The sequence below is a fragment of the Cannabis sativa genome, unplaced genomic scaffold (genome assembly GCF_029168945.1).
Source record: "Cannabis sativa cultivar Pink pepper isolate KNU-18-1 unplaced genomic scaffold, ASM2916894v1 Contig3, whole genome shotgun sequence".
In the NCBI taxonomy this organism is placed as follows: domain Eukaryota; kingdom Viridiplantae; phylum Streptophyta; class Magnoliopsida; order Rosales; family Cannabaceae; genus Cannabis; species Cannabis sativa.
This window is the reverse complement of record NW_026870039.1, coordinates 4,997,286-5,069,374: the sequence shown is the minus strand read 5'-3', so window position 1 is coordinate 5,069,374 and position 72,089 is coordinate 4,997,286. Positions and strand designations below refer to the sequence as shown.

Below are 72,089 nucleotides of genomic sequence, written 5' to 3'. Positions count from 1 at the left end.
AGAAATTAACTTACATTAGTACCAAAACTCTTTGAAAAGGGTACAAAAGTAACAAGAAAAATGGATAAAAGCATAGCCCTTGTATGGAATTATTAATTAAGCAGAGGTAAGAAGCAACATAAGATTATAAGCTTTGTATAATTTCAATCTAGTTTGCCCTGTCCTGAATCACATCCATTGCCATCTCAGTGGGATCAGTAGCCTGAACTTCATAGTGGACTCCATCTAGAGCTCTTCTCAGCCCAGCTTTAGAGGTTGCATAGAGCATTTTTGCTCTAATCCTTGAAGCTGTTGGAGACCTGAGAATCCAAACAAGCCAACATAATATTACTCAACGATTCTATATTTGTTCTATAAAAAGTGAATTGAGCATAATTTGAGATACCCACACATCACCAAACGCAATTGGAAAGCACGGTAAACAATCATGGTTTTCAAAATCTGTACAAAATTAAGAAGCCCTGACAAGTACCACATGTTGGAGATAAGATATTTGAAAAAAAAGTAGTGAGAGAACATACCAAGCAATAAAGAAGATTTTGCTCTTCCGGCAATTGTCGACAGTTACAAAATCGAAGTCAAACACGGCATATCTACAGTCATCGGTAGGCAAAGATGCAGCTAAGTCATCGTAGCTCTCGCCTGGACCACCCACCTTGTCGACGGTGACGAGCCTTGATTTCTCTTCGATCTTGAACACTATGTACCTGTGTACCTTCTTCCATTTCATCTCCATGAATGAGTTCTTGCACTCATCGGTTACCCACATTCCAGTTGTCGCCTAAGGTTAAAACCATCATCATGGTAAATATATATACAGAACAATTAGATCAGCAAAACCCATATTACACAACTTAAAAATTCAAAATACCCAAGAAAAAAAAAGATTTTTAAAGAGTTATAAAGAAAAAGGTACCATCTTAAAAGCCATAGCCATGGTTGGTTGTTGCTGTCTTTGTTGAAGTTGAAATTTTGAAGTTTTTGGTCTGAATACTTGAGAATGTGGCAATTGGCCTTTATATAAAGATTGAAGGTGAAAAATGCCACTATTCTTTTATCTATTTACAACTTTACCAAACTAGATCTATGTCTGTATTGTGTATTTATATTGTATACTTTCGAGTCCATTGTCCTGCTGTACTATCCAACTCAATGACACATTTGCCCTCAATTTAGTAAATCTTGTTTGTCTTGAAACTTTAGTTTGGTACCACCTGGGTTATTTCTATTTGTTTCGATTGTAGATAGTGATGTTGAAATGAAATAAGATGTTCATATTCCAAACCCATGTTCTTCAAACTTCATTACAATTTTACTCACAAATGATTGTAATGTATATCCACCCAAAGAAAGGCCCCCACAATCTTTTAAAGTTTTTTATTTTACCAATGTCTCTTAATAAGAACAACATCTTGCCAAATAAATGAGAATGTCATCCTCATCCTTGCAATGTTTACATGAAACTTAGCTGGAACATGATAGCTTACCATTCTTATTTATTTTGTTCAATTTTATCATCGAAATCATTCAATAAATTCTCCCTTCTCAACACTAGTTTGTAGAGTAGATTATGTTCAACTAGTAGAAGATGGGCATAGAACATAAAATTATACTAAACAGTCGCTCCAAACATTTAAATTATTGTCGGGTTTGAACCCCAATTTCATAATAATAATTCTCAAATCAAACACTACCCAGTAAAAAAAAAATTAGGCGACTGGAGATTGATCATTTCACTTTGTTGATAGTACATCTTTTATTAATACATTTCTCAAGAAAAGTTGTATTAAGAAACTCTAAAGAAAAAGTCACAAGATAATATGTTCTATCATAATTAAAGTATTAAGGTATTATATTGACATGTAAGAGCTTCTCCAACAAACCTTGACATATCTAAGAGATATATAAAGACAACGCTATAAATAAATTGAATAGTTTTTTGATTTAGTTAACCCATATTACTAGTGATGAATAATTAATGAGCTTAGAATCTCTGTGGATAAAGTCGAGTTGAAGCAGAAGTGTGTGATTTTCCAGTTAATTGAAGCATTTGATAAGCAAATTCAGTCTAAGTAGGATTATGAAGCTAAGTCACCTCCTTAATTCTATAAATACACATATTGTCTAATTACAATTATATACTTTTAATAATCAAATAAAATGAAAACTTAGTTGATAGTATTATATTATTAAATTGTAATAATTGTTATAGAACACAAACTTAATTATTATCTAATTATTATATATATTATAGTATTCTATATTATATACAAATTTTGTATCATAAAATTATTAACTTTTCTAACAAATAACTAACATGTATAAGATATATACATTGCTCTAATACTATTAGGGTTCTTGCTATAAGCTAAGCATCATCAAATATAAAGACAACTTAAGCAATGTTTTCACAAGAATCAGCACGACTTACGAATCTGCAACGTGACTTACGATTATGAAAGATAGATTGCTTAGTTACCTACACTTGAGTGATGCCTAACTCATAACAGTAATATCTATTCAGTACGACCCATAATGCACACTATCACTACTTCAGAAATCTCTTAAAGAAAATTTGGAAGACCATTTTGAGAGAAGAACACTAGAAATTTATTTAGTAGAAAGCTTTTCTGATGTCCTTACAATGAAAAGGATGGCTCTATACATAGCCATTTACATGAGGTAGGATATGTAGATGCTAAAATCTACAATGATCGGAATGAGCGTTTGTGGGCACCGACAACCTGCGGAACAAAGACAAAGGATGACCGTGAAACCTTGGGACACCGGGGTGGTGCCGGCCGAAGGCACTCCGACGGTCAAGTCAGTAAATTTATAGTGCGAAGTAGAAAAGAAAACAAGAAATGTAAATGAATACTTCCTGTGTTTATGGTTATGTGGTGATCCGCGGTCAAACCTCGCTCACCGGAATGAGAAAGAGTATGTCAGATCGTAGAGAAATAATAAGTTTGGTAGTAAAACTATAGAGAGAGAGAGAGAGTGAATATTCGTCTATGCTCCCCCACTCAGTCCCAGTGTGGGCCTATTTATTATCTTAGGAAAACGGCTACCTCTTGAAACGTGGTCCATCCCTAGAGAAACGGTCTTCCCCCACTTCTCCAGGGATGAGCGTCATCTTTTAGGTTCGTTCCTAGATGAGCGTCCTCCCATTAGCGTATGACTCAGAGGGTTGATATTCTCGCTCCGCTATGCTAGGGAAGATCGCTATTTTTGTGGGTTAGTTGGGAAACTTAACGTTCTTCTTCCTCCACGCGTCAACCCTAACATTACACTTTAAAATCAAGCTTTATTGTGGGTTGGACATTCGAATATGGGTATGACCCAAAAAGCATGGATTGGGTGTGGCCCATGTGAGCCATTGGGCTTACAAGCAAACAAACATACAGAAGGACAATTTGACAACAAAAGGACAAACCAACAAAATGACAAATGGAGAAAAGGACAGTCTGACAACAAATGGACAAACTGACAAACATAGAAACCGCCAAACCGACAAACGAACGATTAGGAAAAATTCCTATAAACATTATGACTATTAGGAATTTTTTCACTTATTGATATCTTACACAAATAAGAGATATGGAATCTCTTTATTCTTCTTATTAGCAGTCGATAATTGGCTCGTGATCAACATTGTAGTCTGAGTCATAATTGGGGTCCTCTTGAAGTGGGTGCCAACCTGATGGTTCATCCTCTTCATCACTTTCAGCTGGTGGACACGCATCATAATCAGAATAAATAATCTCCCATTCTAGTCCATTGTACTGAAAGAGATAGGGATTCTGGTTAATTTCTTGGTCCATGTATGGATCTTGTGAATCTTCAAAAATACTTGTGTTACGGAGTAAGACCCCTACAGTGTCTGTTTCTTTGAATAGTGATGAATTTTTCTTCTTCGCTTTAGGGGCTTGGACCTGATTGTGACTATTCTCGAAAATTTAGAACTTTTCTAGAGCCTTTGCTATCCGTCGTGAATAATCTGAGGGAAAAATTTCCCATGGGGCATCATCTTCTATTCTTGGCCAAATTTCTAGTGGAATAATCTGATTTTTCTCAAAAATAACATTTTGGAGATTCGTGTACTCTGCACTTTCTCTGAAAGGTGCTTCCTGGGATTCGTATAGTTCGAAAGTGGGATTGCAAACTATTTTCTTGTTCTCATCCAATTTTGCATTAAGACTGATAAAGAAGACAGTGTAACAATCCATCATGTTGGCTACATGTGGTCCTGATGGATAAACAAAGAAGTCCCTATTGTTGCGAACTTTTTCCCATTTATCCCAAAGTATTTTTTTCCACTCCTCTAGAGGAGCGTACCAAGACAAAATGTCTATTTAGATTTGGTAGGCTGGTTTTTTTTTTTTTTTTTTGAGACAAGACTGTATAGCAGTGTGAAGAGCCATAGTTTGGACTTCGACAACCATTCTACAAAGGCATGTTAGGTACCAAAAAATATGAGCTATAAATTTTGGAGTGAAAAGTGCAGTCCTGAAGGGGACTAGATTGGCAAAAGGATACTTTGGGTGAATTAGAAAATCATGCTGAAAATAGGGTCCAAGTTTGGAGAGAATTTGTTCATGAGTATAAATAGCCCTGTGAAAGGCCCTTTCTTTTGTTGACTTTTTGGATTTAGAAAGGATGAGCTTTGCATCTCGAGGAAATGAGCAGGGAAATGAGCAATTCTTTTGTGATGATGATGATGATGCCATTATATATATGTATGGAATGGTATGGGAAGAGTTGTGGCTAATTAAGGGGATGGTTTTGAGTGGGTGTGAAGAGACCATATTTATAGCCGTAGGTCTAGATAGGAGGTCGACCAAGATATTTCCTTTTCCGGGAAGGTATTTTATTTCAAAAGAGTAATGATCAAACCATGTTGCTAGTCTCAAAAGTTGAGTATTGGTTGTCTTGTTCTTTTTCAGGTTTATCATTCCTTTTGATGCAGCAAAATCGGTTCCCACTAAGAAATGATGGTCGATGAGGTGGAACTCAAATTTTGTGATTCCCATCTTAATTGCAATCAACTCTTTGAGTGATGAATGATAATGGAGCCGAGAATCTTTGAAGTGAGCACTCTTATATCCACATATTCATTTTTTCCCATCTCATCTTGCTCTAGAAGGACAGCACCCCAATGTTGGTCACTAGCGTCTGTTTGAAGAACACGTTTTCCGTCAGAAGGAATTTGTAAAGGTGATAAATTTTGCATGATTTCCTTTAGCTTTCTAACTGCCACAATTTGGTCATGTGACCATTCTAGACTATTCTTTTTGAGCATATTGTTGAGTGGCCTTGTCAGTACAGACAATCGGGGAATAAAGTCTCGCAAATAATTGATGATGCCCAAGAATTGTTGCACCTAAACTTTCGTGAGATTTTCATCTGGGAATTTGAGTAGTTCATGGGCTATATGTGGTTGGACTTTGTTGATCTCGCTTTTTGCCAACGACAGTGAGTCTTAATTGTAAGCGACAAGTAGTATAATATAGATATAATATAATGAAATAGATAAAGACACAAAGTTTCTATAGAGATTCGACCCCGAGCAGTTCGGTAATAGCCTACTCCCCTTGATTTGTATTGACTTAAGAACAAAGAATGCAATGATTCCTCTTCTTAGAGCTCTTACAATAATATCTCTGAATATGTATTCTTAGATAACTTTTTCGACCCTTTGCCTAGTGAGAATAGATCACTATTTATAGGGCTATAAGCTTCGAGGGAAAAGTTTCCCTTCTGTTTACAATAGATATAATTGCCAGGATTACACATTAAACACAGAATACACTGATCAAGGGATTTGGATAGCTTGCCATATCTCTGTTATGTGATCCTAAAATTATAGGGGTTTCTTCTGTGATTCACGATGGGAGTGCTAAAAATGCTAAGTGTTGGCGTGCTGTTCGGACTGCTCACTGCTCGGTTAAGAAGGCTTCGTCCGTGCGAATATATGTGGTGCTCTGTTCGGCATATCTCTTCCCAGCAGGTACGTGAAGTTAATTCCACGTGTCACCATCGTGTGATGCCACGTTAGAGTGCACAATTTGGGATAACATTTGCCCCCCAAGTCTGTACTGGACTTCCAAAGTTGCGTGTAGACTTCATCCGAGCTGCCTTTGCGTTTGACTGAGTGACACGTGTTAGGCGCGTCAGTGCGCGACTCGATGTGAGGCTGACCAGGCGTCTCTTCAGTTTTTCGGCTAATTAATGCTCTGACTTAATTAGTGCCTCGAAACTCGGTATTTCTCATCACGTTTTGACGGTTACAGTTGATTACATTTGATTTCCCAATATTTACTTTTGGGAGGGAATCGAAGCATCTAAAGGCATTTTGAAATTATTGCCTTTTTCACCTCTCTGCCTATAAATAAAGTTGAGTCTTCCTCACAAGTTTACTTTTACCAATTTCTCCACTAAATAAACTCATAGCAAAAAGGGTTTTTACTTCAAGTCTGTCATGAGATTCCCACCAAAAGCATCCGAGCAGCTCCGCTTGGACTGAACTTAGACATCGAACAATGAGTAAGTTTTCAGGGTTTTGACTTATTTTTGTACATCTTTTAACCTTTTAATCTGTTGAGTACTCCTAGTCGGCATATTTGCCTATTTACTGTTCGATATCCCGACCAAACACTCATCTCATGTGTTGTCTTTTGTAGATGAACCTTGGTGAGTTTTGGGGAAGTGAACACCGAATCGACTAGGACTTGCTTCAACTTCTGTACGAGGATCAACCTCATCTTCGTGCCAGTTCGTCCTCTTCGAGTGATAGACTTTTTGTGTGACAGTCAGTAGTCCCGGGATCCGTAAAGGGAAACACCGGGTAAGCTGTGCAATCCCACACCGCCTGGGGAAGGTCAAGTGGGATGATTCTGAGACTGTGTAGGTATGGGACTACACAGTTGAAGAGGGCTTAAATGGATTGATTGGTACTACCTATATCAACAAGGTGCATCTTGTTTTTCGGTAGCCCATCACGAAAGAACTCCACAGTTAAGCGTGCTTGACTTGGGGAAATTTCAGGATGGGTGACCTCCTGGGAAGTTTTTCCAGGAAGCGTGTGAGTGAGGACAAAACACGCTGGAAACACTCGTGTTGGTCTGTAGGGTCAGTCGTCATTCCATGAAGCAGCCAAAGTGGCGTACTCGTGTATAAGAGCCATTCATTCCGTGGGTGTAAGGGCCCAATGGAGGCTTGAAGCGGGGACGTTACATTTTGATTCAAGCTTTGAAGATTGGGAGGTGAGTAGTGATCGCTCTCCCACTCCAAAACTCATAGTGCAACACCATCATTACTCCGAGCCAATCGCCGGAGAGGGGTACAGTCGCTTCATTTAGGAATTGAAGAAAGGTTGGAGGCGTTATCTGCCGTCCAACTGGACATATATTGTCTGGCCAGGTGTTGCTGACACTCTTCCTATTGACCGTCCAAGTTTGGGTAACTTTGGCATCCCAATTGCTGTTCCTGGTGTTACGGTTGCTCGACATTCTCACCAGTGTCCGTTCAGAAGTAGTATGATTGCCCGAACAAAGCAAACGATGCGGAAGATCAACACATCTAACCCTCATGTGGCCCAGCTCGCCACATTAACAAGTGCCAAACAAGATCTGCCCGTCATGGAGGAGGGAGATAACGAAGGGGACATTGGGGTCTAAGAAATTGAGGAGCAGGACAATGTCTGTCCTGGCAGCCCCTCCGAGGCTGAGGAGGAAAGAAGTGGCTGAACCTCCAAACTTTGGAAGGTATAATGAGGCCGGGGAGCCGGTGTCTGCGGAGGGTGAAGTCTTGGTTGAAGGAGAAGATTGCGTCACCGAGGAGCTCACTGAAGCTGTAATACCCGGGATTAAGAAAAGGATTAGCAAAACCCTAACTAGATAATTATGAGTTAATTGAGGAATTATATTATTATATAGTTCAACATATGTGAAATTATATGAAATTTAACATGTTAAAGACCCCGTTGGTGAGCCAGAGGCATTTTGGTAATTATGACCCGAGAAGGGTAAATTGTTGAGATTAATTTAATTACGTGCTTAATAGAACTATATTATTATATAGTATTCCTGTGTTGTCTTTTCAGATGTGTTCAGATAGGTTGGCGCGGTATAGTCACACCCGGGAATTTCGGGCCGAACTGGGTTCGGGCCCGAAATGTAAATTGAATTGATTATTTGGAATTTTATTTGATATGTGATAATCTAAAATTTAATTGGCAATATTTGGGTGTGAAATGGCATTTACGCCCTTGAAAATGAATATGTGTGTTTTAAGCCCTAAGGGCAAAATGGTCATTTGACCATAAGTGATTTACTTGAGCGAAAAATTGATTTTTGAGAGAAATTAAATTGTATTTTCTGGTATTCTCTCTCTCTCACCCGAACCCTCTCCCTCTCTTACCCTCTTGATGTATTTCAACTTGAGTTGTGAAAATTGGAGCTTGATTTGAAGCTTGTGGGTTGAAAGAAAGGTGTTGAAGGCTTGAGGCTTAATTGTGCAAGTGTTTGAGGTAGTTTCTTGGTTTTAAATTATGTTTCCCTTGCTGAAATGTTGTGGTAGAAACATGTTTAGGTTATTTGATTTTGATTATGCATGTGTTGTGAAAAGGGTGCTTAATCTTGTTAGTTTGTGTGTTAAATCTCTTGACTTGTGTGGATTAAGTTTAGAGAATAAATCATGGGTGTTTTCAAGCTTGAATTTGTTTATTTATTTGCTGCTTGTGGCTGGTTGTTGCTGGAATTAGGTGTGAGTATTGGGTTGAAGCTCAAGTTCTTGAGCTTAAGTTTTCTTAGTTCAATGCATGATTTAGAATTGATTGTGTAGTTTGGATTTTGAGAGTTATTGTTGTTTTAGCTCTCTGTTGTGATGATTCTTATCTGTAAGAAGTTAATTTTGGGTATGGATTGGTTAAGGTTCGAATATATGGTAAAGTGGGCATGTTTAGACCTTAAAATCTGGTTTTCTGGGTTTTTCGAACCCAGTGGCCGCGGCCAGATCTATGGTCGCCGCGGCCATAAACCTGGCAGTGAGCCATCTTTTTTCTGATTTTGTTTTGGCCATAACTTTTGACTTGGAGCTCCGTTTGGGACGTTCTTTATACCGTTGGAAAGCTCTTTTTGAGCTCTATGTGGTTATCTGTATTGTAAATGCCATGCTTGATTTTTATTGAGTTAAAATTCAGGGGTTAACCCTAAGTATGAATTATCCCGGATTTGTGTGACTAGGATTGCCGGCACCTGATCAGGAGCACCCGGGGATTTGGAATCTCCTTCTATAGCTGGACAACAGGTAAGACAGTAGTTTGCACGTAGAGTATGCGCAGTGGCGCTTATGTTGAATATGATATATGTGATTTATGGTAACCGGGATTAGGGTTATTACCCTAATAGGAACGGTTTGTTAGCCTAGGGTTATTACCCTAGTGGAATATGTGTATAAATACCATGCATGTTAATTGAAATGAAATTTAAGGATTATGCGCTCAAGGCATAATTAGGTTGGACTCGGTACACATAACCGAGATGACCCACTTCTAAGGCCTTAATGTATTTAGACGTGTGAGAGCAACACGTGGTTCTACGTCACGTAGATTTAATTAGATGTGTGGGCGCAACACATAGGTCTACGCCACGTAGACATAAATGGGCATGTTGATATAGTGATTAGGTCTGTGCTATACAGACATATGTAAATGAGCATATTATATTTATTGTGATTTATACTGTCTTGCTGGGCTTGGCTCACGGGTGCTCTACTGTGCAGGAAAGGGTAAGGCATTAGCTGATCAGCCATGAGTTTCTGGAGCAGGATGAAGAATGTACATGTTCCCGCCACTTCAGACCAAGCGGGTTATGGGTCTAACAGTGTTGACTTTTGTATTCTGTTTTGCCGCATAGGTCGGCTAGTAATAAAGAACTTGTAATAAGTTGTAAATATTTTTGGGATCCCAACTATTTTGAAAAGTTTAAATATATTACAAGTTTTATTTTCAGTCTATTTAATATAAAAGTTTAAATTCTGCGCTATTTTAATTAGTAATCCCGATTAGGGGATTAGGGTTCATAATCAGTTTTGGGTAGCGTGCCTAATTATTTAGGGCGTTACAATTTGGTATCAGAGCGCCAAGGTTTTTAAACTTCCTGTAGACCGGCCGAACATGTACATTCATCGTCAAAGATAAGCTCGACTCATGTTGCAGTAAGTATTGAGAGTAAATACTTGACTGTATGTGTGATCATCTGTTTACCGCTTTCCATTTTAGGCAGTATGCAAGCATTTAGAGTATGTATGTGTTATGTGATGTCATGCTATAAATGCTAATTGTCTATGTATATATGTATGAGGTAAATAGATGAGTTAGGGTTTAAGGCAATAAGTGCGTAAGTGTGGTATCGGTGCTTAACTCGGTGGGGTTGTTGATTACAGGGGTACTAGTAATGGACCCTCCGCAATCATCCAGACCACAGGGCGAGCAAGTAGGGCCCGGGGCTACCCGAACCGATCCACCAGCATCGCCTCCACCTCCGCAAAATCAGGGGGATAATGCGGAGGCTGTTAATGCTAATCCTCCTGCTGATTGGCAGCAGATGTTTTATGAAATGCGAAGTGTCATACTTCGTCAAGAGGAAGAGTTGCAACGTTTGAGGCAACAAGTTGTCCCAGCTAATCAAGGGTTACGACCAGCTCCTGTGCCAGTGGTGGGTAACCAAGGGTATGTTATGCCGCACCGGGACTCTGTGTTCGAGCGGTTTGTGAAGCTGCAACCTCCAATTTTTTTGGGAGGTATTGACATTATTAAGGCCGATCAGTGGATGAGCACTGTTACCCGTATCCTCGATAATATGGGGGTGACGGGAACTGAGAGGGTAAATTGTGCGGCCTTTATGTTTCAAGATCATGCGGCATCCGGTGGGACATAGTGAATCAAACTCGGGATGTCGGTGTGATGACATGGGATGAGTTTAAGAAACTTTTGAGGAAAAGTTCTATACTGTGGCTGTACGGACTTCACACCAGAAGAACTTTGTGAAGTTGACTCAAGGGAAGATGCTCGGTGGTTGAATATACTACGGAATTTGTGGGTTATCTAAATTTGCTGGTGATTTGGTGCCTACCGATTTTACTAGAAAACAAAAGTACGTTAGAGGACTGAGTGCTAAAATTAGTCGGGACTTGAAGATTACCACATCACATGACACTCTGTATAAGAGAGTGGTAGACTTGGCCTTAATTACTGAAGAGGCCGAGCAGCAAGTAATGAAGGAGCAGGCTGCAAAGGATGCCGCCATGGTATCAAACCCTCCTGCTGGTGGTAATATCAGTAAGGGGACCGATAGTGGCAACCCTTAGCACAAATGGAAGGCTGATGCTTCCGGAGCTTCAAGGGGAAATAGAAAATTTTGGGGAAACAAAGGTGGCCGTCAGGGTCGCGGGTCCTCATTCCTATCATATCCAGAATGTCCTAAATGCAAGAAGCATCATCCTGGTGAGTGCCGAGCCACGGCATGTTTCCAGTGTGGTATGGTGGGCCACTTTATCAGAGACTGTCCCTAAGCTAGGAAAGAAGAGCCTAAGAAGAATGTTGCTCAGAACCCGGGGCGACTTTTCACTATAACTCAGGTAGATGCTGATGCTAGTCCGTCAGTTGTGACAGGTCAGTTATCTATTAATGGTTGTGCTTATACTGTATTGTTTGATTCGGGCGCTACTCATTCATATGTATCGAGTAGGGTGATAGAAAGTTTACATAAGCCATGTGAAATTTATGCTTCGGGGTTTGGAACCCTGTTACCCTCGGCTGACCTGATAGTATCCACAAGGTGGATTCGGTCCTTGTCTTTCTGGATTGACGGTTGTGAATTGACCGCCAATCTAATTGAACTGCAATTATCTGATTTTGACATAATCTTGGGAATGGATTTTCTGTCTAAGTATGGAGCAATGATTGATTGTAAACGGAAGATGGTGGTGTTTGAGCCCGAGAGTGCTAACCCAGAGGTGTTCGTGGGTAAAGTTCAGGGGGCGCGCATACCGAGAATATCGTTATTGAAAGCTAAAGACCTGATGGGTAGAGGTTGTCTCGGGTTCATAGTCACTGCAGTGGACACTAGCCAACCTGTGACATCAGGGCCTGAGAATACGAAATTGGTATGTGAGTTCCTTGATGTCTTTCCAAAAGATTTGCCGGGATTGCCACCTGTCCGGGAGATTGAATTTGTTATTGAACTGGCTCCGGGAGTGGATCCAGTGTCTAAGGCACCGTACCGTATGGCTCCAGCCGAGTTGAAGGAATTGAAGATAAAGTTGCAAGAGTTATTAAATCTGGGATTCGTTAGACCGAGCTACTCACCTTGGGGTGCTCCGGTTCTATTTGTGAAGAAGAAAGACGGAACCCTGCGAATGTGTATTGACTACCGAGAGTTGAACAAGCTTACCATTAAGAACAAGTATGCTTTACCTCGAATTGATGATCTGTTTGATCAACTGAAGGGGAAGACGGTCTTTTCTAAGATCGATCTTCGCTCAGGCTATCATCAGCTGAGAATTCAAGAGGAAGATATCCCGAAAACTGCGTTTCGTACTCGGTATGGAAATTATGAATTTCTGGTGATGTCTTTTGGACTCACTAATGCCCCGGCGGCATTCATGGATTTGATGAACCGGGTGTTTAAGGATTATCTGGATAGGTTCGTGATTGTGTTTATTGATGACATCTTGGTGTACTCTGAGACCGAAGAAGAGCATGAGTTGCATCTCAGAGCGGTTTTACAAAGGTTACGGGATCACAAGCTTTATGCCAAGTTCAAAAAGTGTGAGTTCTGGTTGTCTCGTGTCTCATTTTTGGGGCACATAGTGGATAAAGATGGGATTATGGTGGATCCGGCCAAAATTGAAGCTGTTCGGGATTGGCCAGCACCAAAATTGGTTACAGAGGTTAGAAGTTTTCTGGGTTTGGCTGGTTATTACCGTCGGTTCGTTGAGGGTTTTTCTAAGATTGATGTACCCTTAACAGAACTGACCCGAAAGAATCAGAAATTTGTTTGGACTGATCGGTGTGAGAAAAGTTTCCTGGAGTTAAAGCAACGCTTGATTACCGCTTCGGTACTAACTCTTCCTTCGTATAAGGAAAAGTTTGTGGTATATTGTGATGCCTCGAGACGGGTCTCGGCGTGTGCTTATGCAGCTGGGAGGGTAATAGCTTATGCTTCTCAAATAGCTAAAGGAGTACGAGCAGAGGTACCCTACTCACGATTTAGAACTCCCAGCGGTGGTATTTGCGCTAAAGATTTGGAGGCATTACCTTTATGGCGAGAAATGTGAGATATACACTGATCATAAAAGTCTGAAATATTTCTTCACCCAGAAAGATTTGAATATGAGGCAGAGGCGTTGGCTAGAATTGGTGAAGGATTATGATTGTGAGATCCTTTATCACCCTGGTAAAGCCAACGTGGTTGCTGATGCCCTGAGTAGAAAAGGTCAGAATCAATTGAATTCTATGAAGCAAATCTCCCAACAGCTGGCAAATGAAATGACTCGAGCTCAAATTGAGTTGGTTGTGGGGCAATTGGCTAATATTACCCTGCAATCCACTCTTCTTGAGAGAATTAAAGAAGCGCAAAAGCACGATTCGGAATTGACAAAAACCCGAGCTAGGGTTTCGGCCGGGAAGGCTAGTGATTTTTCAGTGGATGAAACGGGAATGTTGAGATTTGGGAATCGAGTTTGTGTGCCTATAGATGAGAACATCAAGAAAGAGATCATGGATGAGTCTCACACGACTCCTTATTCGGTTCATCCAGGGTCAACGAAGATGTACCAAGACCTGAAAGCCATGTTCTGGTGGCCAGGCATGAAGAATGACATCGCTGAATATGTTGCAAAGTGCCTTACGTGTCAGCAAGTAAAGCCGAACACTGCAAGAACTCCGTGGCAGGTTGCCGCAACCGCTGAAAATACCAGAATGGAAATGGGAAGATATAGCTATGGACTTCGTGGTAGGTATGCCTGGAACCACGGGACAGTTTGACTCTGTGTGGGTCATAGTAGACAGGTTTACAAAGTCTGCTCACTTTTTACCTGTTCGGACGAATTTCTCCATTGATCAGTATGCTGAGTTATATGTTAGAGAAATTGTTCGTCTACATGGTGTCCCAAAGTCCATTGTGTCGGATAGAGATCCGAAGTTTACATCAAGATTCTGGGAAAGTCTGCATCGAGCTATGGGAACTCAGTTAAAGTTCAGCACAGCTTTTCATCCTCAGACGGATGGGCAATCCGAGAGGACCATTCAGATTTTAGAAGACATGCTACGGGCATGCGTGCTTGACTTTGAAGGATCATGGGTAAAGTACCTTCCCCTGATCAAGTTTTCTTATAATAACAGCTATCAGGCAACAATCGGGATGGCTCCTTATGAACTTTTATATGGAAGAAAATGTAGATCACCTATTCACTGGGATGAAGTAGGTGAAAGAAAGTTCTTGGGTCCCGAAGCTGTTCAGAAAATAAGTGAGGCAGTTGACAAAATTAGAGCGCGAATGCTCGCGACTCAGAGTAGGCAAAAGAGTTTTGCCGATCCAAAGCGTCGAGATATTGATTTTCAGGTCGGGGACATGGTATTTCTCCGAATATCTCCGATGAAAGGCATAAAACGCTTTGGGAAGAAAGGAAAACTTAGCCCGAGGTTCATTGGACCTTTTGAAATCCTAGAAAGGATAGGGCAAGTAGCGTACAGGTTGGCTATGCCCCCAGCGCTGGCAGCTGTACATAATGTGTTTCATGTTTCAATGCTTTGGAAGTATGTCTCAGACTCGTCCCATGTTCTGAGTTATGAAGCATTGGAACTTCAACCAGACTTATCATACGAGGAACAACCAGTGCAGATACTTGAGAGAAGAGAGAAAGTCTTGAGAAGCGAGACTGTGACACTGGTGAAAGTACGGTGGAGGAATAGTAAAGTAGAAGAGGCAACCTGGGAGCTCGAGACGGATATGCAGTAGAAATATCCGGTGTTGTTCGGGTAAATTTCAGGACGAAATTTCTATAAGGAGTGGGGTAATTGTAATACCCGGGATTAAGAAAAGGATTAGCAAAACCCTAACTAGATAATTATGAGTTAATTGAGGAATTATATTATTATATAGTTCAACATATGTGAAATTATATGAAATTTAACATGTTAAAGACCCCGTTGGTGAGCCAGGGGCATTTTGGTAATTATGACCCGAGAAGGGTAAATTGTTGAGATTAATTTAATTACGTGCTTAATAGAACTATATTATTATATAGTATGCCTGTGTTGTCTTTTCGTGTGTGTTCGACAAAGTTGGCGCGGTATAGTCACACCCGGGAATTTCGGGCCGAACTGGGTTCGGGCCTGAAATGTAAATTGAATTGATTATTTGGCATTTTATTTGATATGTGATAATCTAAAATTTAATTGGCAATATTTGGGTGTGAAATGGCATTTATGCCCTTGAAAATGAATATGTGTGTTTTAAGCCCTAAGGGCAAAATGGTCATTTGACCATAAGTGATTTACTTGAGCGAAAAATTGATTTTTGAGAGAAATTAAATTGTATTTTCTGGTATTCTCTCTCTCTCACCCGAACCCTCTCCCTCTCTTACCCTCTTGATGTATTTCAACTTGAGTTGTGAAAATTGGAGCTTGATTTGAAGCTTGTGGGTTGAAAGAAAGGTGTTGAAGGCTTGAGGCTTAATTGTGCAAGTGTTTGAGGTAGTTTCTTGGTTTTAAATTATGTTTCCCTTGCTGAAATGTTGTGGTAGAAACATGTTTAGGTTATTTGGTTTTGATTATGCATGTGTTGTGAAAAGGGTGCTTGATGTTGTTAGTTTGTGTGTTAAATCTCTTGACTTGTGTGGATTAAGTTTAGAGAATAAATCATGGATGTTTTCAAGCTTGAATTTGTTTATTTATTTGCTTTTTGTGGCTGGTTGTTGCTGGAATTAGGTGTGAGTATTGGGTTGAAGCTCAAGTTCTTGAGCTTGAGTTTTCTTAGTTCAATGCATGATTTAGAATTGATTGTGTAGTTTGGATTTTGAGGGTTATTGTTGTTTTAGCTCTCTGTTGTGATGATTCTTATCTGTAAGAAGTTAATTTTGGGTATGGATTGGTTAAGGTTCGAATATATGGTAAAGTGGGCATGTTTAGACCTTAAAATCTGGTTTTCTGGGTTTTTCGAACCCAGTGGCCGCGGCCAGATCTATGGTCGCCGCGGCCATAAAACCTGGCAGTGAGCCATCTTTTTTCTGATTTTGTTTTGGCCATAACTTTTGACTCGAGGCTCCGTTTGGGACGTTCTTTATACCGTTGGAAAGCACTTTTCGAGCTCTATGTGGTTATCTGTATTGTAAATGCCATGCTTGATTTTTATTGAGTTAAAAGTCAGGGGTTAACCCTAAGTATGAATTATCCCGGATTTGTGTGACTAGGATTGCCGGCACCTGATCAGGAGCACCCGGGGATTTGGAATCTCCTTCTATAGCTGGACAACAGGTAAGACAGTAGTTTGCACGTAGAGTATGCGCAGTGGCGCTTATGTTGAATATGATATATGTGATTTATGGTAACCGGGATTAGGGTTATTACCCTAATAGGAACGGTTTGTTAGCCTAGGGTTATTACCCTAGTGGAATATGTGTATAAATACCATGCATGTTAATTGAAATGAAATTTAAGGATTATGCGCTCAAGGCATAATCAGGTTGGACTCGGTACACATAACCGAGATGAACCACTTCTAAGGCCTTAATGTATTTAGACGTGTGAGAGCAACACGTGGTTCTACGTCACGTAGATTTAATTAGATGTGTGGGCGCAACACATAGGTCTACGCCACGTAGACATAAATGGGCATGTTGATATAGTGATTAGGTATGTGCTATACAGACATATGTAAATGAGCATATTATATTTATTGTGATTTATACTGTCTTGCTGGGCTTGGCTCACGGGTGCTCTACTGTGCAGGAAAGGGTAAGGCATTAGCTGATCAGCCATGAGTTTCTGGAGTAGGACGAAGAATGTACATGTTCCCGCCACTTCAGACCAAGCGGGTTATGGGTCTAACAGTGTTGACTTTTGTATTCTGTTTTGCCGCATAGGTCGGCTAGTAATAAAGAACTTGTTATAAGCTGTAAATATTTTTGGGATCCCAACTATTTTGAAAATTTTAAATATATTACAAGTTTTATTTTCAGTCTGTTTAATATAAAAGTTTAAATTCTGCGCTATTTTAATTAGTAATCCCGATTAGGGGATTAGGGTTCATAATCAGTTTTGGGTAGCGTGCCTAATTATTTAGGGCGTTACAATTTGGTATCAGAGCGCCAAGGTTTTTAAACTTCCTGTAGACCGGCCGAACATGTACATTCATCGTCAAAGATAAGCTCGACTCATGGTGCAGTAAGTATTGAGAGTAAATACTTGACTGTATGTGTGATCATCTGTTTACCGCTTTCCATTTTAGGCAGTATGCAAGCATTTAGAGTATGTATGTGTTAAGTGATGCCATGCTATAAATGCTAATTGCCTATGTATATATGTATGAAGTAAATAGATGAGTTAGGGTTTAAGGCAATAAGTGCGTAAGTGTGGTATCGGTGCTTAACTCGCTGGGGTTGTTGATTACAGGGGTACTAGTAATGGACCCTCCGCAATCATCCAGACCACAGGGCGAGCAAGTAGGGCCCGGGGCTACCCGAACCGATCCACCAGCACTGCCTCCACCTCCGCAAAATCAGGGGGATAATGCGGAGGCTGTTAATGCTAATCCTCCTGCTGATTGGCAGCAGATGTTTCATGAAATGCGAAGTGGCATACTTCGTCAAGAGGAAGAGTTGAAACGTTTGAGGCAACAAGTTGTCCCAGCTAATCAAGTGGTTAACAGGCACTATACACAAGGTCGTTAGCAAGCTCGAGGGTTTTGTTGATGAGTATTACTTTGTGGAAGGCATGGACACCACTTATATTCGGTTTCAACAAATCCCAATATATTACCGTCCAGCCCTTACACTGGCTCATAGGGACAGAGCTCAGACGATTGTCCAACTACCGGATGCTGCTCGGGGGATCACTTTGTTAACCTCGGAGGCCAACTTTATGGAGTACGGGCTTTATCCAACAGATTTCATTCCTCAGCCTGTGAAGGGGAGGAAGAAAAAGTCCAGTGCTGGCCGGGCTGAGGGAGCTGAACAAGAGAAGGAGCTCATTCAACTGAAGCGTGAGGCTAAGTTGAAGGGAGGAGCTGGAGCCAAACAATGTGCTCAAGAATATTCTGAGTAGGAGGATGAGGCTCAGGAATATTCAGAGCAAGTGAGGCCGCTCCAAAGGAAGAAAACCCTCACGACCGAGCAAAGGCTAATCGAACATACCATCCATATCAGGGAGCCCGGTCTACTTGCTCGGCCATCCACCCCTGTAGAAGGAAAGGGGAAAGCCGTCTTGGAGGAGCAGGAAGATTCGTCGGATGACGATGCCCCATCTGTGCTTGTTCGGGAAAATGCTCCTGGCAGCGTCCAGAGTACTCCATCTTGCATCTAACTTTCTTGATTATCATGCCTTCATATTTCTCATGCTTTTTCTGACTATGTTACTTTTATTCCGTGCAGACATGTCTTAGAAAATGCTTAAGGCCCTGAAGAAGAGAGTGGGAGGAAGCTCGGGCTTATCTCCACCGACCAAGAAGTCCAAGGGCGGTGAGACGACCCCGTCCGAAGAGAAGGCACCAGCTGAAGTGGTCATTGACCTCTCTGAGGAACAAACTGTAATGACCGCTTTAGTAATTTGAATTAGTAAAGGCAATTAACACTAATTTTTGATATTTTTATAATTATTTATGAATTTAATTATTAGAAATGGGCATTAGAGTTATAATTTCTCAATTCTAAAGATTTTATTAAACTCTAGGAGTATTATTTGACTTATATGTGAAGTATGTTACTTTTGTAATTTTTGCTCGTCGACAACGGGAAATGCGATGGATGGCTAGTTTGATCACATGGGTAAGCTTAGAACCTTATTTTTTAGTGGTATATATATATATATTGGAGAAAATAATATACTAGGGTTAAGCGAGGTTATAGAATTTAACCATTTTACCCCTAGTCTTGAGAAATACCTAAGTTATAACCTAAAGGGCATTTTAATCAATCTTTAAAGGGAAATGTTAGGTGGCTACCCTAGGAAGTGACACATGGCCATTTAGTTCCAGCAAATGATTTATTAGGAAATCCTTTATTCAAGTAAAGGAAAATTGAAGAAATAAACTAAAAAATCAAAAGAAACCCCTCTTCCTCCTTCTCTCTTTCGAACCAGCCATAAACCAAGGGATTGGTTGCTGATTCTTAGTGTTTTGAGCAAAGAATTTCAAGGGAAATCAAGCCAAGGTAAGCCCTAGCATCTCTATCTCTTAGTTCTTAAATTTTAAGATTTGGTTGAGTTTATGATTTTGAAAATTAGGGGCTGTTATGGTTTAATTTTTGTGTTGTTTAAATTGTAAGGTTCATTTGAATTAGTTTCAGCTTCCAGCAACTGGGTTTGGTGTTTGGAGTTGCTTTTGCTCAAGTTTGAGCTTTGAACTCAAAGCTTAGGTCTTTAATGGCATATTGTGATTCAGTGTGTTTTTCTGGGAATTATTGATTGGAATATATTGTATATACCTTAATTAGGTACTCTGGAAGGTTTGATTGCATTTGGTAGAGTTTTGAGGAAGAAATGGAATTTTTCGGTGAACTCGTATAAACTGGCTAGCCGGTTTTACCAGTATCAGTTAGCCGGTTTTTTGTAGGGTTCCCCGAACGTCCCATTTTCTCAATTCTCGTCCATTTCAGTGCAGTAGTTGGGTGTTTCCCTATTTTTTGAGTTAGTGTAATCCCTAGAGAGTATAATAGAACCTAGGGTTGCGGGTTCGAGTTTCCCGAATTAGGGTTTTTGATCATGTGATTTACCCGGTTTCATTATGTGATTAAGGCATCCATCTAGCACAAGACTTTCCGTTCAGGTCGGTCAGCACACTTGAATTTGAAAAGAAAGTAAGAACTGTATATAATGTGTGATATGGATATGCGAATGTATGTATATGTTAAGTGTATATGCATGCTTATATGTTGTGATTCATACACTACCAACACTTGTATGGTTGCGGTACAGAGTGCATTGGTAAAGTGTATGATGTTTGAAAGTACATCGTGGTGTTACCAATACTTGTACGGGAAGGTACAAGGTGTCTGTGGTACAACACATAACAGTACTCAAGGTGCGGTTCATACCCTACCTACACTAGTACGAAGGTATACTGAGTGCATATGGTACATGGTACATGGTCGTATCCTAGTTAGAACGTTCATACTCATCTGCTAAGCCTTGTAAATAGGTGTATGGGCACCTAAATACAAGTCGGTATTATATAATATGTTATATGCTTTTCTTACTAAGTCTATCGATTCACACTTCTGCTTCCATGTGTAGGTAAAGGAAAGGCGAAGGCCGAACAGGAGTGAGCTGGCTGAGATGAGGTCGTACATGTCGTGGCAGCGTGACCTGGAGTGTTCGGTCTCGAGACATCTAGGGTTATATTTTGTAGTCTCTGTGCAGCCTGGATATTGTATTTTGGCATGTTTTGTATAAAAGTTGAGAAACGGGATCCCGGTGTATGTAAATGATTATGTAAATTATAAAGTTTAATATTTAGTATAAAAGTTTTAATTTGATACGTTTTTCGAGAAAATTCTTTGATTGGCAAAGATAGCACTGTAATTGAAAAAGCACTGTATTGTGCCTTAGCATTAGGGCGTTACAATTTTAATATCAGAGCCGCCAGGTTTGTCTACCAAAGCTTGCCAAGACATGTACAATCTTCATCAGAGAAAGCTCGGCTCACGGTTCAGTAAGCCCGTACTTATTTAGTATTTATTATATATATTTATTTATTTTTGATATGTTCTTGCATTATTTTTTGCCTAAAATAGAAAAGGTAGTTATTGTTTTAGTAATACCCTTATCTGAATTACTTCCCAAAAATGTCTGAATTCCTAGGACATTTTCTTGTCTGTAGAAAGAATGTTCATCCCTAGTTCAAAATTTTGGGATTCAGTGATTCTAGAGTAGAAAAACCCAAAACTACATGCCTTACCCTTCAAACCGCGACTAGAACATCTAAAAAAATATTAAAAATAAATGATGAGAGAATTAGGTTGTTCAATGAGAAACTTGACGGAGAAGAAACCTCTTCTCACTTTAAACGTTTTATAGACGAGGTATTGATTGGAAGCGTCGCATTTTGCTAGACGGGCTTGGCTAAAGTCTCCTAGTTTAACAAAGTATCCTTTGGCAAGACCTTTATTTTTACTCGAGGTTACCATTGCTTTTTCCCCAGGTAAACGAAACTTTGACATCATGTCTTCAAAAGAGAGCAAGTCCAAACTACCCCAGAACCCCACTGTAACAGCCTACTAGATTAGGCGTGTTGTCGTTATTTAAATACTAATTATGCAATCCATTGCTAATCAACGAGCTCATTGAAAATCATGTTTAGTTATAAAATTTTCATAATTAAACTTTGAACTTTATATAAATAAACTTTACATATCTGGGATCCCGTCTTTAAAAGTTACAACTGTATTACAAAACATTTAACAAAATCTCAATACACTATTTGCTTCTTCCTCACTCTCAAAGCACTACAAACTCACACTCACTTTTTTTTTACAACTCACTCTTCTTCTCACACACACACACACACACACACACCTTGCTCAAACACAAAACGCATATTTATAGAGTCCCTAAACATGGACACCAAGACAATCTAAAACTTGGTCACCAAGGCTCTTTAAAGTTGGCCACCAAGACTCATTTTCTCACAACCAATTTTTACCAAAAAATAAATTACAACTTAACAAATATAAATAAATAAATTAAAAGTTTTAGTCGAACTACACCAATCTCTTTTTTTACTAAAATTTCTTAAATTCATAACTCAAACCATTTATAAAAGTATATATGCATTGAGTTCATACTCTCGTTGAACTTAACTTGAGTACTTGTCTTCACATTCTTTGATCTTTCACTAACACCTTCTTTGTTCAAACAACCTTTAACTAAAATTAGATCCTTCTTTACCTTGTCGCATTCCTTCACATTAACTGAATGTCTTTTGTGACTTGACTCCACCTTCACAACTCAACATAAAATAGTATTCCCAACTAATTTATACAAATTTCATTCTTTCTTACCCTTCACAACTACCAAGCCACCTTTCTTGATAGTTATTTCATCATCTTTTGCCAAATATCCATAACCACGAGTATTGAAAACTCCCAAAGAGATTAAGCTCTTAATGTTAGAATATGTCTCATATGAGTCAGCATTCTCACAACACCATCAAACATCTTTACCTTAACAATTCCTATACCAATAACTTTTGAGCTAGAATCATTGCCAATGAAAATAGTACAACCATCATATTCTTTATAAGAATCAAAGCACTCCCTATATGGGCACATGTGGAATGAACAACCAATATCCAAAATCTAAGAGTCAAAAAAATTTTCATCACAGAGAGAACATCAGAGTAAATTTCAAAACCTTCACCAATAACATTTGTGGAATCTAATGTGTCTTTGCATTCTTGATTCCTCATTGCTTCAAGACTCTTGCTCAACTCTTTATAATTCTACCTAACATGTCCCTTTGTGTGACAATAGTAGCACTCCACTTCCCTTCAAGAGTGTGAATGACTGCGATTGTCTTTGCTGTCATCATATATCTTCCTCTCAATGTACTCCTACCACTACTTTATTCTGACCTTGTCACAAGAGCTTAATCAGTACGAGACATACTTCTTTGATGCTTGATACTATCTGTCTCCAAAAGAGCAGTTGACACCTTATCCACAGTTGAAGTAGTTTTTCCAACCAAAAGTGTAGTTTACTAATGTCTCATATAATTTCGGTAAAGAAGCCAACATAATAATAGCTTATCTTCTTCATCATTTTTGACCTCTACACTAAATAATTGAGTTATGCACTTATTAAATTTATTTATATGATCCCTAACATGATCTCCTTCAAATATTTTCAACTCATATAATTACTTCTTCAAATATAATTTATTTGTTAGGGATTTTGACATATAAAGTTTTTCTAACATTTTCCATAACTCAGACAGACATGTTTCATTAAATACACTATACTTTAATTCAGGAGCCAAACTTAAGCGAATAGTGCTTACTGCTTTTACCTGCAGCTTCTTCCGAATTTCATCAATCATACTCTCACGCTTCGTTCCCTAGAGTGCGTTAAGGATCCCTTATTGTACTAACACATCTTTCACCATGCTCTACCATAAACTAAAATTGTTCTTCCTATCTAAAAGCTCGATTTCAAATTTTGTGAAAGACGTCATCTTTGATATTTTTAGTGTAGATCTGAACCTTGGCTCTTAACACCACTTGTTGGAAGGAAATTAATTAATAAATGAAGAAAAGAAATTTAACTCATAAAGTTACCAAACCCACCAAGAGAAATATATTTCACTTATAACTCAAAATTATACACTCACTATATCATTCTCTGTACCCAAATCTCAATACATCCTTTGCTTCTTCCTTACTCTCACAACACTACAAACTCACACTCACTTTTTTTAACAATCACTCTTCCTCTCAAACACAAAACACATATTTATAGAGTCCTAAAACTTGGTCACCATGCCTCTTTAAACATGGCCATCAAAACTCATTTTCTCACAACTAATAATTACCTAAAAATAAATTGCAACTTAACAAATATGGATAAATAAATTAATCAAAATCAAAATCTAATAAATAGTTCAACTAAAATCAATGAGGATGCTTGGTTTGGCCAAAATATGGTTGCTAGAGATCACTTGGGTTAGCTTAGTAGTAAAGCTTGAAACTATTCTAAAGATGACAGAGTTAATGCTATCAGAGTGAAGGATAGAGGCTCTTATTTGGATAAAAAAAAAATACCTGACATTATTTATTTAACTTTTTAATTTAATTTTTATTTATACTTATTATATATAATTTATACTTAATTTTATTATATTAATAATAAAATAATATAATATATATAAAAAAAATTATGTTAAAATACAAAATTGTAAAGCAGAAAAAAATCATAGAAAGAACTTATAGCATCGATTATTTCATAATAACCGACTCTATAGGGCCTTATGGTGTCTGTTATTACACAATAACTGACGGCATAAGGGCCCTATGACGTCTAAGTTATTACACAATAATCGACGTTATAGGGTCTTTATGTCGCTTCGGTTGTTTTTACCCTTACAACGTCGCTTGGAACGTACGGTAACAAATTTCGTGAAAACCGATGTTAAAAGTCTTTAAAAATCACCTCTAAAATTCAATTTTGTAGTAATAATTTGACTAATAATTGAAAATGATATTTACTAAAAGTAATAAAAGAAAAAAAAATAGTAATTTCAGACCACGATTGATAACCTACACAGCTGTTGATGGTGTAGTTTATTTTCTAATAATAAATAGATATTAGCTTATTTTCTTTGATGAATAAGAATATAGAGATATTGACAGGAGGTGGAGGTAACATCAACCCAAATAATATCTAAAAGCCTTTAAGCTAGCTACATAACTTTCAACTTTCAAGTCGAAAATACTAATAACGTATATCCTCCCAAGTCATCTACATGCTAAAATCACGTTTAGATATAATTACCAATTAATTATTAATATTATTAATATAGTAAGCATACTATATTATATGAAATATATATATAGGGGATACATTGAAAACAAAAACTACTTAAACGGATAAAGCAGTGGTCCCATCTAGGATCGTACACCACAATCTGATCTCTGTGTTCTTCGAAAAAAGTCTTTGCGTGAAAGCAAAGAAGTAAAAGATAGAGGATCATTTTTTCACCATATAATAAAGAAAGAAAGAAAAAAAATAAATATATAAATGTATAAAGAATGAAAGAAAAAGTGCTATTTATTTTCTTGGTACAAATGAGTCAATGAATGTACGCCCAATCACAAATTGTAAACAGTTCTCCCTATTAAGCCCACTTTGGTTATCGTTCTATTTTGCTTGTTTTTTTATAGTCACCAAATTATTCTTGTTTATACAACTTGGTTTAATTGGTATCATTATTTCATTCTCGAGTTTTTCCACATAATTGTCTGAAGAAATAGTATTAGAGAAAAGGGTCAGCTCAGCATATCCCGACACGCACCAAATAAAAAAAGAAAAGGAAAAAGAGAGAAAGTTATAAATCAATATACCTACTAATAATAATATAGAAGAGAGATTGAGATATGGGATGGGATGATGGGTGATGAGAATAGAGAATAAGTACAAAAGACTAGAATCCAGGAAATATGTGAGTGAATATGCATTGGACGTGTATGGGGAAACATGCCCTCTCATGTGATATGATCCCTTCTCTTATCAAATCAACTTCATTAGGCCACACCACACAACTTGTTTTTCTCTGTTCTCATTATGTGAACCATAATAATAATAATAATAATAATAACTTAATATATTAATTTTTAAAATTTTTTTTTAAAAAAAAATTACAGTTTGGGTTTCTAAAATAGTTTTTCTGTGGTTTTTATATATGTGAGTTGACATACGAATTTTAGTTGCGATTTAGGTTGTTCCGTTTGATGTAATATGATTATTTATGTAAAATTCTTTAAAAATATATATAAAAAAAACTGTTTTGAAGTGTAAAAATAAAAAAGTTCTTAATAATAATAATAATAATAATAATAATAATAATAATAATAATAAGAGACACTTATGGTTCATGATCAACACTTTTGTATATGATTATTGTAATTTAGCATGGCGTTGTATATATTTTAAATTAAAATAAAATATATTGAATTTGATCTTTAATTATACTAAATTGCCAACATATTCATAATAAGGTGCAACCTCAACATACCGAGCTTTTTGAAGAAACTTTCATCTATGCACATAATGATGCTAGTGCTAAAGAGAGACTTTTTGGTTTAACTTGTTTGAGATTTTGACCTCTCAACAGAATCCTTGGAGCTTGTTGGGAGACTTTAAATGTGTTTCTTTACCGGAGGAGCACATTCGTAATGGGAGAAATATCAAAGATCATAAGAGATTGAAGTCCTTTATGGAAGACTATTCTCTTGGTGACATTAAATATACAGGTTGCTTTTTCACTTGGAATAATAAGTAAGATGGAGAGTAAAAGTGTTTGCAAAACTAGATCGGATTTCAGGAAATAGTTTGTGGGCTGAATCTTTTCCAATGCTAAAGTGAATTTCCTTCCTAAAGGGGATTTCGACCACAGTCTGACTATTCTTACTGCTCATCCCATTCAACCAAATGGTAGAAAACATTTAGATTATTTGATATATGGGGGCACTTATGCTGGTTTTATGGAGAGAATTAAAGGTGCCTAGCCTATTGAAATACAGGGAACTCATATGTTCAAGTTTTGCCAGAAGTTAAAAGTTATTAAAAAAATCTTGAAAGAGCTTAATCAAGATGTTGTTGGTAATGTAGCAGCACGAGTTAAAGAGGCTGAAGCTAAGCTTTTTGAGTATCAACTGGCTGCCCAAAAAGATTCAATTGATAAGGATCTTATTCAGCTGAAATTGAGGCTAGGAAGACTTATAAAAAATTGAATGATTATTGTACCTCTTTTCTTCAGCAAGAGGAAAAAAACTCATGGATTAAAGATGGAGACAGCATTACAAAGTTGTTTCATAGCAGCTTAAAGATGAGAAAAGTCCAAAATTCAGTTTATGCAATAAATAATAATGATGAAAATTGGGTTGACAATGTGGAAGGAGTTAAAAATACATTTTTAGAGTTTTACAGGCAACTCCTGGGTGCTAAAATATCTCAAAAGAAAAAAGTTTTGACTAGCGTGGTAAGAGAAGATCTAGTATTGAATGAGACCCAAATTCAAGTGCTATCTCAATCGTACTTTAAGGAGGAGATCAAGACTGCCATTTTCTCAATTCTGAATGAAAAGGTGCTAGGACTTGATGGCTTCATAAGTGGTTTCTTAAAAAATGCTTGGGATGTAGTTGGAGAGGATTTCATCAAGACAATCAGCTCATCTTTGATTTCTGGTAAGATTCTCAAAGAAATTAATACGTATACCTTGACTCTTATTCCCGAAGATGAAGTTGTTTGAATAGTGTTAGTGTAACGCCCTGATACTAAGGTGCGCTACAATGATTTTCCAATTAGCATGCATCCTTTTCTAATCAAAAGATTTTTATTTGAAAAACGTGTCAAATTAAAACCTTAATTAAAATTATTAAACTTTATAAACATATATATATATAATTACATAATCGGGATACCGTGTTTAAACTTTTATAACCATTCACAAAATACGTTTACAACTTGTTATATAATGACTACAAAACATTGCAAAAGATGTCTTGAGATCAAACACTCCAGGTCGCGTCGTTTCGACATGTACAATCATTACCCGAGCTCGAAACTCACTCCTATTTAGCTTCTACCTTTACTTTACCTATACATGAAAATAGAATCTGTGAGCCAATAGACTCAGTAAGAAAAACATACAATAAATCATATAATATCGACTTGTGTCTAAGCGCCCATACACCTATCCACAAGCCTTACCAAATGATTAAGAACGTTCTTAACGGTTGGTGCTATTGACCATGATATCTCCCACTACCAATACTATGATCGCATTGCCGGACTGGCACTATATTCGTACCGCTATGATAGCATCAATAGCACCCGACAGTACATTTAGCCATGATCACTCTTAACAAGAAATATGCCCATACTATTGAACCGACACAATGGTTGTGTAGTTATGATAGCGCTAATTAATACTTTATGGGGTGAATATCACTCTTAATCAGTACGGTGCCTGTAATGCCAAATTGACACAATGGTTGTTCTGCCATGATATCACCTAAAACATATATAATCACAAACACAACATGCATATATAATTAGTTTTATGCTAGTTTTACCTCATTTCCAAATTCAAGTAAGTTGGCCAATCTGAACGGAATACCTCGTGCTGGATGGATGCCCTAAGTCACATTTACATAAACGGGTAAATATTGCGCCAAAACCCTAATTCGAGAAACCTCATACTAAGGGTTCTACTTTTGTTATTCGTTATAACGATACCCTAAATTCTACAAAAATGGGAAAACTAGGGTTCCCAAAATTGCCCCAATCGGTAGATAGGTTCCCCAACCCGAAGGCTGGTTCTGTGGGGTTTCCTAGGGACCAATCAGAATTCCAATTTCTACAAGTTTCATCGAACTTGGCCAATCGGTTTAGTGTAGGAAACACCAAAAACTCCACCAACACTTCAATTTGATCTCAAACTGTACAAAAACTTTCAGAGCACCTATACCAACCTCAAATAGTATTTTCCAAGCAATAAGATCCATAAACACAAATAGAAACAAAAAGTTTCATTAATTAGTCAAGTTTGAATTTTCAAATTCAAACTTGCCCAAACCCTTCACAAACCTACATGACTAACAACAAACAACCAAAATCAACTTAAAACGAATCTCAGAATTCAACTTAAAATCAAACCTAAGCCTAACAACACCTACAACCACATATAACAAACCACAACCAACTACAACTTAAAGAAATCAAAGATTAATGGTTTTTAGGGCTTACCTTTAGCTTGAACTACCCTAAGCCTTGAAGAATTCACAAAGAACAACTGAGAGATACCAAGATTCCTCCTAGTTTCTACTGGAATCGAGAGAGAGAGAGAGAGAGAGAGAGAGAGAGAGAGAGAGAGAGGGAAACAAGGTAGAACCTTCTATGTGTTTTTGTCTTATCTTCTTCTTTTCTTCTTCTAATTAGATAAAATCTAATTTCACATAATGTATAGGCTGAATATAATAGTGGACAGCTGTCAAAGTGAAAGGCAACCACCAAAACCCTTTAGGATAAAATGTCCAAAATGCCATTCTCACCTCTAACTTAAGCAATAATAAGCTTAGGGGTAAAATGGTCCAAAACTATAACCCCGCTTAAACTCAGCATTCTAAATATCTCAAACATTTGTCCTTGCTAAGAATAGGTTTTAAACTTACCCATGTAACACAAACGACCATCCAACACAATTTCCATCATCACTGAGCAAAAATCATAAAAAAATGCATAATTCATATTTAACTTAAATATTACCCTTAGAGTTTAATAAAATCTCTAAAATTGAGAAATTATAACTTTAATGCCCATTTCCAAGAATGGGACCCACAACATAATAAAATCATGCATAATTATTATTATAAAAATACCCATAATTAATGCTAATTTCTTTTACTAATCCATATTCTAACATGTGGTCATTACAGTTATTCCCCCGTTAAAAGGATTTCATCTCGAAATCTAACTTGGATAGCTCTAGATATTGAGTTCTCAATCCAGATTCAAATTTTCCAGGTGGCTTCTCCACCTTGCTATTCTTCCAAAGCATCATTACTAAAATTATGATCTTAATTCAAGGAACTTCTTCTTTCTTATCGAGGATCTAAACTGGTTGTTCCTCAAAAGATAAGTTTGACTGCAGTTTTAGGATTTTGTAACTCAAGACATGAGTCAGGTTCGAAACATATTTCCTCAATATTGAAACATGTCATGTATTATGAACAGCCAATAACGCTGGTGGTAAGGCTAGTCGATAGGCTACCTACCCGTCCTTCTCGAGTATCTCAAATGCCCCAATGAACCTAGGGCTTAACTTACCCCTCTTTCTGAAGCACCAGATGCCCATCACTGGAGAAACTCGCAAGAAAAACATGTTTCCCTACCTGAAATATAATGTCTCTGCACTTCAATCTGCTTAACTTTTCTACCTGCTTTGTGAAACGAGCATTCGAGCCTTGATCTTGTCTATTGCTTCATTGGTCCTTTAGACTCATTTAGGACCCACATACTTTCTTTCTCCAGTTTTGTCCCAATGGATTGGGGAACGACACTTCCTATCCTACAACATCTCAAAGAGAGCCACTCTCGTTATTGTAGGAAATTTCTATTAAAAGTAGGTATTTACTCCATGAACCCTCTGAAGACTTATCCAGAATTTTGATGAAAATTTTGGATCTTTGTTTGAAACAATGGATTTAAGAGTTCCATGGGAACAAACTATCTCCTTCTCGTATAGCTCTACATACTGATCCACTCTATAGGTTGCATTTACCGATAAACATTGTACGGGCTTTGTGAAACGGTTCACTACGATCCATACTGAGTCATACATTCCTGTGGTTTTGGGCGAATCCACCACGAAGTCCATTGTAGCATCATCTGACCTCCACTCAGGAAGTGTTAATGGTTGTAGTAACCCTGTCCGTCTCTGGTGTTCAGCTTTGATTTGCTGACAAGTTAGACATTTAGACATGTAATCTACCACATCTTTCTTCATCCCACACCACCAAATAATAGGGTTTCAGTCGTGATATATCTCAGTGGTTCCCGGGTGCAACAAATAAGGTGTAGTGTGAGCTTCGTCAAGGATTTTCTTTTTAAGCTCACCATTATATTGAAATGTGTTTTATTTAGGGCAGACAACCCAACAAACTCTCACTTGCACTAATATAAAACTAAAAAGGAATTTCAATAAATCTCAACACATTGATATCCAGATCAAGTGTAGTATGTAGTATTATTCCTGTAATAGGATCTGATAGGTTGTATTCAATACATCCTTTCTCCACCATTACATATCTTTAATCACAAAATTTTTGATATTGTGAAATTTCTCTCTATATGTCTACTCCTCTAGGGATACTGGATTCTTTACTTTTTGGCAACTGCATTTGTGTTAGTCAGGAAGTAACACTAGTAGTTAATTCATTATTGGTACAATGCCAAAAACAGTATAGAACTTTCCATAGGCTGAATAAGTATCTTTCCTACAACTTTAACATTCAATCTCACTGGTAGAGTTAGAGATTTCAGAAAAAAAAAAATTACACTTCTCTAAAATCACTGCTCCACCCCAAGAGTAATCACCATCTCATCAGTAGACTTTTCAGCATTAAGGCAAGTCTAAAAACCTGATTTGGTGTAGTCTAAGAGTATTAAAACACCACCCTTATCGACTAACATATAGTTCCTCTTTTGATCTTAAGGTTTACTTGAATATTGTCTTCCAATGTTCATTTTCTAGATTAATCTGATACCTACTCATTACTCCACTCTCCATAACACATTGTCTGGTCTAATGCACACAAAAGCATATCTGAGACCTCTCACTGTTGATCCTAAAGAATTCTTTTCATGGCATTTATCTTTTCTGGAATAGTTGAAATTTTTCCTTAGATAAATAAAATTATATGTCTAGGAGACAAAAGACTTCCTATAGAGTAAGCCATTAGAAAAAATGCTCCAGCATCTTACGAAAGTAAGTTGCTTGCACTAGAGGAATTAAATCACCAGGTATACCATAACCCATAGATTTAGAAAATCTCAAACCTTTAATACTAGGATCAGGAAGTTTCGTTAAGTCCATTGGATAGACTTATTGTTAAAACTTCCTTTCTTGTCCTTGCAATAGAAAAACTTTTGGAAACTCCATGTGAATGGTTTTAACCATAGTTCTCTTGGCTTTGCTTCTTAGTTCCTTATTCTGATTATCCATTACTTGTTTAAACTAACAATGGATTTTAAACACAAGTGTCTCCCAAGTCATAACAGGGTGATTTCTTTGAAACCCTCTCACTACGACAAGGTACCGTGACTTTCTGTCTAAGAACATAATGATATTAACCTCATCGGTTGTATCAAGACAATAGAGGCAGTGGGACCATCTTATAAGAATAAGATGATTTAACACTTGGAATAAAAAAAAAATCTCCTCTATTTTGCTACTTTATTTTCAAATTCAGTCATATAGAAATAACTCTCTTAAAGAAAATATATATTGGTTGATTTGGTAAATGCCTCAAAGTATGTGACTTTTAAAAAAAAAAAATATATTAAAAGATATTATTGATGTTTAATACCCTCCTTAGTGTCATACCGTTATTTGTGTAATTAAATATCGAGTTTCATATAACTTAAGAAAATATTTTTGAAAAATATTGCTAGCCAATCGTAGAAAGTCACCTATACAAGGTATTGGGCACCTGGTGCTCAAAAGCAATACTCTTTTTTAAATAAAAAAAAGTACCGCCAGCCAATCTAAATGTAGTTAGTGATGATATTAATTAAACTTTTTGTGAATGGTTTACCCATTGCCATCCCTATCCATCTCTCTCAAAAATAATAAAGAACAATCATCATAAAATGAAAACTGTCAGCACTGTCAGAGAAAAACTAGAATCTGTATCTGTTTTTCTTTTCCTTTCTATCAAGTAAGCAATCATTTGGTACAAAAATATCTCACTTTATAATAGTCACTACAATAGCATTCGGTAGAGTACAGTCCATACAAATCCCACAAAGTGGATGACATAAAAATTATTTAATCTGGCCTTGAAGCATGCTCCGAGATGAAAAAGCATTCTAAGAGACTGAAAGAACCTCGTGATCAGTGACGTTGTAACTCTGTAAGACAATGATGAACAAAAAATGAATCTGGGGTTTGAACATCCATGGTATAATTTAAGAATTCAAGTTCTACATTTGAAGCCATACCATTAAAGTATTTTCAAAAGAAAGAAAATATTAAAGGTTTCACTTGTTCTCATTTGGGGGATCATCTTCTTTCTTTTGCTCAGACTAGAAAACATGGCATGAAATCTATTGTGAGTTGCAGATTTAGAAGCATAAACAGTAGTTCCAGGAGAAGGTAATAACAAAGATCCACACCAAAATTGACGCTAATATGACAAGAAAAGAGGGGGGAGTTAAAATGTCCACTATGAACGCACCTCGGACTAATTTTGCATAGATAGATGCAAGAAGATCTTTGACTGCTGGATCATTAGGGTCAACCTAGGAATGGCCATATGCACCCCTGCTCTTTAAGTAATCACAAATGTGGGCATGGATTCTTAAAAGCTCCACAGTAGTAGAATAATATGGATCACCGCTCACCAATTTTTCATTAAGAGGGACAAACTCTTTATAAGGAACTCCTAAAATAGGCAAACTACCAATAACCTTCAAGTCATACAAAGAAATACCCATTTCACCACTACTATGATGGAAGGTGTTGGGCAAAGGACCCCAAAGTTCTGCAAAAGCTTGCCAAACATGAAAACCCATAAAAAGGGGTACCTGGACACAAAAACAACACCATAAATCCTAGCCTTACTTAAGACACCTTGGTGTTGAAGTAAAATCTCAAAATTCCATAAAAGTTCATCCACCTATGAATTTTTCTAAATTTCCAAATAGCAAAGAATTCCTGAAAATGATCATCTACCAGAATTCTTATATTCAAATTCAAAAATACCATATTTTGAACTACAAGTGGTTTGATCCTTCACAAAGAAGGTATGTAGGCAGCTCGGTTAATTAAATTGACTCAGTTTAGCCGCAATTCTAAATTCACCCCAAATTTTGAGTAAATTACATTATATACCTACTTTACTTTACATGTTTTAATTTTTACTTTCATTTTCATATTCTTCAAGAGATACCGATTTTTATAGATGATGTCCCTATTATACATCTTACGTTAATGTAAATTATATTCTAGACTTAAGTAGAAAGTAAGAGTATATTGGACAATCCTCTCACAAAAGTAAGTATATTATAATGAAATATAATATAAGGATATTTTTTATTAATAGATACAAAAAAGAGATATTCCTCAATTTATCAAATTTTCCCCAAATTATTTCAAAGTTTAATATCATCATAATTAGAATCAAAGGGTGTTTCCTTTGTAATTAAGACACTATTTTTATAATCTTGACTGGGTCGAACTTAAAAAAAAATATAAATTTAACTTAAGTAAAATTATGTTTTTACATTTATTTTTAATACTTTAAATGTGAAATTTTTACTGAACAACTATAATCTTTAAGTAATTTCTTTTTTTATGTGGTAAAATTATGAGTTTTTTTTATATGGTAAAAGAGAATATAAATAATAAATAATCTAAAAGGGTGATTTTGCTACAAGTTTTAAAATAATAACATTTACGAACATAATCTTATGATTTGAGTCCATTTACTACAATTTCTCATGTAATAATGAAGGTGTAATGGGATGATAGAAAGAGCATAGATAAGCTTAAAAACAAAGCCCATCTACATAAAAAGCTAAAAGAAAAATCTTGAAGCTCCAAGGCTTTGTCATCTTTTTTCCTCATCCCACTTGCTCTTTGGTATCTCCCCCGAATCAGCAATAATCACCTTCTTCCTGGGTTTTCCGCTGTAGGTTCCAGCTCCACCTTCAATGGCAAACACAGTGTCCATGCCTTGAATAACTTTACCAAACACAACATGCTCTCCGTCTAGCCTGGAAATGTCAAAGCTATCATTAGAGACACCAATACATGCATCCTAGCTTGAGAGAAAGCATAAAATCAAATCACATTCTCCAAACATCTACTAGAGAAAAACAAATTCAAACCAAAAAAGGTTGTTTCACAGTCCAGAAAAGTTCAAGCTGGCACCTACTGATTGTCAACTTGTATATACATTGATGATGTTATTTTTTTAGACGAGACTCCCACAACCGAATCCTATACTATTTAGGGACCAAAAAACTACAAGTTATATAAATATCCATGAAAGAACTCTAATCTCAGACCTTGGGAGAGCAAATTATATGTCTTAACTAACCATTTGAACTACCCCTCTTGGGTATCATGATATTATAACTCTTATGCATGCACATGAATGACTTTTCACAAGTCCAGATTATCTCTTGTAATGCTAAAATTATAGCAATTGGCATGTGCTCGAGTGAAAAAAACAAGAGAAAGAATAGCTTACCAGCTGGCCTTGACAGTGGTGATAAAAAATTGTGAGCCATTGGAATCAGGTCCTGAATTCACCATGGAAACAACGCCTGGACACAATATGCAATTTCACAGAAAGAATTCAATTTAGAATAACCATAAAATATTGGAGCTTTAAGAACAAAATATTATTTATTTTTGTTTCTCCTTTAACTTTTAGTGTTGAAAAATGACAAGCAGAAAAAAAGAATCTATTAAATACCAGCATGTGAATGTTTTATTTTGAAGTTCTCATCAGGAAAGGTGCCACCATAAATGGATTCGTATCCCCTTCCATCACCGTTTATTATATCTCCCCCTTGAATAACAAAACCAGATATTATACGATGAAATGGAGATCCCTTGTAGTGAAGTTCTTTTCCATGAACACCTTTTCCTTTCTCCCCTGCAAGCAATGAATCTACAATGAGCATACTGATAATGACAACAGATGTGTGTGAAGTTATTGATATAGAGACAATGTTTAAATACCTGTGCACAACGCCCTAAAGTTTTCTGCACAATAAAGAAAAAGTATTAGGAAACTTTGCCATTATGAGAGCAAAACTCAGGGTAGCTGAGTTTAGAGATCATTGGCAAAAAGAACTCACTGAGAAGATCAAACACATACCGACAGTTTTGGGTACAACCTTGCCATATAATCCAATCACAATTCTACCTGCAATAATTAGACAGGTTTGCAATCCATGTTAATGATAAACAACAAAATAAGGAAGTTTTCGAAGTTACAACTTCCCCATATCCCAGTAAAGACGTAAATCACCAATTTCCACTATTAGGTACTGTGTTGAGAAGGAGATGAGAAAAAATGAAAGAGAACATATGAGCTGAATTTAATTTGTAATAATGAATAAATCAGAGCAGAAGTGCCCTTAAATACAAGCTGTTAAGTTAGTTAACTTAAGCTAATCCTAACCAAAAGTAGTTAGAGATACAAAAGCTTAAAACAAATTATAACAACTTAGCAGTACATAGAGCTTGTAACTACTTTATCTAACACCCCAGCAATGGAACCAGACTTAGTTTGTCTGTGTGTAACTGAAACCTAGGCGTAGACAAAGCTTTAGTGAGCATGTCAGCTATTTGATCTTGGGTAGGAGTATGCTTGACTTGAAGTTGATTGTTGAGGATCCTTTTCCTAACAAAGTAGAGGTCTAGTTCTATGTGCTTGGTCTGGTTGTCACGCCATATTATAGGGATACGTAGCTCACTTAGACCAACTTCAATCAATAAGGATTGAAGCCAAACCATCTCTGCTGTAGCATTGGCAAGACTTTTGTACTCTGCCTCTGTACTGGATCGGGACATTGTCCTTTGATACTTAGAACTCCATGAAACCATATTGGAACCAAGGTAAATGCAAAACCAGAGGTTAACCTGCGATCATTTGGATCAGATACCCAATCTGCACCACAAAATCCTGCGAGAATTAATTTAGAACATGGTTGTAGATGCAAACCAATGTCAAGTGTCCTTTTTAGATATCTCAAAATCTTCTTGACCACTTTGAAATGAGATTCAAAAGGATTTTGCATTAATTGAGATACCTTATTCACTACATAGGCAATTTCTGGTCTGGTTATTACTGCATATTGTAAAGCACCCACTAAACTTATGTAGTGATGAGAATCAGCAATGGGATCACTATTATAGGCAGATAGTTTCTCACCACCTGTCATAGGTGTTGGTAATGAGTTAGCAAATTCCATCTTAGCTCTACAAAGAAGATCCATAATGTACTTCTTTTGACACAAGTGTAGACAAAATTCAAGGTGCTGCACTTGAATGCTTAAGAAGTAGTCAATTTCTCCAAGATCCTTTAATGCAAAAGGGTCATTTAGAGCTGTAATATGAGAGGAAATTACAGTAGTAATGCTCTCTGTTACTAGTACATCATCCACATAAACAAGGACATATAAGGTGTGATACTTAGTGACCCTTATGAAAAGAGATTGGTCAGCTCTAGTAGAGGTAAAGCTGAAGGTTTTGAGTGCTGATTTGAGCTTATCAAACTAGGCCCTAGGTGCCTGTCTCATACCATATATTGCCTTGTTTAATTTGCAAACTAGTTTAGGAGAGTTTGTGTTAATAATACCAGGAGGTTGAGTCATAAAAACCTCTTTATGTAACTCTTTATTTAAGAATGCATTATTGACATCAAGTTGCCTTATTTTCCAACCATTGGATAAGGCAATTGTCAATATGACTCGAATGGTAGTTGGCTTGACAACAGGACTGAAAGTCTCTATGAAGTCATATCATATTTGTTGTAGGAAACATTTGGCCACAAGTCTTGCCTTGTCTTGAGGAACTGTGCCATCTTGGTTTTCATTTTCTCTGAAAATCCATCTACAACATATAGCTCTTTTTCCTATAGGAGGAAGAGGAACAAGAACCCAGGTCTTGTTCTTTTTGAGAGCAAATATATCCACTTGCATTGCTTTGTTCCATTTAGGATCTTTAAGAGTTGCTGCTAGTGTGAGAGATTCTTTAGAAGCCATAAGAGCCTTAGGTTTGTAAGTTCCAACTTTAGCTCTTTGGATCATGGGATGATTGTTAGCAGGAGCTTGGGGACCAGTTGGAGGAATTATAGGAGCAGCAGACACATTTGAATCAGCAGAAGAAGTTGATGTTGTATTAGAAGTGCTTGTTGAAGCTCATGCAGTATTAGTTGGCGATACAGAATCTGTTGCATCTGGTATTATCAGTTCTAGATTTGGTACAGGGATGGACGATGATGATGTTGTAGCATCTAAGGTACCTGGTATAGGTGTTTGGACTTGGCTAGAAGTTGTTGGAATGCAGGCAAAAAGACCATCAAAACCATGATTAGAGGGTACATGAGTAGAAGCAGAATGCATAGCAAAAGGAAAATGAAACTCATCAAAAATTACATCTCTTGAAATGTAAATTCTACCAAATGATGCAAGGCATTTGTACCCTTTATGTTTGAGCCTAAAGCCAAGAAAAGTACATTTTTCAGACCTAAACTCAAGTTAATGTTTGTTATAAGATCTGATATTAGGAAAACATGCACAACCAAGCACTTTCAATGTTGAGCAATCATGATTTTTGTCAAACAATTTGTGAATAGGAGTGTCATTTTGAACGACAGGAGAGGGAAGTTATTGATGATATAACAAGCAGTTCTAACTACTTCATCCCAGTAAGATAAGGGCATATGGGCCTAAGCAAGAAGAGTTAAAGCAATTTCAATCAAGTGTCCGTGTTTTCTTTCAGCAACACCATTCTGTTGGTGAGTTGTGGGGCAAGACACTTTATGGTTAATGCCATTTTGGATAAGAAATGGTTCTAATGCTAGGTACTCCCCCGCAATTAGATTGAACAGTAAGAACAGGGTCACCAAACTCTTTTTCTACCTCAGTTTTGAAGTTTATGAATGTTTGTAAGACTTCATATTTGGCTTTCAATAGGAAAATCCAAGTATACCTAGAATAGGCATCTATGAAGTGAATATAGTATCTATATCCACATGAGGATAGCATAGGTGAGGGCCCCATATATTTGTATGAATAAGCTGTAAAGATTTAGCATAAACAATTTGATAAACAGGAAAAAGAAACTTGAGAATCTTTCCTTTGCAGCAAATATCACAAAATCATCAAAGGTTTTATTGCTTTCAGGAACATTACAATGTTTCATGATGGATTTTACAATCTTGGTAGAAGGATGGGAAAGTTTATTGTGCCACAAAGTAAAGTAATTACAAGAAGATACTGAAGAGGAACAAACATTAACGTTTTGAACATTCGCAAAATATTTGGACTAAAGAATGTGGTGCTCTTTAATAGTTGAAATTAGGAAGGCTCTATGACATAAAGACCTTGCTTAAGCTGCCCTTGTCATATGCAAATTGAGAAACAAATATGAGATTTTCAGCGATAAGTGGAACATGAAGCATACGATTAAGAAGCAAAGGCTTGGATAAAAGAGATGAATGAAAGGTTGTATTACCAATATTTTGGATTAAAGGACCAGTACCATCACCCATGTGCACTTGATCAGATCCTAGATAAGGTTGCTTGTGTGTAAAATTGGATGAGCTTGTTGTGCAGTGAGTGGTGGCACCTGAGTCAAGGTACCAAGCCTCATTAGAAATTGTGTCTGCAGTGGCAATTTGAGCTGAGTGTTGAGTAACACTGGCTGCACCAATGCTTGGGAAATTCACGTTGAACCTTTGATAGCATCTAGATGCAATATGACCAGATCGAGAGCATAGTTGGCAGATTGGTTTGGACTGCAGTCATTGAGGTATTGGTTCCAGGATTCATGGAGGAATTTGTGGTGCCACGGCCTGCAGAGTAATTCTTCGAGTTTGAACTAACAGTGTTCGATCTTGGATTAACAGCATAAGGATTCCACGTTCCACGACCACAAGTGTTGGAGTTAGATCCAGATCAGTTTAGTATCTGCTATTTGCGGTTTTTGGAAAAGAAGGCTTGTGGTTTTGCACAAAAACCACGATTAGTAGCAAGATAAACAGAATCCAGCTCTTTGTTGTGATTTTCCATACGATGTTCTTGAGACAACAGTAAAGTCTCAATTTCTGCAATAGAGTACTGATAATTTCTCAAGTTGACCAAGATAAAGTGTCATAAAATGGAGGTAATCCTTTAAAGATTGCAGAAACATGTTCTTTGACAGAAACTTTATGGCCAACAGAGCCTACACGATCAACAAGATTCGTTATTCTAAGCAAGTATTCATTAATGGTGAGAGAGTCTTTCTTATAGTTTTTGAAGTTGAGTAGTACACAAACCTATTTTGGCAGAAGTTTGTGTGACAAAGTATACCTCCAGTGTCTTCTAGATTTGTGCAAAGGTTTCAGCTCCAACAATGTGAGTGAGGATGCCATCGGACATTGAGGATAGCAACTAAGAGTAGAGAAGTTGATCTTGAACCTCCCATTACTGAAATCTTGGATTTAGCTGACCACGAACTTCATCTTCTTGATTGAGAAACTTGACAGGAGTGAAGGTACCAGAGATGAAGTTCTGAAGTTGATATCCTCGAATTGTTGGGAGAACTTGGGGACGTCAGAGGAGAAAATTGTTATCATCAAGCTTGACAGATCACTTTGTGTGCAAAGACGACTGGACTGAATGCTGGAGTACCCATGAACGATGATCAACTAAGAACAGAGAAGAGTAATAATGGCGGAAGTAGAAAAAAAAAATGCTACTCTGATACCATGTTGAGAAGAAGGAGAAGAGAAAATATGAGCTGAATGTGATTTGTAATAATGAATCAATCAGTGCAGAAGTGCCCTTAAATACAAGCTGTTAAAGTAATTAACTTAAGCTAATCCTAACCGGAAGTAGTTAGAGATACAAAATCTTAAAACAGAATATAACTAACTTAGGAGTACATAGAGCTTGTAACTACTTTATCTAACACTGTGTGCGCTCCAAAGGTCTAACTGTAGCTCTTGTACAGAAGACAAAAATCAGAACAGATGAAATGCAAGTTGTGAATTGATATTGTATAGTTATAAACATGAAAGCTTACCATAACGTTGTTTATCAATATCTATATCCAGATATACTCTATGGGTTATTTCAGGAACCTCTTCTATTTTCTCCACACGTTCCTCCTCCTATGCATCAAATTGGTACAATACATTAAATACTTTACCAAGGAAAGGTTAGTTAGCTATACTATCATCATAATCAAATGAAGCTAAAATTTTGATAAAATCAGATCATACAAGTAGCCAGAGCTTATGATATTGCAAAATATTAGTTTAGAAGATGTAACACTGATTAGTATAACTGAAGTCTTCCTGATCACAAACAAAAGTAGTATGCTTAGAGTTAGAGGTACAAGAAAATACAAGAACAAAAAGCTAGTCCTTAATAACAAACTGCATTTTTCGTCAGTACCAACAAAGGAAAATATTCCATTCAAAAACCCAAAATTGCAATAATTTGGTAGAATATCGACGCAACTAAAATTCCGAAACCCGATTTTGCTCTTCACCCGTTCAAATTTCTAATAAATTATAATAGAAACAACAATAGAATCCCAAACCCATGTGGAGATTCATTAATACATCGCATTCAAAAACTATTGGAGCCCACATTGTAGCATTTCAAAGTTGGGTAAATAATTCAAAAATTCAGAACGAGATCCGCTAAGTACCGAATAAAGAAACGAAAGAGATAGAGAAAGCTTACTCTTTTAGGAGTAGAGAAGGCGAATATGAGAAAAATTGAAAGAACTACGAAAAGAAGAAGGCATCTTGGCTGAATCAGAAACGAGATCTCTCGACGCATCGTTCCAATTCAGTTCGATTCGGTTCAGCTCTCTCAGTAGTTAAGGACTTATGAACAGGTATATCTTCCTTGTTGATCCTCCATCAAAAACCGAAATCGAACAGTCTCAGCTCAGTCCAATCCAGTTATGGCGAGAGTAGTCAGACTCCAGGAATTGCAGACCCAAAGATAGGCGAGTAATTAATTTTAAAAAAGAAAAAAAAAATGAAAATTTGGAATAGAGATAGAAATTGGGCGGTTAATGTACGGGGAATGCAATCTATGCCTCCATCCCCGCTACCTATTTATACTCTCATTCCCGTCTAATAACTAACGAATTCGGGGTAAGAGAATACCCATCGGTTATGGGGAACCCATCGAGTATCTATTAAAGTAAAATGAAAAAAAAAATTAATTTAAAATAATTGAAATAATAAACTAAATCAATACTCTCACAAATATTTATTATGCATTCATAATTCATAGAAAATAAATGATAAACCTACCTAAAAAAAAGCATAACCTAATAGAAAATAAAAACTAAATATGTCTCAAAGTTTGAAAAAAAGAACAATAAAATCATAACCCAAGTATAGGATCATAGTCTCATACCTCTCAAGTCTCCCAACAAATTAAAAAGTAAACAAATATGAAATTAAGAATCGAGAAGAAAATATATTTACACATGTAATCCACAATGATCATCAGTTCATTATTGTCATTAGATCTTCATAATATAAGCATATGATATATAATTTTAATTATGGATGATAATCAAAATTAATCATACATATACTATATATATGTTAAGAATAAAAAATAAATTATATATATCTATATCGAGGTCGGATATGGTACGAATAGTATTATTCCCGCTCCCGCCCCATTCCCGCTTCGGGTACTAAAATTGTCCCCCACCACCGCCCCATTAACCACCAAGACAGGGAATCCCCACCCCATTAGGAGCGGATCCCCGCGGTTACCCATCCCCGCGGTATAACTTTCCATCTCTAATTTGGAAGCAAATTGGCTAAGCAAATGAATGAGAATGTGGGGTAATGTTCTGGTGCAATCTGGTGTATTGCTCTTAACATAGGTCTTCTTTCTTTAATTCACACAGGCTTCTTTATTTATTCCCGCGACTAAAGAAAAATATACGGATTGTAGCTACACCTCGGAAAAGGGCCTCTTTGGAGCCAATATTCACCTGCCACGTCAGTATATGCTCATTTCTATTTTTTATAGAAGAATTTGCGGCAAAATCCCTTTATATTTTAATTTTTATACACTTAACCTTTTTTTGTGTGGAAAAATTCCCTTAAGGTTTTTTTTTTTTTTTTTTTACAAATTTAAGGTATTAATTAGATATTACTGTTAAATACAACCTGAATTACTACTGTATCGACTTCGAGGTTTTACTGTTACTTAATCACAGTTGTATACAGTGGTCATCCAATTAATATTTAATGGTAATATTTAACTGGCGTATCAAATTTACAAAGAAAAATAAACTTAAGGGGATTTTGCCACAAAATTAAAAAAAAAAAAAAAAAAAAAAAAAAAAGATAAGGGCGTTAAGTGTATAAAAATTAAAATATAAGGGAGTTTTGCCACAAATTGCTCTTTTTTACATTGGGGAGGCGGGATTCAAACTAGAAAAAAAGTAGAACCACTAGGCTATTAATTGACAAATATAAAATTATGCTCATTTTTATTAGGTATTAATTTTTTTTTGGATAATGAAATTTTTATTTTCCTCCAAACTTGATCTCTCTAATTTATCTGGAAAAATTGCTTATTATTTTTTTTTTTTGAAAGTAAAGCGTTGTACTATATAAATAAAGAAAAAGTTAGACCTCTCGGTCATTACGAAAGATATAGTCAAGTATAGAAGAGATCTCAACCATGCCCAAAATATTCTGAGCAAAAGCCCACCTAGCCACATTATGGGCCGCAAAATTACAACATTTAAAAATAAACGAGAAATTACAACTTAAAAACCGATTAGAGAGTTGATTACAAATAAAAATGTAATTATCAATAGTCCAACTGGAATAAGTTCCCTTCAGAGCATTAATAACCTTCTCCAAATCACTCTCAATCAGAACAAAAAGGTGTTTCTTCAACAGAACTGATTCCAATGCTAATCGACACGTCATAGCTTCACCAATCAGAGGATCCGCGAAGTCGAGAATGTTAGCTGCTACCCACAAAACTATCCATGTATGATCACTTGCCAAAGCCGCCACACACATGGATCCGCTACCTACCTTAACATCACAATTGATTTTAATCCAATCTTCTGGAGGAGGGGACCAAACAGGGGACACAGCAGCCAAAGCTGGAGCAAACATGCAAGCTGCAAAATCTGTGTAACAAAAAGAGATAGAATCAATAGAGTGCTTAATGTTACTCAAGGAGTTGTTATGTACATTTTCGTTTCGGGTCTTCCAAATCGTATCTAGTACAATCGATGCATATAGGAACAACTTGTCAGTATCCACTCCTTTCAAGTTCAAGTTCCAGAGAAATATTACCAAATTCCAAACACGAGCTCCAAATTCAAAAATCAGAATAACTCCCCAAGGGGAAGACCTCCAAAGATGGTACGCGAAGTAACAATAGAGGAAGAGTTGCTCCATCGATTCCTCACCCGCCCCACAACGAGGACAAGAAACCTTCTCAATACTAATTCTCTGAGCAAGAAGGACACGGGTAGGCAGGGAATCTGAAAGGATACACCACCAGGGTACCTTATGCCTCTCCAAAATTTTAGAGTTCCAAAGTTTGTTCTACAGGACGGGGGCAACAACGCAGTCAGGGGATCTCTCTTAAGCCTAGACCAGATAAGCAGACTTAGTAGTAAATAAACCATTAGTCTCTTTCGTCCACACCCACCTATCTTTACCATGGCCACTTGGTTTCCCCCTTTAATGATGTTACTTATTGTTTCCGAATCAAAAAGTGTTCGGAGTTTAGGAAAGTCTAAATTTCCGTTATCTCCTCTCTATTATATATTATATATATGAATATATAATAGAGAGGAGAAGAGAGCAAAAAACAAATAGAAAATAGAGGATGAAGAAGAACACAAGTAAGAAAAGGGGGATCACCAAAGGCTTGAATAAGGTTTAAGCACCTTTGTCCAAAAAGCTTATTTCTCCCTATAAAAAAACACTTAGGGAATAGAATGAAAATGCTTTTGGGAATAAACAAGCCTCTCAATATTTTCTAGCTTAATGTTTAGAAGATAGAAAATTGTTGTTTCTACAAGTGAACCAAAGACCTCTATTTATAGTGTTTCGAGGATCACATTTGAAAATCAAATTCTTTCATCACATGGTTGTTACCAACACATTAATTTGTGTTTAATGGGATAAAAACGTTGGACAAGATGTTGGATTATATTTTACCAGGATCTAGATTTACTACCATGTATGTTATTTAACATCCTAAATATGAATTTCTAAAACAATGTAAATTAAACACATGTAAAGTTTGAGAAACCTTACAGTGGTTGCAGCGGAATTAAATGACTCATTCCGCTCAGATCTCTAACCCTTGTATCATTTCTGTAGCAGAGTATCACCAAGATCTGAGCCTGAAACTCCTTCTTTGTGTTTGAATTCTTCACAGTCTTACACGCTATGATTGAGGACTTACTTGATATGTGTGGGCATGCACTCAATCACTAAGGCTTGAAATTGTTTGTGAAGAGAGGCTATAGTGTTTTGAAAATTGAAGAGAAAGAAGAAGGAAGAGGTCTCATCAAACTTAGAGAGAAAAGTAGGTTTTTAGCTTTGGAGGCATTAGTTGGATACTGAGACCATAACCTTCCTTTTATACTATTTCCAATAGGGTTAGGGTTGAATTATTAGGAATAAAAAATTGATAAAAATAGAGTGAAAAAGCCACCTAATGGGCGGGCACATGACGGGCCCTACATTAGTTTGGGCTTTGTCATTTTTCTCAACTATTTTATCTATTTTTCACAAATACCATCTGTTGACCGAGGTTTTCGGCAACTAATAAAATATTATAAAGTTAGAGAGCTGTAAGAAAATTAGAGAAGGATTTTTACGTGGTTGGGGCGTTAATGAGCCTTAGTCCACGAGTCTTTGTTATTTATGGATGTATTTAATACAGAGAATGTATTTGGGGAGTGTTTCACTCTTATAAATACAGAGAATGTTCTTGGTGAGTATTTACTCTACTTGCTCTTATGCAGCCCAAGATTCTCGATCCCATTTAATGAGCTTTGAGGGGGTATTTATAGTGTTTTTGGTGGGGTGATCCCCAGAATTATCCTTACAAACGTATCTGTAAGTATCCATAAAGTTGGGCATTCCCAATGAATATACCATGGGTAATGCATGGTCAAATCCCTAGGTGATGTAAGGTTTCTATGTGGAATGTCCTTATTGTCTTTTGACTGATGTGACTCTTCACAGTGTAGTCGTCGCTAGACTTAAATGATCATTACTTTGTAGCTGCTGGTTGGAGGTTGTGCCGTCAGACTTTATTGCGTGTAGCAGTCCCAACACGCTTCCTCCCATGCGGCATTAAATGCGACTTGATTGCTCAGGAGAAACCTGACACGTCACGGAGATGCCTTAACGTTACTTCGAGCTTCCGGGAGCATATGGGGTTCCATATGCCTTCTCCGAGAGCTACGTCCTAGAAGCCACCTTACAGCACAAAGACTTAGCAAATATTTTGGATTGTACATTGCTTGATCCACGTGTCCTTGTTTGGTTGGTCCACGTATATTGGGAAAAATTAGGGGCAACATTTACCCCCAAGCCTTGTTTATTTGAAAAAATAAAACAAGGCTTGCTCAAGTGCTTCCGGTTGACTGCTCGGTTTCCTGACACGAGCTTTGAGCGCGTGAGGGTGTATTTAATGATGGCCTTTAATGCAGCGATTCACTTTTTGCAGAGGTCGATTCGTTTCACGCCCATTGATTGATACGGCGCATTAATGGTGTCAGACGGATACTCAAACGTTTCCACCGCCTTAATTGCAAACCAATCTGGTTCGTTGATTTCTGAGAATTCGAATCGTGCGCTTCCCCCACCGTTCGATTGGTAGGTGATGACGCATGTTCCTCATGCAACTTTGCCTATAAAAGCCACCACCTTTCCTTCATTTCGGTTACTTCCCATTTCTTGCCAACTTTGCTCAAATTTCCCAGAGAAAAAATTCTCAGACCCAGAAAAACACCTTTAAACACTTTGCAATTTTCTCCAGTTCTTCTTCGTTTGTTACTGTCAGTCCTTCTCGTCTTCATTTGATTCACAGCAGGACCCCCAGTCTCAACACTTCATTGTAAGTTCCTTGAACCCTTTGCTTCATTATTAATATGCATGGCATGCTGTTACTTATCTGTTTGTTCTTTTCTGGGTTTGTATTCGAAGTTTCTGGGAATGCAAATGTTTAGATCCTTCATATAATCGGTTTGAGTTTACTGCTCTAGTGATAGGATTACTGTTGTCACGCATTTGTTGTCATTTTTTGTAGAAGACCATACGTTCTTCGTATAATGGTCGCTTTAGGGCATAGGATAGACTGTTTTCTTTCTATTTTCTGCCTTTTCTTTTTCTTTAGTGCGCAATACCGTCTTCTGTGAATTTATTGCACCCGACTCTTGTCCAGGGAATCCTCCTAGGGTTTCCTGTATGACAGGTGTCCGGAGGGGGCCTCTTTCCAGCGGTTAGGGGACCCCCATTCCCTTTTTCTTGGTTTAGGGTTTGGTATGGGGCCTAACTGCTGGAATCTTAACTCTTTTGACAGAATCGAAACATGTCTGTTTCTGGCTCAAAATCATCTAAGAAGAGCGGTAAGCGCCTGGCTAACCTCGAGGAGGTCTCCTTGGGTCCTGTTGCCCAGGAGGGGTACAAGTCTCGGGCGACCGGATGGGAGGCGGCCGAGCTTCACTCCACTCTAACTTGTCCCCATCAGTTGGAGAACATCGTGGAGGTAGCTGGAATCAAGCCTTCCACATCAGGGACCTACCACCGGCCACCTCGTGACGCGGAGACGCCCAATCATAACTACGGCAGCTTTGGGGCCTGGACCCAAACGCATTTGATGGTCGGGGCCATGCTTCCTCTCCAAGATTATTTTGTTAATTTCTTAGTTTTTGTCGGCCTTGCGCCATACCAACTTATTCCCTAAGCATACCGCCTACTTTCAGGCTTATTTATTTTTTATTCCGCCCGGGGATGGGGCTCTCCCCGCCCGGCGGAAATATTGTATTTTTACGAACTTGTTTTCGTCCCCAAGAAGGGGGACAAACTTAAGGACGGTTTTTACGTGTTCCGGGCCCACCCTGCCAATGAAGGGGTGGTCCCATATAATAGGCAAACTCATGTTAAGGAGTATCGCCATCGTTTTTTCTTCTCCTCCGGGTTCCGGGCAGTGGACCATTCGGAGCTCCTCACTGAGTGGGTCAGGATTCCTCCTTACGAACGGACTGCACCTACTCTGGTCTTCCTTCGGAGAGCCCAGGCCTTTGCCTCCTATGACCGGGCTAATCTTGACGTCGGAGGCCTGGTCACTACGGAGAACTGCAGGAAGGCAAAACTCATCCTTCCGCACCAATCCGTGGAGGACTCTAACCTTTCCCGGGTTATCTGTCCCAACGTGAGGGCGCCGGTCGCGGAGAAGACCTTCCGGGATGAGATCATCGCCACTGCCGAGAAGAAGTACCAGGAATATCTCTACCGGAAGGCTCAGGAGAAGGCATACTCTAAGGCCCAGGCAGCTTCCGGGAGGCCACTTCGCGTGGGGAGCCCGGTCGAGAGAAGAAGTCAGGCGATCGCCGGGAAGCCCCTTCATATTGGGGACTCAGCAGAGAGAAGGGCTTCCAGGCCACAGCCTTCGACTCAGGAGCCGAACACTGGGGCTCCTGGTGCCAGCACTTCCGGCTCCGGTGGTAAGTCTCCTTTAGCAGTTCATTATGTCCCTTCTGTTGGCGAGTATGTCAGTCTTAGGCCTGTAGGGTTCGATGAGCGTCTTTATAGGTTTAGGATGCCCTCGACCCGGTGGGGAGACCATTTGAAGGAGTTTTATTTTTCCAACTTAGGAGATTTCCCAGGTCGGTCCCGGATGGTTTCTGGTCCTCCGGAGCCCGTTCCCTTAGGCCCTTCAGCTTATATTACATCCAGCTGGTTCCGACCTTCGGACAGCTATCTCGGAGATGATGCTGCCAGCATCAAAATTCGGAACTTTGCTAGGGCCAAATTAGAGGGTCAGGGTAGGACTAGCTTGCTTGTCATATCTGAGTGTTGGTGGTTTCCCACGGATGTTCTAACACTTGCTTTCTTTCTTTTGTTGTAGCAGGTGCTCCCATGGACGCTATTTTGGCCGAACTTGCCGGGGTTCACACTCCTGAGGCTCCTCCTCCCTTTACTTCTTCCCAGATGGCCCCCCCTCTAAAGATTTCTTCCAGTGCTCCTCCAGACACTATTGACTTAGTGGATGACGAGGAGGTGCTCCCGGGAGAAGGTCAAGAAAAGCAATGGGGCTTTTCTGAGGAAGTTGAAGAAGGTGGAGGGCACCGGGCTCTTCCCGAGGAAGTTGAAGAAGGTGAAGAAGAGCAAGAAATTGCTCTGATTCGCAAACGCAAAGGCAAAATGATTGCCCAGGAGGAGCCCAAACGGCCACGGAGAGCTGATACTCCGGCCCACGGTCTCAATGGCGAGGTCTCTTCCATGGAAGAACATACTGCCCCTCCCAATATTGCGCTGACTCCGGTTCCTGAAGACGAGGCGAGACAGGAGCTCCGGATAGCTAAACACCACTACGCCATGGACGAATACTCCCGTGGGTATGCTGAGGTGGAAGCCCTTAGGAGGGTCTTGCGAGTTGAGATGCAAAATACTCTCAACAACCCGGAATACCAGAATCCGTGGGATCTAAATTTGGACCCCCTGTCGGACTGGTTCGGTCGCTTCCTTGGGCCCACCTTAGCTCCCTTTACTGCGGAGATGACTGGCGAGTTTGCGTCCCAGCTTACCCGGTGTGCACCTAAGCGGTTCGCTGCTTGTGCATCCTTGAACTCCATCTACCAATTCCAGGATCTCAGCCACTCCCTCACTGTGGTAAGTGTTTTGTAGTTCACTTTTCCCCTTATTGTTTTCTTTTCTGGAGATTCTTACTTATACTTGTATTATTTTTTAGCTTGCTGCTGAAGCCGGCCGTCTCTCCAAGAACATAATAAACCATGGTTTCGTCCTGTCCGATTTTGGGGACATGGACGAAATCAGGAAGATTCTGCAGGATCTTACTGCTGAGAGGCGGCTTTATTAGGAGGCTGCTGAGAGCCGGGAGGCCGCTGCCAAAGCTAATGAGGAAGAGGCCAAGCGGAGGGAAGCGCAGGCGGAGGCAATGATCCGGGAGGAGGCCCTGCGGAGAGATAGTCTGGAGGCCAGGCACCAAGAGGAGCTGAGGACGGAAGGTGAAGCCACTGCGAAGGCCATGCGGGAGCTTCGGGAGGCCAAGGAAGCCTTGGATGAGATGGCTACCAAGGTGAGGTCCTTAGAAAAAACTCACCAGGCAAACTTAGAATCCAGGGACACCCTGGCCACCGCGGAGAAGCTTTTCACTACTCCGTGTTGGTTGCAGAAGTCAGTAAATTCTTCGCAATCGAATTGCTTTCCATTGTCAGAGACTATTTTGTGAGGCAGGCCATATCGACACACTATGTTTTTGATAAAAAAGTCTAGTGCTTTTTTAGCAGTTATGGTCTTCATGGGCTCAGCCTCCGTCCATTTGGTGAAGTAGTCTACTGCTACTATTGCATACTTTACTCCTCCTTTTCCTGTTGGCAGGGACCCAATAAGATCTATTCCTCATACCGCGAAGGGCCAGGGACTAGTCATCAGGGTGATTTCATTTGGAGGAGCTCTCGGTATGTTCGTGAACCTTTGACACAAATCACACTTTTGGACATAGTCTATACAATCTTTTTTCATTGTTGGCCAGAAGTATCCCTGTCTCAATATTTTCTTTGAGAGACTGGGTCCTCCCGTATGATCTCCACAGAACCCTTCGTGGACCTCTAGCATGATTTGTCTAGCTTCAGGGTTCGATACACACCTTAAATAAGGCATGCTGAGTCCTCTTCGGTAGAGAATTTGATCCATCATTACATAACGATGAGCCTGGTACTGAATCTTTCGAGACAGTGCCCTTTCTTGGGGCAACTCACCTTTTGTTATGTATTTTATGATGGGGACCATCCAGCTGGGTTCTTGCCCGACCGTTATTGTGGCCTCTTTTCTTTTGATGCTTGGCTCTGCCAAGCGCTCCACTGGTACTACTCCCAACTCTTTGATTTCGCTGTCTGAAGCTAACTTAGCCAGACAGTCCGCGTGAGCATTCTTTTCCCGGGGGATCCTTTCTATTTTGTAGTCCGTGAACTCATGGAGCAGCTCCCGGACTATTGTTACATACGCGGCCATTCAATCGCCGCGTGTTTGGTATTCTCCCGATATCTGGTTTACGACCAGTTGGGAATCACTATAGACTTCCACTCTTTTGGCTCCTACGACTTTTGCTAATTTCAGCCCTGCTATTAGGGCTTCATATTCGGCCTCATTGTTCGAAGTCGCGCAGTCAAACCGTAGGGCCGCCTGGAGTCGCAGTCCGGTTGGCGATATCATCGCCACTCCGGCCCCGGACCCATTTTCATTGGAGGCTCCGTCCACAAAAACTCTCCATGTAGGGATTGGCGGCACCGGCGTATTCGCGGTTGCCTCGGCTTCGTTGTATTTAGTAATGAAGTCCGCCAAGGCTTGGCCTTTTGTAGAAATTCGGGGGATGTAGTGCAAGTCAAATTGACTTAGCTCCATTGCCCACTTGAGGAGCCTTCCGGATGCTTCAGGTTTTTGGAGGACTTGTCGGAGCGGGTGGTTGGTTAGTATCTTGATCGGATGTGCTTGGAAGTATGGCCTCAATTTCCTCGAGGCCATCAGGAGGAAAAGACCAGCTTTTCGATGATGGGGTACCTCGTTTCGGCTCCTATCATGCGCTTACTGACATAGTACACAGGATGCTGAGTTTTCTCTTCTTCCCGGACTAGGGCAGCGCTGACCGCGTGTTCGGAGACAGCCAAATATAGAAATAGGTCTTCTCCGAGAACGGGTTTTGACAGGATAGGAGGCTTGGCCATGTGCTCTTTTAGTTTTTTGAATGCCTCCTCGCACTCGTCCGACCATTCAAACTTTTGACACTTCTTCAGTATGTTGAAGAAGGGTATGCACTTGTCCGTGGACCGTGAGATGAAGCGGCTTAGGGCAGCTACCTTTCCGGTCAGGCTCTGCACATCTTTATGCTTTCTGGGGGATGGCATGCTCAGGAGAGCCTGGATTTTTTCCGGGTTTGCCTCAATCCCCCTTTGGCTGACGATGAAGCCCAGGAACTTCCCTGACTTGACCCCAAAGGTGCATTTCTTTGGGTTGAGCTTCATGCCGTATCTCCGGACTACTTCGAAACATTCCTCTAAGTCGCTTGCATGGCTGTTGCATGCTTTGGACTTGACGAGCATGTCATCCACATAAACCTCTATATTTCATCCCAGGAGGTCTTTGAACATCCGATTGACCATTCTCTGGTAGGTTGTTCCGGCGTTTTTCAGTCCGAAGGGCATGACTAGGTAGCAGTATACCCCCTTATCGGTCCTGAAGCTAGTGCACTCCTGGTCTCCTGTATGCATCTTTATTTGATTGTACCCAGCATAGGCGTCCATGAAGGATAATAGTTTGAATCCAGAAGTGGCGTCCACCATCTGGTCGATCCTGGGCAGCGGGAAGCAGTCATTCGGACAAGCTTTGTTTAGATTAGTGAAATCTATACAAACTCGCCAAGTCCCGTTCGACTTGGGTACCAGGACCGGATTGGCTAGCCACTCCGGATAGTATACGTCGCGGATCATGTCGTTGGTCAAAAGTTTATCCACCTCTTTCTCCAGAGCCTCGGCTTTCACCGAGTCGAGCGGGCGTCACTTTTGCTGGACTGGCGGCATGTCCGGATTGACGTTGAGTACGTGGGTGATGACATGAGGGCTTACGCCAGTCATGTCTTCTTGGCGCCATGCAAAGATGTCGATGGCGCCCTTCAGTGTTTTTATTATTTTCTCTTTTTCCTCCGGATCTAGGTTCTTTCCCAGCCGGAGTACTATGGTGGAGTCGAGGTCCCACACTGATAATTCCTCTACATCCTCCATTGGTTCCACAATTCTTTCGGACCCCACACGGGGGTCTAACTCATCTTCTTCAGCCACTTCTGGCTCAATGGATTCCCGGACCATCAGTACGGGCAGGTGGGTTGCGACATTGTAACATTGTCTTGCTTCCCCCTGGTTTCCTCTCACCGTCCCAATCCCAGCTTCCTGGGTGGGGAACTTCAGGCACAGGTGCCGAATGGATGTGACTGCGCCAAAATCTACCAAGGTCGGTCGGCCGAGGATTGCGTTGTAAGCAGTTGGACAGTCCACCACCACGAAAGTGCAGTATTTAAATGTGCTCTGGGGGGTGTCTGGGCACAAGGTGACTGGGAGCCTTACTTTTCCCATTGGGATAAGTGTTCTGTGAGTTGGGACCCACTGGGCGAGAGGTCTCGGTCCGTCAAGCCTATTGCGGCGAAGGCCTCCTTGAAGAGTAGGTTCACAGAACTTCCATTGTCAATTAAGACTCTGGCCACCACTTTATTAGCGATGGGGGTCTCTATGACCAATGGGTCATGATAAGGGAAGCGCACCGTCTTGGCGTCTTCTTCCGTGAACGTGATGGGTTGGTCCATCAGCCGGGGCCTTTGAGCTGGGAGTTGAGTAACCTCCCAAACCTCAATGTGTTTTACGGCCCCTGCGTATCGTTTGAGCTCCTTGCGAGTAGTTCCTCCGATATGGGGACCTCCGGAGATCATGGCTACCCTCCCGTTAGGTCTGGGCGGCAGACCGGGGATGTGCTGGGCGTCGCCCGCGGGAGCAGCTGGAGCTAACGCTCCTGCTGTACTCCCCGGTGTTCCCTGGGGCACACCCACTGTCGCCTGGCCCGGATTGAGGTGAGGCAGCCTATTTTTGATCCACTCATAGAGGTGGCCCAACCGGATTAGGTTTTCAATCTCGTCCTTGAGATTCTTGCATTCATTGGTGCTATGACCAATGTCGTTGTGGTACTCGCATCTTTTGCTCGGATCTCTCCGGGAGCTATCCTTGTACAACGGTTGTGGTCTCCGGTAGTGTGTATTTTGCCTAGTAGCAAAGTACACACGCTCTTGGGAGTCCGACAGCTCCGTGTATTGAGTGTATTGGGGAGTGTACCCCCTTTTCTAGCGCTTCTCCCCCGTCCGGGTGCTGCCCTTGGAGGACCTTTTACTCCTCGAGCCCTGAGAAGGGCCTGCCAGGCTAGAGGTCGGAGCAGAGTGTGAAGGAGTTTTTTCATTCATTCCGGACGGGTTGCCGAAATGGGATGACGCAAGCGCCAAGGCCTGGCCCTGACTATACCCGGGGGTGGCAGAGAATTGTATGCCGCTTGTTTGTGGAGTTGCGGTCGGGGCAGTACCCGAGGGCGATACTCCGGGCATGTACCCTGCTATCCCGGTGGGATAGTATCCTCCATAAGCCACTATTTGGGCTTCTTCGAGGTTGATATATTTTTGGACTCTCTTCTGGAAGTCCTGAAGGCTAGCAGCTCCTTCTTGCTGTAGTTCATTCCAGAAAGGAGTCCCCGTACGGATGCCTGCTTGGAGAAGCGCAAGCTGTTGTCCGTCGTCAACTTTCTTGGTTTTCGAGGCTTCCTCTCGGAACCTCTTTATATAGTTTTTCAAGGTCTCGGTGGGCAGTTGCTTGATATTAGTCAAGGCACTGACCTCCAGGTTGACCTTTCTTGCGGCGACGAACTGTCTCCGGAAATTGGTCTGTAGCTTGTTCCAACAGCCCACGGATCCTGGTTCTAGCTTCTTGAACCATTCCTCCGCGGACCCACTTAGAGTAAGTGGGGAGCACAGACATTTGGCGTCATTGCTGACTCTCATGACCGTCATGACACGGTTGAACCGTGATAAGTGGTCGCTAGGATCGGAGTTCCCGGTATAAGCTGCCATTTCGGGCATCTTGAAGTTCTTAGCGAGTTCCGCCTCCAGGATGTGCTTAGAGCATGGTTCCCGGTCCTCGCTATCTGAGTCGTAGTCGTCCCCTTTCTGCCTTCGGGAGACTCGGGCAATGTCTTTTCGAAGTATGGCGAGTTCCACCATAATTCCTTCATTTAACGTACCCGTGGAGACCGCGGGTCAGTATCTTTTTTGGTCAAGGTGATCCCGGAGGTCACCTTGGTTCCCATTGATTTGATTTCTCAAATCAACGGGAGGACACCTCTGTCCTCTTCTTCCTCTACCCCCGGGCTCTTGGTGCACGGAAACGCTTTTTCGGTCCTCTCGATCCTGAGGGCCAAAGCTCCCTTTTTGGGGCTTGCCCCTTTGCGGAGCTTTCCCTTTAGGGAAATCTGAGCGGACCTTTCGTGGATCCTGCGCCTTTTTCTTTCGCCCTGGGTAGAGGTAGGGTTTTTTGTTTGGTTCCCTTCAGCAGGGTACCTTATAGGGCTAGGCTCCCTAGACTTCTGCTGTTGGGAACTAGGCGAGGACGTCTCTGGTTCCTTGCCAAGTCCAGCAGTCATTGCCTTGGGATGCACGTGAATGCCAGCCGCCTCCATGGCTTTTTGCATGGCCAGCATTACTTCTTGCATTTTTTGGTTTTGTGCTTTCTGAGCTTCGATCTCGGCTTCGTGATCGATAGCTTTTTTTCTGAGAAGCACCAACTTCGAGTAACTACCTTCGTTGTAGGCATACTCATCGAGGTTTCCCTCGTAGTCATCATCTGGAATTCCTTCTTCTTCCTCGGAACCCTCAGCTGCTCTTGAGGCTACATCTTCCTCATTCGGGTCTTGAGCATCTTCTAGGGGGCGAGGCTGACGAGTACTTCTAGTCTCCACCATGTTTGTGAAATCAAGTGTTCGTTTATAGTAGCTTTCTTCAGCTCTCAATGAAAGCACCAAAATGTTGACCGAGGTTTTCGGCAACTAATAAAATATTATAAAGTTAGAGAGCTGTAAGAAAATTAGAGAAGGATTTTTACGTGGTTGGGGCGTTAATGAGCCTTAGTCCACGAGTCTTTGTTATTTATGGATGTATTTAATACAAAGAATGTATTTGGGGAGTGTTTCACTCTTATAAATACAGAGAATGTTCTTGGTGAGTATTTACTCTACTTGCTCTTATGCAGCCCAAGATTCTCGATCCCATTTAATGAGCTTTGAGGGGGTATTTATAGTGTTTTTGGTGGGGTGATCCCCAGAATTATCCTTACAAACGTATCTGTAAGTATCCATAAAGTTGGGCATTCCCAATGACTATACCATGGGTAATGCATGGTCAAATCCCTAGGTGTTGTAGGGTTTCTATGTGGAATGTCCTTATTGTCTTTTGACTGATGTGACTATTCACAGTGTAGTCGTCGCTAGACTTAAATGATCATTACTTTGTAGCTGCTGGTTGGAGGTTGTGCCGTCAGACTTTATTGCGTGTAGCAGTCCCAACATGCTTCCTCCCATGCGGCATTAAATGCGACTTGATTGCTCAGGAGAAACCTGACACGTCACGGAGATGCCTTAACGTTACTTCGAGCTTCCGGGAGCATATGGGGTTCCATATGCCTTCTCTGGGAGCTACGTCCTGGAAGCCACCTTACAGCACAAAGACTTAGCAAATATTTTGGATTGTACATTGCTTGATCCACGTGTCCTTGTTTGGTAGGTCCACGTATATTGGGAAAAAATAGGGCTTCTATATCTATGATTAGGGCTTCCACTCAATTGTACTACCATGTTCCCAAAATGTACGTACCACCCAGACCAAAAAGTAGGCTTAACTAACAAATCAAAGAACACAAATAACACTCTTGAGATTGAACCTAATCATGTCAGGATTAAGATCATTTGATCTAGGATTAAGTAGGTGATATTGAATTGAATAGATATTACGGTTAATTTATCATATCTAATCCAAGTTCAATATCGGTCTCTTCCAATGTATACTCCATACATCCGATACTGGTAAACTTTGCCAATGCCCTGGAAAGGACATAACACTTATCCAAGGTGTAAGTATACCTATCGCTGATTATCATGCCAGTCTAAATCCAGTGAACTGACAAATCAGGGAATTAAACTTTTGAACATATAATCATGATTATATTCCACTGTGCTGACAACACTATAATCACGAACAAATACATATGTTCTGGACTTAATAGAATTTATACATTAAATATAAAATAAATCATGTGTACCATGCAATATAAAATGCGATTTCTGATCTTTATTAATTAGTAAATCTGATTATGTTGAAATGGATTTTATTTAGGGCACAAAACCCAACACAAGAGAGCTGGAAACATGCTCAATTAATTTATATACGTTTATGAACGTTTTTAAAAATCTGGTTCCTGGTGTTTGAAAGCAACCATAAAACAACATAAAAACAACTATTAAACAATTGTTTCTAGAGAACTCAAAATGTAAATCCCCTTCAAGTTAAATCTTTTCCCAACGTCCCAATACCCATTTAAATGATATAATTGAGTATTGTAACAGTTTCTAACAGCTAGAAACTTATCCCATTAATTCCATAACTCTCATATGTAATAACTCACATAATTACATATTTATCAATTGTGATCCTTAGGTTACAATCTATTTTCAAATTTGTAACTCCTCATATGTTACAATTTTTATGTGTATTATTATACTATATATGATATAATACAACCTCCAACACATAATATATATTAATCTCATATTAATATATAATATTCCACATTTTAATCTTCATTATATATTTATTAAATAACATATATATAACAGGAGTTTATTGTGAAGAATTTATAATTTTGTCGTGCGCATAGAACTTTTTTATTTAAAAAAAATGCTTAATTTAAAATTTAATTATAAATATAAATATAATTAAAACTTAGAAACCAAAATACAATTTATAACATCTATTATATAAATTAACAATCTAAATTACAACAACTAAATTAAAAATTAAAAGTGATCAAATAAATAATAATAATTATATTATTAAATTCATAAAATTATAAAAAATGAAAAGAAAAAAAAAAACATTACTAAAATCTCAAATGTGTTAAAAATAATTTATAGTTAACAATATCAACTTTGAGGTCGTCGAAATTAAGCAGTGAATGGTAAAATGGGAGGATACATTCGGGATCAGGGTAAGATTTTCTAGAAGTATTCAGCAGTCACATCTTTTTCAAATTGTCCCTGCAAAGTAATAAACATAAAAATCACAATGTAGTCATGGATATCCATGACTACATTGTGATTTTTATGTTTATTACTTTGCAGGGACAATTTGAAAAAGATGTGACTGCTGAATACTTCTAGAAAATCTTACCCTGATCCAGGGCCGACCTTAGGCATAGGCGGGCTAGGCCCGTGCCTAGGGCCCACACTTTCCGGGGCCCAAAATAAAAAAATAAAAAAAAAATTATTAGGCTTTTATTTAAGTAAAATTTAAGTGTAATATGAACAACAAATATTTATAGCTTAGTTGGTTGAGGTGGAGGACATAATATCCAAGGTCATGGGTTCAAATCCCATGACACTCTTTTTTTGATATATTTTTGAGGGCCTCAAAATTTAATTCGTCTTGGGCCCATAAATTTTCAGGGCCGGCGGATTCGTTATATCAAAACAACAAAGTGATATTAACGAGTCAAATACCTCAAAACATTAAATAGCCAACATTACAAGTAAACACTAATGTAAAGATTGAACGATCACAAGTTTAAATTTTTCACACATGAGACAAGTACAAGTTGCCATTTACGAAGAAAAGAACATATCACAGAGTAATAATACTAAACCACCAAGAACCAACGTGAAAATTTAACCACATGAGGAAGACTTTATTCAAAAAATAAATATGAAATTATACATTAGGAAGAAAATCATAATAAAGATGTAGGAACTAGGATAAGTCAATCATCTTTTTAATGCTTTATTTATGATATATTTTGATTTAGAACCTCTTACAATTTCAAAGAGAAAAAAGAAAAAGTCTCCTTAAACATGATACCTTATGATCTACTAATTATTAGAAGTAGGTGAAAACTAAGTACAACAATGAAATGAACGAATATGAGATAATAATAATAATAACTAATTGAGATGCTTATTCCTTATCTACAACAACCCACTGATCAAGCCCTCCAAAGTTGGGAAGAAGAAGCACCTTTCCAAGATCTAAACCAAATCAATACAGTGAACAAACTTAACTAATCCATTGTTGTATCATTAACTAAAACAAATTAGTCTGTTTTTGTTCTGTTAAAAGTAGTTAAAATTAGTTGTTTAATCTATTGAGTTAGTTGTTAATTGTGTCTATTTGTAGAAAAAATTATTCTTTCTTGCTTTTCTTTATTTGCAAGTGTAATAACATTGATTATATGAAGTTGCTCTTAATTAGAAGAGGTAAAATTTTCCAAAGTTTCATTCTTTCCTCAATTTCCCTTTAAAAAACTCTTTTCTTTAACTTTGCTACTACTATTGAGTTTCTATATATATAAAATCTAATCTTGAATGTCAACAAAAGTAAATTTATATACACAGAGTCATACCATGGATAAGGCAGGGAAGCCAATCCTCATTGGAATAGTCCCTTCTAATTTCTCAACATCATTCAGAAGCTCACATATGATGAATTAAATTTCTCTACCATTTACCTATGATTATGATAGATTATTTGACATAAAGAACAAACACAACAATAAATAATAGAAAGAGCTATCAAACCAAAAATACATTTTAATGAGCTCAGAATAAATAAATAAAATTAAACGAAAAAAATAAGAAATCAAATATAGACAAGCATATACAAAACTATGAATCTTAGAATCACAAATATGAAAATATATCAATTATATTTAGTGACGGATCCAGAATTTTTGTTTAGTGGGGGCTTAAAATTAAAAATGTATACATTAATATATATATATATATATATGTATATATGATTGACATCAAAGCATATGAGATACGATTGTCGCTGGAAGCTTAACAAAAAAGTTATAATGATCCTTCAAAATATTACAATCATCAACTTAAAAAGAAAACTACAGTCGTCCTCGACGTTTTTTCATGGCTTGAAAACGTTTCATAATAGCCTCGTTATCTACCATACTGAAAACATCTTTCAAAATGTAAACAAGTAAGATATTGTTCATCAATTGATCTCCCATTCGATTCTGAAGCCTATTTTTTACAATATTCATAGCTGAAAATACTCTCTCCACAGTTGTTGTAACCACAGGCAAAAGTAATGATAAAGTCACAAGCCGATAAACCAATGGATATACACCATTTCTTCTAGTGTGAACCATCATTTGTGCAAGATCGCCAATACCTTTCAATCCCATAAATTCATCACTAGAACGCATATCAATAATGTAAGTTTCAAGTTGGTCATCAAGAGCCAAAAGCTCAATTGCAGAAAATCTTTGGGATAATACTCAGCAAAGTGAATCAATTTTCTTTTGTTAAAAGCAGAAAATGAATCAACTGGAGACAAACATGCAAGACAAAGAAGTAAATCAGTATTCACCTCGTTGAAACGATCATTCAACTCTTGAATCTGCATATCAATGATATTGTAAAATAACTCCACTCGAAAATGATGCAAATTTGTAATCTCTTGAGAGTTACGTTGTGGTCGACCAAGAGCTACAAATCTATCATCTATGTTTGGAATCATTATATTGTATTTTGTACAAAAAGTAGACACTTGATTAAAAGTAGAATCCCATCCATCATCCCTCATAATTTGTAGTCATTGCTTGTATAATTTTACTAAATTCATGGCATTAACAACATCCTGGTCTTTCCTTTGCAATGCTATTGATAATTCATTTGTGATTCCTAGTAAAGTTCTCGTCAAATGGAGACTGAATACAAAGTCGAATGAGAGCATCAAGCGTAATAAGTTATTTGCTTCAGATCTTTGTTCAGAATTTGCTCCATCATATGCAACTATCCCAAGAATATCAATCACAGATGAGAATAAAGTAAATAAGTTAAGTAAAGTACAATAATGGGAGCCCCATCTGGTGTCACCCGGACGTTTAATAGAAGTCTCTTGATTTAGTCCTTGCCCACTAAGGATCTCACCATTATCAAGTTCCTCGGCTATTCTAACACCTTATTTTTCTCACAAAATATCACACCGTTTAGATGAAGCTCCAACAACATTTGCCACACTACTAACCACACTAAAAAGAGATGCAACTTCAGTATGCTTCTTTGTTATATTATATTGTTATAATATAAGATAGATTAAAATATTAAAATGAGACATATTATATATTAATATGAGATTAATGTATATAATATGATTGAGAGTTACATACATATAATAATATTCACATAAATTGTAACATTAGAGGTGGAGTTACTCATATTTTGTAACTTCCACATGATCACTAATTAAGTGTGTAAAGAGTGGTTACACAACTTAATTGTTTTGAAATTCAAAACCATAATTCAAATATAGTTGTTGGAGATTAAATTTTGTCATTTATAAAGTGTATAAGTGATATAAAATAAAGTGGCAATGGTTTGGAATGGTTTGAAGAGTTGTTTGCAAAAGCTGGAAAATTTGGTAACTAGTAACTAGTTACTGTTTTTTTCAGCTTTAATTGTTGAACGTTTTTTTCCTATAAGGATGGTTTTTAACAACTCTCATAACCTCCAAATTACCCATTTAATCTCATTTACACCCCATTAAGAAATGGTAACAACCCTTGGGTGTAGGTTATTTGAATTTCAAAATATGTGATCTTCAAACACTATAAATAGAGGTTTTTCTTTCACTTGAAAGTGACAATATTTTTTGTGAGTTTCTATCAAAGAGAGCACCTTGCTAGAAACTATAAGCTTGATAATTCCAGAAAGCTATTTCCATTTTCTTTCTTCCCTAAGTGCTTGTGGTAGGGGGAAATAAGCTTTTGGACAAAGGTGTAAAACCTTGTTCAAGTTTTGTGATTCCCCTACTTGACACTTGGTGTTAGTGTTGTTGAGATTGTTCTCACATCTATATATATACTACTATTTATATTGTATTTTATAATCTTCTCTTCATCTTATTTTCTATACTTATGTGTGTTTTTTGTCTAGAGTTGTAATATTATTTTATCAATATTATTGTTCTTGTACTTTTCAATTTGAGTTGTATTTTGACTTTGGTCTTTCTATTGAAGCACCTATAAATTTCCAACAATCAAAAGCTTAACCATCCTACCTAGCTTCAATGGAAGGTGAGACCATCAAAATGATGAATCAAGACCTAGTGAGGTTGGATAGGTTTGATGGATCCAACTTTACTAGGTGGCAAGATAAAGTGAGGTTTCTCTTGACCACACTCAAGATAGCATATATTCTTGAGTCTACTTTGGAGCCTCTACCCGCTCAATCCGAGAAAGACACTCCCGAGATGGTGGAGAAGAGAAGGAAGAGAGAGGAGGACAATCTCCTATGTAGAGGTCATATTCTAAATGCCTTGTCTGATAGGCTATATGATCTCTACACTAATACTAATTCCGCGAAGGAGATTTGGAATGCTTTGGAAGCAAAATACAAGGCGGAAGAAGAAGGTACAAGAAAATTTTTAATTTCACAATATTTTGAATTTTCTTTTAGTGATGCTAAAGATCTTCTTCCTCAAATCCATGAGTTACAAATCATTGTGAACAAGTTAAAGGTTCTCAAGATTGAGCTTCCCGAGGCATTCCAAGTTGGTGCAATTGTGGCAAAGTTGCCACCAACTTGGAAGGGCTATAGGAAAAGAATCCTCCATAAAAATGAGGATTATTCATTGGAAGAGATCCAAAAACATATCCGAATCGAAGAGGAATCGAGATTGAGAGATAAGGGAAATGTGAAAGAACCTAAAGATGAGGTTTCTAAGGCCAATGCGGTCTCAAACAAGCATCACAAAGGCAACAACAATAATAAAAGTGGTGGAAAATATTTGGGTCCAAGAAAAGACAATAGCCAATTCAAAGAAGTGAGAGGCCATTGTTTTGTGTGTGGAAAATTTGGGCACTACGCAAGAGATTGTAGGCATCGTAAGGATCTAATGAAAAATGAGATTAATACCATAGATGATGAGGAAGTGATTATGGCATAGTCATGCTTATATTGTTTTGTGAGATGATTGTCTATGTATTGACATATTTAAATAATGCTTGTGAAGCTATAAATAAATAAAGTTCATTTCACTTTACTCTATGTGTTTGGTATATCATTTTGAGAATGAGAATTTTGTGTACAACAAATTTACAAATAATTCTATTAGTTTGAGTATATTGCATGTTAATATATATGTGAGATATATAATATATAGCATGTATATATTATATATGTTGAGCATGTAATACATGATATATATTTGTGATGAGAATATTTATTTATGAGATGCATATATAATATATATAGCATAAGATGCATACAATAAATATATATATATCATGTGAAGATGATATAGATTATGATAAATTGATATGTATATTAAAGTGTATATGTTACATGTATATGAGATATGTAACATATATAGTTGTGATAAACATTAATATTATGTATGTTATATATGAGATGATAGTATAACATACATTATTAGCATAAAGTTGTGGGAGTTACAATTTTTTGAATGAAAGTTATAGACATTATTATTGTATAATAATAATATATGTGTAACATATCATATTTAATGTATATGATAGTAATAGTGAAAATGTGGGGGTAAGACTCAAATAGTTAATCAAAATTTGTTCGATTGATTATGAGTACAAAGGTTATAAATTTTGACATGGTTGGTGTCAATGATAGTGTAAAGAAAATTGTTTGAAGAAAGAAATAAAATAGAGTCATATCTATTAAATGTGTGGAAGTGTGGGGATGACATCCAATATTTATCAAGTCAATTTAGTAAAAGAATGGATGCCATGTGAAATTTAGGCATGCTTGGTGCCTAAAATTTGAGTAAGACTTAGACATGTTTAGTGTCTAAAATTAGTGCATAATTTTAATATGCTTGGTATTAAAATTTATAAGAAATAGAGTAAGTGTGAAAATTAATCTTATGTGATTTAATTTTCAAAGCTTAAGTATACTTAAGGAGAAAAGTGGTCATGTAAAAATGGTCACTAATTTTGGCTAGCAAGATTCGTTTGGAATCGAAAAGTGTGTGGTTATAACAAATCGCTTAATCTCCGTACAAGATTAAAGCATGAAATTTTGAGGGATGGGACCTAAACTCCCTTAGAGTTTTACTCATTGATGGTAACCTATCTTAACACTAGTAAAAATCTAGTCTTAAGTTCAATAGGTAATAACAAGTCAATAGAGTGAAAAAGTAGTACTCAACTTGTCCCATCTATGAAAGAGTACTAATGGTAAAATTTAGAGGGTTAAAACCGAAAGGTTTTTTAATAGAATGATGTGTCTAAAGAGAATTTGTGAGACACTAATTTCTACCTATATGGACTAGAGGTGGTGCCGCCTCTTATGAGAATTGGGAGTTATTCTCTAGAGAGTCTATGAAATGGATGTTGCACATGGCCATTAACGGTGCACAAGCGATCTAAAATGAAGTCTCAAGTGAACTCTAGCAAAGATGTGTGTGTTATCACCGGTTTGTATTAAAGGGATAGTGGTTCAATGTTACGGCAACCAAAATTTCAACAAACTTTGTGGTAACTACACTAAGGTAAAATTCAAGTCGAAAGACATTTTACTTTATGCATCTAAGCAAGATCTCTATAAAAGTGTTTGATTTATTCAATCAAAGTGGGGGATATATAATATTTGATTGATTAAATAATGTTACAATGGTGTGTCACAAGTTTTAATCTAGTGGGGGAATGTTATATTATATTGTTATAATATAAGATAGATTAAAATATTAAAATGAGACATATTATATATTAATATGAGATTAATGTATATAATATGATTGAGAGTTACATACATATAATAATATTCACATAAATTGTAACATTAGAGGTGGAGTTACTCATATTTTGTAACTTCCACATGATCACTAATTAAGTGTGTAAAGAGTGGTTACACAACTTAATTGTTTTGAAATTCAAAACCATAATTCAAATATAGTTGTTGGAGATTAAATTTTGTCATTTATAAAGTGTATAAGTGATATAAAATAAAGTGGCAATGGTTTGGAATGGTTTGAAGAGTTGTTTGCAAAAGCTGGAAAATTTGGTAACTAGTAACTAGTTACTGTTTTTTTCAGCTTTAATTGTTGAACGTTTTTTGCCTATAAGGATGGTTTTTAACAACTCTCATAACCTCCAAATTACCCATTTAATCTCATTTACACCCCATTAAGAAATGGTAACAACCCTTGGGTGTAGGTTATTTGAATTTCAAAATATGTGATCTTCAAACACTATAAATAGAGGTTTTTCTTTCACTTGAAAGTGACAATATTTTTTGTGAGTTTCTATCAAAGAGAGCACCTTGCTAGAAACTATAAGCTTGATAATTCCAGAAAGCTATTTCCATTTTCTTTCTTCCCTAAGTGCTTGTGGTAGGGGGAAATAAGCTTTTGGACAAAGGTGTAAAACCTTGTTCAAGTTTTGTGATTCCCCTACTTGACACTTGGTGTTAGTGTTGTTGAGATTGTTCTCACATCTATATATATACTACTATTTATATTGTATTTTATAATCTTCTCTTCATCTTATTTTCTATACTTATGTGTGTTTTTTGTCTAGAGTTGTAACATTATTTTATCAATATTATTGTTCTTGTACTTTTCAATTTGAGTTGTATTTTGACTTTGGTCTTTCTATTGAAGCACCTATAAATTTCCAACATTCTTTGCAAAAGATACACGACAAATTTGAAGTTGATGAGCAAAATAATGAACATAGAAAGCACATGGATTTTCTTTCAAGATTAATGTTTTAAGACCATTAAACTCTCCTTGCATATTGCTTGCCCCATCATAGCCTTGACCTCTTAATCTAGTCATGCTTAATCCATATCTTGAAAATAACTTATCAATAGCCTCCTTAAGTGATGAAGATGTTGTATTGGCAGCATGTTCAATCCCTACAAAACATTCAATAACTTGTCCTTTCTTATTCACATAACGTAATACAACAGCCATTTGGTCTTTGATAGAAATATCACGAGACTCATCAACAAGACATTACACTTCATTCTAACTTCATTGTGATCACTAGCAAAACCCCCAACATGGGTCTGTAGTCTTTCTTGCTTTTTAAAATTTTTGAATCCCTTAACAACAAAAGAGTCTCTCCCAACTTTTCAAGATGGATTGAAAAGATAACAATACAAGCAAAATACTGCATCTTTGGATACACTATATTCTAACCAATCAGGGTATTGATCAAACCCTTCCTTGTTGAATTTTCTGGACTATTTTCCAAATGTCTTTTTAGGAAATTCGTGGTGTCGAGGTTGACAAGGTCCTTTAAGCAAATATGACCGTCGAACTTCATCTTGAATATTTGGATTATACTTTGAAATAGGAATTCTTAACCCTGGATCTGTTTGAAGCTCATCAAGATCAATATCCACACAAACTGAATTTGTATTGTCTCCATTCTTACTCGTAGAACTTGGTGACTCAAGCTTTCTTTTAAGATATTTTTCCAATGTTGGTGTTGCCATACATGTAACCTAAGGTGAATTAAAAAATATGAAAAATACATAATCTGTTAGTGAGACAAGAAAAGAAGTAATCCTCATTCTAAGCTCACTTTTTTTACTTTTTTATATTTTCACATAAACTATTTATTTATCACCACCGAAAAAATAAAATATAAATAAATAGTGAACCATCAAGTTGATAATTCTTATGCACAATGAATAAAAAAAATTACCCTAAATCATTATCCTAACCTAATAGATTCTTACAAACTATTAAATCAGATTAACAATTAATAATATAGAATGAACAAATTTTAAATTACAATTTCATAGTGTGATGGCCCCAAATTTCAGTTATCAAATAATTTAGATTCTAGATTTTAAATTCTCACTTTTCAAATTTCTATTTCTTCAAATAAACTAATTATAATAAAATAAGAAGATAAAGAAAAAAAAAAAATTGAAACACAATAACAAGAAAAAGAATTTATCCCTAAATTATTAACCCTAGTCTAAATAGATTATTACAAATAATTAAGTGAGATTAAAATATATATATAATATATAATATACAAAGCTGTTTGTAATTTTCCAATTGTAGCTTCAATCTCCAATTTTATATTGATGTAATTGTAAAATTTTAATTTTTTTTTTATTTTGGAAAAGATCTCTGCGTTCCGTAACCGCTCCCTCCGTTTCTCTGCAAGTGTAACAAGCCAAATTACTTTTTTAATTATTCAACTTTCCACAAGAAAAGCATTTTCATTTATCATTTTATTTCATTTTATAAATAATGTAAATATTGTAAATTGGGCTTTTGTTTGGGCTGGCCCATTTAGTTTTTACAAATTAAAATAGGAATAATTATATAAGGCACCATTTTTTGTAAAATATTTACATTTTTACGTTCAAAGAATGTTTTTTTTTTACATTTTTACGGTTTTCCAAAAAATAACACGAAAACAACATAAAATCAACAAGAAAACAACATAAAAGTAACATGAAAATAACATCAAAATAACAACAACAAAAAATAACATACATATAACAAAAAATTAACAACAAATGAACAAAATTTCAACATAAAAAGACCGTATTTTATGTAAATAAAATCAAAAAAATCGTAAAAATGTTTAAAATTCCGTGAAACCGTATTTTTGTTATTTTTTTGTTATTTTTGTGCATTTGTGAAATTAACCCATTAAAATATGTGGGGGCTTAATGGGTATAGGGGCTTTTATTTAAATTTACAAATAATTGAATGGATAATTACAAATTTAAATAATTAAATTTATATAGTTTTATAATATTTTTTTTAGTGGGGGCTTAACCCTCAACCAGTGGAGTGTGTGTCTGTCCCTGATTATATTTATATATACAAAGAAAATTTTATTTACCTCATCTGATGAGCTCCGTTTGAAGAAGGCTTGCATGGCTCGGCGAGGAAGACAACATTGTCATCTCCATTTGTCTAGATCTAGGGTTTCCATTTGAGAGAAAGGTGACTTTACACTAAGATTATTATAATAAAGAGTGATGAAATAGGGCCAAAACATAGGGGAAATAAAACTTGAGTAGACCCAAAAATGGAGTTTGAGATTGTGGGTGAGAAGGGGGAGTCAAAGGTTTAGAGAGAGAGAGAGAGAGAGAGAGAGAGAGAGAGAGAGAGAGAGAGAGAGAGAGAGAGAGAGAGAGAGAGAATTTAAGCATTAATCATCTGCGATTTTGGGGATAAGGGGAGTTGATTTTGGGGTTCATGGGTGGTTTGATGGTTTTCGAAGGGTGGAGGGGCGGAGGAGAGCCAGAGGAACCATATGGGTCTAGCTAAGGAAGAAGAAGAAGGGTCTATCTAGCCCAAAGTAAAAAATGGGAAAATTCCCGCCCTACCTCAAATGTCTAATATTTAGAAAGTGAAAAAAATGTTAGGGCACGACAAGTCGGTCCAATATATCTTTTATATTAAAAAAAAAATCATTAAAAACATTGGACAACTACAATTTCGGCCCTAAAACCCTTTTGCTGTAGGCCTGATTTTTTGTGGTGCCTAACTACAGCGTGCCTATATTTAAAATTTGTTGTAGTGTTAACATAATCTTGCATTAAAATAATATTAATACAATACAAATTACACAATACTATACAATATAAAACGAGCCCTAAATAACAATAATATAAAAATATGATGTAATAAAAACATGCATGCAGAAAACACGCATGGCCGATCACATTCACGCAATGAGGCAAATTAAGATAATCAGATTTTATTAGTAATATATATAATTATATAATTGTAGCCTATTTAAGGTGTGAAATAGGTTGTGTGAGTACTGATCATAAATCATGATGTAAGTAATATCATATTCAAAAATATATAGACAAAATGATCACGTAACGTCTTTTTTTTTTTTTCTTAACTGATCACGTAACGGCGTGATTTATATTTAGTGAGCAAATGAAAAACTATATTTATTATTTTTTAGGTATAGAGTAACATATATATTTATTATATTATACTTGTCTCTACCAGCTATATAGAAAAATATTTTGGTAGGTACAGGTCTGTTTTGTTACATTAAAAAAATTAATAATTTAAATATTTTTGTAGTTTTAAAAAATAAATATTTTTATATAAAAGTGTATATTATAATTATTTAAAATTTCTCACAAAATTTTTATAGTATTTTGAATAATTTATGATATTTAAAATAAACTTCAAAATAATATTTTTTTTTTCTTTTTTGTGTTATTGACACATGGCCTGGTATGTTACAATTAATCTAAACAAAATTATACAGTTTACAACTTTTCATAAAATACTGAAAATTTTTGAATAAGTAAAACGTGAAATAAGTTGTTTTGAAATTCATTTTATATGTAAGTTAATTAAATTATTTTAAAGCTAATTTCTAATACTACAAATTGTTTATAATTTTCACTCAATATATATTCATGGAAGAGGTTTCAATGGTTACATTTTTATTGTAACTATCATGGTTACATTTTTTTAAGTCATTGGATTACTATTAAATGGCTGTGATTAATTTGGAAATTAAATAAAAATAAATAATAAATAACTTGTAACCTGAAAGTAACCTAATCATTTATTTCCTTATAAAACTTTAATTAAGATTAATTATATTTTAAAATTAAATTAATTATAATTATTAATTAATTTTTTGCAATTTATTACTATATAAGGATCTTTTAGCAATTTATTTTTTTATACTTAAATTATTTAAAATTTTATAGCAAAACTTTTTATAATTTAAAATTATATACATATATTTCATAATTTAAATTTTATTATACTTGTAATCTTAATTTTAAATTATTACACTTAATTATTTAATTTTTTTATTTAAATATTTAAAAAGTAAAAAATGAAATAAGTTGAAGGATTTTTTAGAAAAAAAAAAAATAGCTGCATTTGTTATCGATTGATTAGCTTGAGGCCTCATACTTAGTTCATATAATTGTAACAAAATAATTAAATATCATTTAAAAATAATTAATTATTTGAAAATTTATTATAAGAAGAGAATTTTAATTTGTGTCAAAAGAAGTTTAATTTTTGTAAAAAAAATAAATTTTACTGTAAATATTATAATTAAATGACTTAATTATTTATATAATTCAAGTAAGGATTTCAATATAAATATTAATTGCTAAAAGAGGTCTTGTTAAATATTTAATTAATTATTTTAAGAAATAGTTAATTATAATTAAATAATTCTAAAAAAGGAATGTCTATTTAATTAATTATTTTAAAAAAATAGTTAATTATAATTAATTAAATCTAAAAAAGGAAAGTCTACCTATTAGTAACCTGCTATTACAGGTTAAAGAAAAATGTAACCATATGGTTACAATAAAAATGTAACCATTGAATAGTCACCCATATATTTATTTATGTAAACTAAAACCATGTCCTATGTAAGTCCACATACAAATATAGGTGAATTAATTACGACTAATAAATCAGTACGTATACAAATCGACTAAACTCGACATTCATTCTTTTTTCTTTTCTAAGGACAACATTCCATTTCTTAATATGCACACGTGGTGGAGAATTAGCAAGGAGTGCTCTTCCGTTCCTACCACCGTTAATCCTCGCTTATTTCCTATTAAGAATGAGCAGGAAATCACTTAATGGAACGAGACCAGAACAGCAAATCCCCTAATAGAAAAATACAGTTTACAATAAAATTTTTAATATGCAAAAATATTAAACTATATAAAAAAATAAAATATTACACATAATTATTATTTAATATACTAAACATTATCCAAAACACAAATTAAAATTCATAAAAAAATACTAATATACTAAAAAAAGTGTAAACATAAATTATAAATTATAAAATATTACTAAATGTAAGATAAAATACTAAACGGGTCCTTGTCGGGACGAGTATATTCGATGACAAAAAATAGTCCTCGTTCCTGCTCCGTTGCCCATTTATAGACCGGAAAATGTGCATCCCTATTCCTTAACTATAAAAGAAAAAGGAAATTGTGTGTGAAAATACCATTTTGGACCCTCTGTTTTGCAAAAGTTATCAATTAGACCATCTGTTTTTTTAAATAACAAATTGGACCCTGTATTTTCTAAAGTGGTAAAAATAGGACATTGAGCTCAATTTTTGACAATTTTCTTTAATATAACCTGAACTTTACGGTTTGTAACACTTAACCACCAAAACTGAATTTTTGGCGGCTAAACTACCTAAACTCCACTTCCGTTTTGCTCTGCACACCTCCGTCCAAAAATCACAGTTAAGTGCCACAATGGACTGTCCTCGTGTACACACTTGTACACGTGGCAAATTTTTAGTGGTCCACGTAATATTAATTTTAAAAAATAATTATAAATATTTTAAAAAGTTAGAAAATAAAAAAAATAAAAAAAATTATTATTTTTCTTTTTTACTTTTTTTTTAATTTAAAAAAATTATTTTTTTTTTCCTTTTTTTTTTTTTTTTTCTTTTTCTTCTTCTTCTTCTTCTTCTTCTTCTTCTTCTTCTTCTTCTTCTTCTTCTTCTTCTTTCTTTTTACTTCTTCTTTTTCTGCAGAAACTCTCTCGCTCTCTCTAACCCCTTTCTTCTTTTTTTTTTTTTCTTTTTCTTTTTCTTATTTATTCTTCTTCTTCCCAACCCACTTTTTCTTCGTCACCCACTCAAAACCCAAAAAACCTAAACCCACCAACACCAGAGCCCCAAATCCCTAACTACCCAATCGCATCCCGAACCAGAACCCCACTCAAGAAGCAATTCGAGATATGGGTTCAGATTTTGAAACATGGGTTTTCACCTCTCCAGCGACACCTTATGGGCTCAATCGGACCCAGATCTAGCCTTCGACATCTTCCGCTGGACTGCCCAACAGCGCGGTTACAAACACAACCACCTCACTTACCTCACCATGATCAAGATTCTAATCGAAGTGAAGCGATTCAGCAATGCAGAGACCTTGTCGATGGGGTAATGGCAGAGCTTGTGAAATGAGTGCAGAACATTAAAATCAATGAACTTCGAGCAATCCTGGCCAAGTTTCACCATCTTTATTTAATTTGATCTCTTCACACATGTATATATATATATATATATATATGTATATAGAAAGAGAAAGGGGTTAGAGAGAGAAAGAGAGTTTCTGCAGAAAAAGAAGAAGAAAAAAGAAAGAAGAAGAAGAAGAAGAAAAAGAAAAAAAAAAAGGAAAAAAAAAATTAATTTTTTAATTTTTTTAAATTAAAAAAAAAAGTAAAAAAGAAAAAAAATAATTTTTTTTTATTTTTAATTTTTTTAAATATTATAATTATTTTTAAAATTAATATTACGTGGACCACTAAAAATTTGCCACGTGTACAAGGGTGTACACGAGGACAGTCCACCGTGGCACTTAACTGTGATTTTTGGACGGAGGTGTGCAGAGCAAAACGGAAGTGGAGTTTAGGTAGTTTAGCCGCCAAAAATTCAGTTTTGGTGGTTAAGTGTTACAAACCGTAAAGTTCAGGTGGTTTAGCCGCCAATATCCCTAATTCTTAAT

General features: G+C 37.1%; 5 protein-coding genes across 6 annotated transcripts in view; 1 reads left to right on the top strand and 4 right to left on the bottom strand.

Annotated features, from left to right (window-relative positions):
- LOC115704651 (actin-depolymerizing factor 5) overlaps positions 1 to 1,077 on the bottom strand; it is a 1,242-nt gene extending 165 nt beyond the window's left edge. Inside the window, exons 1-3 of the mRNA XM_030631854.2 lie at positions 917 to 1,077; positions 522 to 781; positions 1 to 299 (exon numbers count right to left, since the gene is read on the bottom strand). The exon at positions 1 to 299 is cut by the window's left edge and continues 165 nt beyond it. Coding sequence (XP_030487714.1) covers positions 149 to 299; positions 522 to 781; positions 917 to 937 — 432 coding nt within the window. The 5' untranslated portion in view covers positions 938 to 1,077 and the 3' untranslated portion in view covers positions 1 to 148. The remainder of the gene's footprint in view (positions 300 to 521; positions 782 to 916) is intronic.
- Positions 1,078 to 26,818: 25,741 nt separating this feature from the next.
- On the top strand, positions 26,819 to 27,241 carry LOC133033132 (uncharacterized). The gene has a single exon (XM_061107741.1). The coding sequence runs from the start codon at positions 26,819 to 26,821 to the stop codon at positions 27,239 to 27,241; it is 423 nt and encodes a 140-aa protein (XP_060963724.1).
- A 6,813-nt stretch (positions 27,242 to 34,054) lies between these two features.
- LOC115704638 (peptidyl-prolyl cis-trans isomerase CYP21-1) lies at positions 34,055 to 41,749 on the bottom strand. Of its 2 annotated transcripts, XM_030631842.2 has the most exons (7): positions 41,194 to 41,748; positions 40,526 to 40,613; positions 35,607 to 35,654; positions 35,468 to 35,491; positions 35,199 to 35,381; positions 34,971 to 35,046; positions 34,055 to 34,491 (listed from the first exon to the last, which is right to left on the bottom strand). In XM_030631842.2, the coding sequence occupies exons 1-7, from the start codon at positions 41,290 to 41,292 to the stop codon at positions 34,326 to 34,328; spliced, it is 684 nt and encodes a 227-aa protein (XP_030487702.1). In that variant the 5' UTR covers positions 41,293 to 41,748; the 3' UTR covers positions 34,055 to 34,325. The 2 variants fall into 2 exon arrangements, with proteins under 2 accessions (XP_030487702.1, XP_060964006.1); XM_061108023.1 differs by lacking the exon at positions 35,468 to 35,491 and having other exon boundaries at positions 35,199 to 35,396; positions 41,194 to 41,749.
- Positions 41,750 to 43,121: 1,372 nt separating this feature from the next.
- LOC133033131 (uncharacterized) lies at positions 43,122 to 43,913 on the bottom strand. Its single transcript, XM_061107740.1, has one exon. It carries the CDS (start codon positions 43,911 to 43,913, stop codon positions 43,122 to 43,124), a length of 792 nt encoding a protein of 263 aa, XP_060963723.1.
- A 15,551-nt stretch (positions 43,914 to 59,464) lies between these two features.
- On the bottom strand, positions 59,465 to 60,168 carry LOC133033130 (uncharacterized). Its single transcript, XM_061107739.1, has 2 exons — positions 59,861 to 60,168; positions 59,465 to 59,777 (listed from the first exon to the last, which is right to left on the bottom strand). The coding sequence occupies exons 1-2, from the start codon at positions 60,166 to 60,168 to the stop codon at positions 59,465 to 59,467; spliced, it is 621 nt and encodes a 206-aa protein (XP_060963722.1).
- Between the last annotated feature and the right edge of the window lie 11,921 nt (positions 60,169 to 72,089).

Coding starts and splice junctions, on each gene's coding strand:
- LOC133033132 (XM_061107741.1), top strand. CDS start 26,819: ATGAGAAAAGTCCAAAATTCAGTTTATGCAATAAATAATAATGATGAA.
- LOC133033130 (XM_061107739.1), bottom strand. CDS start 60,168: ATGAGGGATGATGGATGGGATTCTACTTTTAATCAAGTGTCTACTTTT. Junction 59,778..59,860: donor AAATTGATTCACTTTGCTGA/GTATTATCCCAA, acceptor TATGCGTTCTAG/TGATGAATTTATGGGATTGA.
- LOC115704638 (XM_030631842.2), bottom strand. CDS start 41,292: ATGCGTCGAGAGATCTCGTTTCTGATTCAGCCAAGATGCCTTCTTCTT. Junction 35,655..40,525: donor TATTGATAAACAACGTTATG/GTAAGCTTTCAT, acceptor TAATTATTGCAG/GTAGAATTGTGATTGGATTA. Junction 34,492..34,970: donor ACCACTGTCAAGGCCAGCTG/GTAAGCTATTCT, acceptor TGACATTTCCAG/GCTAGACGGAGAGCATGTTG.
- LOC133033131 (XM_061107740.1), bottom strand. CDS start 43,913: ATGGAGCAACTCTTCCTCTATTGTTACTTCGCGTACCATCTTTGGAGG.